The sequence below is a fragment of the Papilio machaon genome, chromosome Z (assembly GCF_912999745.1).
Source record: "Papilio machaon chromosome Z, ilPapMach1.1, whole genome shotgun sequence".
Classification (NCBI taxonomy): Eukaryota; Metazoa; Arthropoda; class Insecta; order Lepidoptera; family Papilionidae; genus Papilio; species Papilio machaon.
The window spans coordinates 3,977,287-4,049,375 of NC_060016.1; the positions used below are offsets into that span (position 1 = coordinate 3,977,287).

Below are 72,089 nucleotides of genomic sequence, written 5' to 3' on the forward strand. Positions count from 1 at the left end.
AATATCAACTTTTGTAGTATGTTTATGCCCTACGCGTCACTAAATCACCGTAATTTTTTTATGAAATTTTAAAGTGTTCTGGCGATGTCAAGGTTTTTAGCCTTTAAAATATTTTTCAGATTATCCGTAAACACAATGCATTCATTAAAATTCTTAGGTTATGTTTGTTATAAGAAACTAAATTTGAATACATACAATCAATAGAAATAGGAGCAATGGTAGAACTAAGCTTATAGAAATATAGCAACGCACATAATGTGCAGACTCTCAGACTTAAAGCCCTGTAATCTCTGAATGCATGCAGAATATTAATCTGGGCTGCAGGACTCCGCTGCCGAACCGGGGTGTTTTAATCAACGATGCCTTTGTCTGCAAGGTTAAAACTGTAACAATAGTAACACACAAATATGACCTTTGTTCCTTCTGCAATAAAGACACTTTTTCTATATAAAAATTATACACATCTTGAGAAAAAATGCAAAAGCTGAGTACAAAGGGTTTCTGGCTCTATGTGCAAATATCAAGACTAACAATTACTACTTCTATGCGATGTATGTTAAGGTAAACAGTGTATTGAACGGCGCAGATTCAAAGTGTAATGATTTGCATTAACTACAAAAGTTATCGTATAAAATAAATAAAATTTACTTTAAAAAATTATAACCCGTGTAAGAATTTGAATTTGAATTTGGTTCTCGTAATTTTTACAAACCATATAAAAATTCAGGTGAAAAAATATATATAAATATTTTGCAATACCAAAATATGTAATAAAATATTCTTCTTCAAATATGTGAGACAATCATTACGAATAACATCACACGTTTTTGCAAGATTTAGAGCTATACAGCTTCTTTGGTCCAGATTCCTTTACAGGAGCAGATGGGTGCAACAGCTGACAGGTGCATCTCAGCGTCAATTAGCCGACAACTACAATTTAAGTGAACTCTTAGTAAATGAAGGGAAAAAAATACTTTTTTATGTAACACCCTTGAAGGTATGTAACGATCCTTCACGTTAATTAGTGCTTGATTTACGTAACCAAACTCATTGTTTTTAATTTTTAATGTTGCTCGCGACTCCGTCCGCACTGAATAAAAAAAAAAACAGATCAATAAATTGGCTATGTATTCTTCCACACTATTCTACATCTGTGCCAAATTAAATCAAGATCTGTTGAACCGTTTCTTAAATACCGAACAAACATCCATCCATCCAAACATTCGCATTTATTATACTACTAAGAAGTAACTAATGATAATTAAGATTCAAAAGACACTACAATTAAAGTATATAAAGATAACAAAGAAACAGTTAAGTTCAATTCACATTTTGATTACTAATAAAACGCATTTTCCACATGATTAATGTAATTCGAATAATTTTCCTTCAATTTATAAAATGCGAGTGTGATTACATACATTATGTTTTAATTAATTGTAAACTAATAAAGTTCTCACCGTTAGTTTATAAACTAACAAAGTTTGCAATCTGACGCCAACGTATGTGTGTGTATAAACACCAACACTTCACTTCAGAAAAGTTTACTATGAGCTAGCTATCTTCAGCATATATCCGCTGTCATAATCAGTACAGCAATCTTAGCTCTTGGAGCTCAGTTATATTCTAAGTAATTAAGTCAATTTCAACCCCTATTTGCTGTTGGTTGTAGACGTAAGTAAGCGTTAGACAAGATTCAATTCTGATACTGGTTGAATTATTAAATATTCGATGAATTTTTAAGTTATATTTTACAATTAATTGAATTTTAGATGCGCACTAGATAGATTTAGAGTTTAGAGCTTAGGTTACTGATCAATTTTAAATATCACCATAATGCAATCATAGCATTTTATAAAACATAAAAACTTTTTTTAGTGCACTAACCTTGTCCTAATAATACTTTAAAATCTTCTCAAGTTGTCTACTTGTTTAGGTATGCTGTCATTGATTTTTAATTTCCAACGACATCATTATCATCTCTATAACATAATCCCATTCATTTGGGGCACCAGATTTTCCCCTAGATCGTCATTTCACTCATATACTTACAATATTCAATATAATAGAGAACTCTAATGCAGTATTGACCGACTAGACCGCACGCGTCATAGATTCTGAAGGACCTAAAACAATTTGTACTTTTAACTCTATTATAGGCAGCGCAGCGCTTAGATGCAATTGTCGGGGTTGTCGTCTCCTCAAATTACATCAATAACGTAGAGAAGGAGTCACAGCAATAACACGACTACATCTACTTTATAAAAGCCCGCTACACACATTCAGTTTTAACCGTACAGTTTTAATCGAACAGTCGGACTGCACAGTTAAAACTGTGGGTTCATTTTCAGAAACTAACACCAAGTTTATAATGACTTAAGTACATTTTTATTCCGTAGAGATGGGTTTATCACATAATACTAACATCAATATATTTATTCCAGTTAATTTTGAATAATAAGTTGAATTTAAAGATGCTTTATAAAACATTGAAAAGTTTTCTCTTACGATAGAATATTCTATAAGATACGTACCTTACCTGAGACTCTGACAGATACTAATACATTTTATATAAACGCTGCAGTCTCCGTGTAGAACTGTATTAATGTAAATTAAACATAAACTGCTGAAGCAAATATGAATACACACCTCAGTGTACCGACACGGTGCACTGCTTCTGTTTGATTTCGTAGAGAGTTCTCGAAACACGTTACTATTTATATTTAGTACGAACCAACCTGAGTGGTCAAGCTTTTGATCTATGAGCGTTAGATTCCTTTTCACTAACTATCGTGTAAAACTAAACACGCTTGGAAAAGTTAGAAAGGTAATAAAAATATGCTTTCAAAATTTCCTAAAGCCAGCAAAATAAACCGGCTGTATTAGAAGCAATATTCCAATATAACTAGAGTAAGAGGCCTTTACTGGTGAATTTCCACCACTAATTGGAGATATCTTTAACGTAATAATGGCGTATTTCAAATACACATTGGTCAGAGGTACATTTCATTATTTTCATTCATCATAAATTATCAAACAAATCATGTTGATGACGATACGATGGCGGTTGTTACAAATATTCGTGCTAAGTCCACTGTTATAACGATAGTTTTTGGTACATTTATGTACTAAGGCATTAAAACTTTTGTATTTATTCTTTTTTATTGCAAATCTCCTTTAACAAAATATGTACTATGGAGTTTACTTAATGCAAAAATATTGCATTCGACTTGATATTTAGTACCATTTTCACAATAAACTCAATCCTACTCTCGTCGAGCTATGTCATAAATGTTGCAGCCAGTTTAAAATCCCAAAGGGGCTTTGCCAGCAATTTTAAATGAAGATCTGTATGTTTCCGTTAAAATGAAAACGTAAAACGTAATTCTGAATTCATAAATAATTATAATTAACTATTTTATGTTTAAAAAAATAATTGATATTGAATGTAATTAACATAATAATTGAATTTCTTGATGTGCATTTTTTTTTTTCAATATGAAATCCTTTTTTGGTAATTAAATGCGTAGGTATGTACGTCTTCATTATATTTCTTTTAATATTCTAACTGGTTTATGAATTGTTTTATGATGTTCATAACAATAGTCGAATTCGGATAGAGGATGTAAGTCTACAATCTTACTACTTACGTTTCATGGGCGTTAGTATTTTTAATAGTAGTGTTTATACTTAAACATTTTTTAGTTTAATTTACTAATTAAATAATAACAATTTTAGTGTACTCAGAGATGAAATCATTTACGAGACACAAGTTTTAATCTCAAATGTTTATTTTCTATTAAACTTTAACTATTTATTTATCTTTATATATAAAAGAAAGTCGTGTTAGTTACACTATTTATAACTCAAGATCGGTCGAACTGATTTGACTGAAAATTGGTGGGCAGGTAGCTTAGAACCAGGAAACGGACATTTTTAACCCCGTTTTCTATTTTTTATTCCGCGCGGAGGGAGTCGCGGGTAAAAGCTATTTATTCATATATTAAATATTTTTTATTAGAATTATAAAAGGAACATGACCAAGCGACTAAAATGGTCTTTAAACACGTGTTTATTGGGTATAAAATATGTCTTGCTCTTACAGTAAACTTATAATTCATTGTTGAGATATATATAACTCGTCTCACTTATTAAGAGCCATTAAAGTGACCGGTTGTCGCGTGCAATGTGCATTTTGTACATCGGTTCCGGGTCCAAGTTAATATTTTGAGCATCGATAAGATGGCAGCTGCATCAAAATTCAAAAAGCAACAAGATTAGTGCCGCGTGCGCCGACCACTTTTAGGGCCAACACATTGTTATTAAGGACAGCTGCTCCGCACCGCATATCAAAAAATAAAAACAACCGAACGCTTCTCTACCTGACTCACAGTTTTTTGGTTTCCACGCGATTCGAAGATCGGGTACATAATAATAAACGAATACACTTTTAGTTCTGGTATTACGCATGTTTCATTATCTATGGAATTTTTGCATCAATATTACGCACTATTCAATAGCCCTTGCGTACTAATTGCGTATCATTAATGGCATAGTCTTGGAATAAGACTTATCTAGGACAAGTAGAACTTGTTCATTGCATTGACTTGTAGTGAACCAAATAAACAAAAGGTGCTCATATTCTGATATAAAGTTTCAATACGCCATTTTATTATTATAGCGAAATAACAGCGTTAGCTTCGACTAGTTAAATTATTTTATAGAACCTTATCTTTCACTAACATAGTGTAATTTTAAATAATATTGTCCAAAAAAGTTATCACTTTTTCATCTCGTCTTCTTGTTAATATAACAATTCTTTTAATTATGTTTTTAAATAAATATCAATAAAATATTATATTTAAAAGTGTCATCTAATTTGATTTCTGAACCTCGAAGAACTCTTAAGTTCTCTGTTGAGTATCATTAAAAGGGCTATAGGGTCGAGTTAAAAGATTAAACACGTAATAATGAGAGAGCCAACAACTTCAACTGTGCAATAAGTCCATAAAAATGTTAGAAAAACTTCTAGAGTTTATAATTCTTCGCTCCTTTGTTAAAAATATATATTATTTATCTAGTAATCCTTTTAATCGCTGCAATACTTTTTGAGTTTGTTTAATTATGACATTTTATTATAGTGTTGAGTGTGCAAATTGGTGATTATCTGATGTGGAGTAAACATCATTAAAGCAATAACCAATAACGTTTCTATAGACCTGCATACATATTCTATACGTTGACAAAGAGAATTTTTCAAAATGATTTTTTACAAACATTTCTAATATCATCAAAGTTTTTAGTCAAATTAAATTGATAACGCAAAAACAATTACAAAATACCGACTATCAACATGGATAGATAGAAATATAGACGTTTCAATTAGTCGTCTAAACAGCAGTGGAAAACTCGTGGCAATAATTTTTCCTAACAATCAAATAAAATATCAAAAGTACATATAACAATGAGTTTCGACTAACCCGTGTTGCTTTGTTTGACAATGTGTATTAATACAAGTATGAATACCTGAGTTCTGAGGTAGTAATAAAAAGTATATTTGATGTTACTGCGACCAGTATCACGCCATATCTCATTGGAAACCCTACAAGCTCGATGAGTTTACTGTCCATCTGTCTACAACAGGTATCTTATACCAGGTGGGCTAAAACGAAGTACTAAGTTGGTAATTGTATTTAAGTTGTACGAGATTATTATGAAATCTATATAACAGAGTGCTGATACTAAAAATTATTGTAATTTTTACAAGTTTATTATTTTATATTCCAATTTTAAATTTTAGTAGTTTTCCTTTTTAACTAATTATTATGTGTTAATTTGGGATACCCGAATATGATTTTTAAAAAGATTAATTTAATTACATTTACATTTGTTACACTTCATATCGTAGTACCAAAGTGTCTCGACAAAGCCACGTTTATTTTATAGACATTTTTATTGTAACTGTGTATTTTGTACACTGTTTAATAAAAAAAAATACAATAATTGTAAACTTATACCTTGATAAGCGATAATAATATCATTAAGTATATAATAATATAACAAAGAGCCTATAGGTTTCCTTTGGCAAACCTACGACCTATATTTATAGAGTAGATGGCCCCAGTGCGTGTGAGTTGACTTCAGTTATATCAGAAGTTGTCCATATTCTGTGATGAAAAGATTGCCGTTGCGGAGAACAGGAGGTGCGACGGCTGATGAATTTACTAGTCTCGGAGTTAGGGGCGCGGTAGAGGGCGGGGGAGTGGGGGTGGGTGCGCACATGCCGCCGCATCTGTCCACGCCCGAGGATCTCTCGCGCAAGCTAACAAAGTAGCGCACGGGCCGTGACTTACACAGGATGCTCTTAAAATACGGATGAGCAAACGCGATCGTTATAAACAACTTAATCTTGCTAGTATTATAAATGCGAATGCGAATATTGTTGAAACTTTGAGAGCCTCTCCTGATTTGTAGGAGCCTTCGATAGGCTACTAATTACGTTTTGTTTAAAAATTGTCGCAGACGTAATCCCGAGCAACAAACACCTAATACATAAATGAAATTAAAAAAGCAATAAATTATAAATTACATCAGGTTACTTCAGTTTATGTATACTTATCTTTAACTAATATATCATTAAAAAAAAAAAAACAAGAATAAACAAAATACTGGCAAGTTTTAAATTTGGGGTGGGGGGCGGAAAGGAATTGAATGAGGTCTCACACTTCAAAATTTGTCAAAAGCTTCGTCCTCCTGCAAAATCCTCTTAAAATAACACTGAAACTTTCATTGTGTGATGGGCATTGTCCTCTAGTTATGCAAGCATTATGTGTCGCTTTAATTCTGTCATATGGAGTTGGAATTACTGCGTTTTCTGTCACATTTTATCTGTAAAAGATTATTTTATTTACGTTTCAAAGCTCAATAAAATATCTAACGATTATTATAAGTGAGCGATGTTATGTCCATCGCACGTAATCAGCAGCCTGTATAAAGATCGACCGAGATCGCAGCGCCACCTGCGGCGCGCACCTGCCCGTCTCTGATTCGCCAAAAACGAACGCTCGGCCGCGACACCTGCCGACAAAACGATACCCCATTACTACTATCACCTTCCTACAACCACTGTATATAATTGACCAATAACATTACGTGATTTCTTTCCTTTCAAACGTTTAGTTTCACCTAAAAGAATGAAAGATAATTACATAACTAGCGATTTCGACAGCGCAGAATAAAAAACAAAAATTTTAAGAAAAAAAAATAGCCGACTTCAAAAAAAACAATCTCAAACAAAATGCACTCAAAAGTAACCTAAAAAAAACCTATTTCAAACAAAATGCACTCAAAAGTAACCTAAAAAAACCAATTTCAAACAAAATGCACTCAAAAGTAACATAAAAAAAACAATTTTAAACAAAATGCATTCAAAAGTACCATAAAAAACAATCTCAAACAAAATGCACTAAAAAGAAACAAAATAATGACATGAAAACTTCTTTCTTTCTTTCTTCTCTCTTTCAAAAACCCTCTAAACTCTAAAGAAAGTTCTCTTCTTTCTTGTAACATGTCTATATTGTATAATTATTGTTATTTCGCAGTCGGTGTCGGCCGAAGTAAATATAATATTATACATTTTATATTTGAGATGTATGAGACATACTTACGTTTATGTCCCTACTTAGGCCGAAACCGACTCCAAAATAACAATAATTATACAATATAGACATGTTACAAGAAAGAAGAGAACTTTCTTTAGAGTTTAGAGGGTTTTTGAAAGAGAGAAGAAAGAAAGAAAGAAGTTTTCATGTCATTATTTTGTTTCTTTTTAGTGCATTTTGTTTGAGATTGTTTTTTATGGTACTTTTGAATGCATTTTGTTTAAAATTGTTTTTTTTATGTTACTTTTGAGTGCATTTTGTTTGAAATTGGTTTTTTTAGGTTACTTTTGAGTGCATTTTGTTTGAAATAGGTTTTTTTTAGGTTACTTTTGAGTGCATTTTGTTTGAGATTGTTTTTTTTTGAAGTCGGCTATTTTTTTTTCTTAAAATTTTTGTTTTATTTCACAATTTTTAGTGAATTTGAAGTTCAATTACAAATTTCCTTAATACATATAAAGACATAAATAAGACAAATAAAGAAAAGGACTTTCCTATTTGATATGTGTGTACTTCAATTCAAAAACTAATTTAGAATGCAGCAGATAACCACTTATCCTTTAAACAATGAAATAATTATCAAAATCGGTATACAAATTGAAAATTAACGAACTAATGCATCGTAGCGTGCCTTTAATTTTGTCCAGCCGCGCGCCGCACTAGCATTTTTCGAATGCGCGTAGTTTTTAATTATTTAATATCTCCCAAACTATTGATCAGAATTACATAGTTTAAAGGCTAATGTAATCTGCATTTAATACTCTAGCCATCAAACATATTTATTTGGATAAGGATTCATATCGAATGTAATATAATAGCGCCGTAAGCTTACGACGCTGTTTTTCGTGTGCATTTTAATCGAAGTTTGTTCACAATAACATGGTTTTTGTGAGACATCCATAGATGATAGATATATGCCACCGAAGACTGTTAGTTAGCAAATTTAAGGATCTATAATTACTCCATACATCATTTTTATGTAAGTCATATAGTTTGACCTACGTAAGCCCAGAAAGCAAAATTGTTTTTCGTGTAGCATTTTTCGTTTCCGCGTAATTTTATTCTTACGATATCTCCTAAACTATTAGACAGAATGATATAGTTTCAATTGCAAATATAATCTACATTAAATTCTCTTGATAATGAACATGTTTATTTACATAAGGGTTAATACTGAACTCGAATAATAGCGTCGGAAATAGGGCCTGAATTTAATTGATGTTTCTGAAGAAAAAAATGGTTATTGTGAGAAAACTATAAAAGATAGATATATGCTATCGCGGACTTTTATTTAGCACATTTAAAGAGCTACAATTCGCCACACATCATTTTTATGTAGGTCCTATAGTTTAGCCTACGTAAGCGCTGAAAGCAAAAATGTCCCTAATTGTCGCAACAAATTTTGAAGCTATATTCAAAATCTACTAGTCTTCTAGTTATTTAAAAAAAAAAAACAAAAAAATGGGACCCACCTGCAAGCACTTCCTTTCGATTAAAATATTTTTCATCAAAATCGGACCACCAGGGGCGGAGTTTCGCGGTAACACACATAAAAAAAAAAAAAAAAAAAAAATACAGTCGAATTGATAACCTCCTTCTTTTTGAAGTCGGCTAAAAAGTAACCTATATTATGCACGCGTGGATCAGCTCAGCTACCTTACCGTCAAGGTCCCGTCAAAAACGTTTTTTTTTTCGATTTTACATACAGACACTCCATTTTATAAGTATAGATAGATGTATGGATAGATTTACTATGACGAAATAACTTTAATTCGATTGAGTAACACACGAGGAGATTTGATATAGTTAAGCAAGTTACTTAATAAAATAGCTTACCAACGTGACTGAAGCCCAATAATTTAAATCAAGTAGTCCAGAGGCTAACTTCATATGTCCAAATTTGAAGGTGACCATCGCAACGATTTGAATATTGCTTATTAAAAGTTCAACATTTCAAAGACAACTGGCAGGTGTAAGCAGAAGGCGTATTTCGTTTATATAATTACCAAAAACCGACAGCTGCTTTACGAATCAGATACATAAAATGGGCATAATTAAAATAAAAACGTTAAAAAACAACTATCAAACCTTTGTCCAAAACCAGAGCCTGTTTCCAAAGATATTTAAAAAGTGTTATCATAAAACCTCTTACTGTCGGATACCAATGATCACACGACGCACTCTTTACTTTTAATCACGGAAAGTTATCTTCAAATTTTACCCAATTACTTAAAATTACCTGTGAGAAACTTTTCTTATTTGCTTTTCGCCCCTATAATATAGTATGAGATTGTATTCATTTAAATCTAAAGGCAATGTGTAAATATTAGCCAAGCAACGACGACTAGTATGCATCCAATAAAGCAGAGCTTCGGGATAGTTAGATTAAATCAATAACCAACGTCCGACGCTAACCAATGTCCTCAGTAAAGCTCACATTCAACCAACCTATACAACTGACACAGGTTTGTTTACAATTTATATATTGCTATTAGTATACGTCGCTTTGATGGCAATCATGCATGAGATGATACGATCGATACCTCGGACCCTATATGAGAAATAGTTTTACCTAGTTTATGTTAACCAATGATAGCGAATTTCTCTAGTTTGTACTATGCGTATTATAAAGTACTAGATTGTAAAGGCATTGATCCATGTTAAAGGGGCCGTGTCTATTTTTATAGACATAATCATAAGCTGTTATTTTTGCATTAAGAATTATCATTACCTTACCGCCTTATTATAACCTTGATGTGAAAATATTTGCACTCAATTTGGTTTATTATTAACGTGGTATTTGTGTCACGTACTTTGAACAAGTTGCCGTCTTAAAATGCTATAAAACTGGTTATCGTCAAAGCTTTTATTGACAATCCGAAATGATATACTTGGGTGAATATTTATATTTCAACAGAGAAAGAGAGAAAATATGAGAAAAGATTTCTTTATATTTTGCATAATCAATTACGCAACTAAGCTAAATAATTCAAAATTGCTTTAGTGGCATATTGAATACATACCAGGCCACCGGCGATGTAAAGATAAAATTACACATTCTTTAGTTACCATTATTGAAATACAAACTTGCAAACGGTACATCTCAGCGGCGCCAATTGTACCAAATACCAGCGTCATATTGCCTTCTAGTTAGTGCATCATTAGCGGAATTTGATGAGTCCCAGCAAACTTTGTTTATAGTCATCCTGTGGGGTCGTAACGCTATACTCAGAATGCTTACTCAAGCTAGTCCTCTAAATATACAGGACGGTTCAATAAGATCTTTTTTGGTATCGAGAGGTGAGCGTCATCATAAGATGCTCTATTCGTGAGAAATACAGGGTTATGTGAGATTTCTACTCAGTAAAATCCCTTCGATGCACATCCTCGCTTGCGACAGCGGAGGTCCCGGGATCTCCGATGAAACGCACCAGGACTGATTAACTAAGGCCTAGTAACTCTTGACTCTATGACTCTAGAAACTAGGTTTAGAGCTCTTCGGTGACGACTTGTCTCCGGTAACGAAACATATTTAAAAATAGCCACTACATAATTCTGATAGAGGAAAATTGAAATGGTCTTCGAAGCCTTTATTGGAAATTGTAACACGCCTTGATTCTTACAACTTTAAATTTTGTGCTCTAAAATACCAATTATTCGGATATATTTTTTATATTAATATAATTTAATTAAATAAACATTATTATATATATATATATATATATATATATATATATATTAACATATTTGTTAACAGTGGTAGATCCCGCAACAACAATATTTGTTGGGTGCACGAATTGGCCGGGTCGACCGGTGAAATACCACGACCACACAGAAGACAGGCGTATTTTTACCGGAGGCCTAATTTAAGTCCTTTTCTTATTAGGAAAGGATGGGAAGGGGAAGTGGATTTTGCGGAGGAGGGGACCCATAGGAAAGAGAAATATCCTCTTTCTGTCCGTCCTCTTCTCCATTGATTAAAGGTAGGCAACGCATCTGCATTTGCGGATGTCTATGGGCAACGTTCGCCTCGCTATTGCGGTGAATCCAGGTGGCCGTTTGCTCTTTTGCCACCTTATGATATAAAAAAAAATTACATTTTTAAACAACAATATTAGGTAATTTTGCAAATTATCTCAGCTCATCGATCGAATGTAAAAATAACGATAGGAAATGAGAGGTAATGACCATCAGTCATAAAAAAACCAGGTGGCAACCAACACGACGACGTTGTCGAGTCATTAATAATAACACATTTTACTTCATTATTTATTTATTTTCATTAAAATGGACGGTGGTTTTATCACAAAATATATACACAGAAGTACTTACACATTAAAATATTCTCATTATATCTAATTCATTTAATTCAAAAGAGATCTTATTCTCGCATATTATAAAATGTTCATATTCTTAAAGTAAGGAACATTAAAATTATTATAACATAAAATGTATTTTTCACTCAGCATACAAGTATAGAAATCACACCGTAAGTTTCCACTGCCGAAGCACTTATATCGACCCTCCGATAAATAAGGTTATTTAACTTATAATTTAAAAAATCATATATGAAGATCATAATATGAAAATATAAGATATAAGGCAGTGGTAACTTACGGTTATAAAGCATTGAATTTAATACTCACCAGATTGGAATATATATTAATATAAATGTAACAAACACATTTTAAAATTTCATTAATTAACTTAACCGTAGAATTCCACTGATGTAACATTTGATGTAACACATCGTAGTCTTAGTTTTATGAAAGAAAATAAAAGAAATTAAAACATGTAATTTACAAGTGTCACGGCAGTGGAGTTCTACGGTATACAATCAACTACTATAAAGTAAGCAAGGTAACCACTAGGTTAAGTTTTTCACAAGCAAGACAACGTTTCCTAATAAAATACAAAAGTAGATAAATGCATCTATCGACTTATCGGGAGTCTATTTATTTTAATAAAAATAAAAATTTAAATCCAGTAAGGTTTTATAAAAAGTTTTCTGAATGTCCATATTCGTGACAGAAATTTAAAGGTGAAGGTGGATTGGTTCTCGGCACCTTACCGCCGATAAGTGTCCTTCAAACAGTTGTCACCTGTCGACCAAACATTACCACGCGGGCGAAAAATCATAAGGCACCTTACACACAACAAATTGATTAAAGACTCATTTTTATATTCAAAAGAGATCTTTACCTGTGAAAATCGCTATCGCGACTAGTTCTGTTCGGAAATATGATAAACCTTTTTATAGAAAATGAAACAAAAGAAAAAATGACAATAGAGCTGACACTTTTTTGACATTGACAGTGTGGCGCTAGTCAGCTGTCATAATTTAGTTTGACTTATGACCACAGCGTCGCACCTTTGTCGGTTTATACATAAGCTGAGCTACTTCGTGTCACAATTTCTTGGTTTGGCTTTAGTAGTTAATAACTAGTGCAAAACATTTAAATTACCTATTACTAAGACCCTGGAATTAGGTAAAGGTGATATTTATCTTTTTTTAATTTAGTAGTGCTAGTTAAAAAAATATGTCGAAAATAATTACGAAATATGACTTTTCAACTAATAAACTATTTAATGATCTATATGGAAATGTGAAATTCATTAATTAGGTATATCATCAATTTTAATTACGAGAAAATGTCATAGACATTCCCATTATGAGTAATTGATTAATAAATCATTCAAACACTCCCGATGTGATAATTACAAATATAGTTAAATTTTGCAATAACACGTTAAAGTTATTATTTAATCAAATTTAACTATTTTGTATTTTTTATTTGTATTTAATTATTTGGTATTACAGTTGTATAAAAATTGAAGTCTGTAGGCGCCCTAAGCTTGTTTTGTATAAAGTCAAAATACATTAACCATCTGTCGACGGCTTTAATGACTTATTGTTCATTTGGGAAACACCACAATTGCGTCACAATTAAGCGTATGTGCTTATGGAATTTTATGTTATATAGTCTAAGTATGCAAATAGAATACTTCAGCCTTTCGGAAAACCTATGTAAACAATTTCTTACAATTTTTTTAAAAACAAAAAATATAATTACACACTTTAGACAACTCGTCAATCGACAAAGTCAATACCACAGTAGCGATTTCTTTGCTCTTGTCACTACAAATAATTGATTCCATACGTTTTCCGCAATACGGCGAGGTTTCCCATTTTCCTGGTTAGGCTATAATTCTATAAAAATGTTTACAATAATTTACATATGGCCTTTGGTTGAATTCTAGAGTAGAATTCTTTAAGATCATTTTAACGGACGGAAAATCTGAATGCTACATAAACAACTTTGTACGTAAACAAATCTCATTACATCATTTACTAAGTTCTATCAAGCACTACAAATTTATTATGAAAAACTAATATTTTACTGTGTATAATTAAGCAAAATATTAAAACAATTGTTTTAAGGACAATACTTTACAAAGACTACATTTTCATAAAGTTTAGAATACGAGAAACAAGATTCAAATACTTTAAAAAAAATTGACTAATAAAAAAAAATGTACGTATTATACAGAATGTTAAAAATCCGGATAAATCGGTGGGAAATAATAACGCATTTCGCTAACTATATTAGCTTACATTTTATAATATAGTAAACACATTAATCATTGGTTTCTGAGACCAAAATCTGTATAAAACATATCGTCATCCTTCTCACTATCATAGACAAAACAAGAGATAAAAATATATTTTAAACTTAGATTTGGGTCTCAGAAACCGACTGTTAATCGTTCACATCAAAGTTCTTTTATTCTATTGTGCTGTCAAGTTAATTTTAAGTGCTACAAATATCCCAAATTTTTGTTGATTATTGTTGATTAACGCCATGTACTATGTCCATTGCTTACACTGTCCGATGTTGAAGCATCGGATCCATTGAGTAAGTCATCTACACTCTCTTCGTTTATCTCATCAGGTGGATGACGACAGAATGGACAGTGACCCTTAGTAACTATATGTATTTCATAGTCTTCCATATAGAAAAGCTGTAACAATTGTAATTATTTCAGCATTTTTTTTTACTATCGTTTCCCGCATTTTTCGTACGTTACGTATCAAATTTGTATAAGATTTTTGCATCGTCTTTTTCGGTCGATAAGGGAAAAAATGTTCGTTCTAAAAGGTTATTAATTCCAAATTAATATGTATACTTACATTCTGGCAATGTGAACAGGTAGCGATGGGCAATTCTGGCAACATATTTCTGTAGAATGTTGTCGGTAGCGGCGGTCGTTGCACAATCACTACGCTAGCTGGATTCATACGTAGCAAAGCATTGCGACTACATACCACTACACCAGATTCATCGTCCTAAACAAGTAATAATTAAACAAGAAAAATATAATTTAAAAAAAGATACTTTTAATACATTCTTGTTAATTGAAAGAACTAAAAATTGCAACAAATACTATTTGTCTAGAACAGGGATCCCCAAACTATATTGTACAAGTGCCCCCCTTTTCCAAAATTAACCGTTACCACAGACCCCATGGCCAAATTACCTACTTTTAAGATCAATTATTATTATTATTAATTCTAACCTAGGTCGATAGAAGAAGACAGAGTGAGAATTAGCAATGCTTAAATTAGATATCGACCCCTTTAGGAATCCCTAATCCAGACGTTTTAAACGAGTCCAAGCTCGATGAGAGGCCACCTTACGGCTCCATCATCAGATCAATACCATGTCATCTAAATATTGCATTGTCACACGATTTATACATGTATTCGAAATTTCAGCTTAATCGATAACCGAGAAGAGGATCAAAGATAATTTGCAATAAGTTGTACAAAGATTTTAGTAAAACTTTTTATGTTTCCAATCAATATTAAAACTAAAAGAATCTGTACCTCTTCAATTTTATCTAAGAAGGGATCTGATGAATCGATGTCATGGTCTATTCGAAGGATGTCAGCTTCATTCGTATCTTTGACTGCAGCTTCAGGAAGCGGCGTACGTTCTAATAGATCAAACGCTTCCTCCATAGATATACCTTCAGCTGGTACAAACTGCACCAAAGGTAGGACTTCTGAAACAAGAAGATAAACATACATTTACTCACTAATCAAGTGACAAAATCTCAATTTTTATTCACCATGTATGAGAGCGAATTCTTATAACCGAGATACAATGTATATGTAGATAGTCAATCTAAATACAAAGATATAGTGAAAATTAACAGAGAAATCAGGCTACAATGAAATTTACAAACATAAAAACAAACTTTCATATAAGCAGGAAAAACATTCCCATTTATGTCAATCCGGTAAAAAAATTAAATAAAGAAATAAATAAAATAAATAAATAAATAAATAAAATAAATAAATAAATAAATAAAATAAATAAATAAAGTAAATAAATAAATAAAATAAATAAATTCAAGTTACTCACCATACGTTGCCATAGAATGTGTGAGATGGTGAGAGCAATTTGGACACCTCGTAGTGCACAAGACAGGCACATGTCTCCGACAACGCCAGCACAGAGGAGCCACCTCCTCATCGTTATCACCACAACTGGTTGCCCGGCTCTTCAGTATTAATAGTTCCACGCTTTCCTTATAAAAAATGTAGAGTTACTTCTAAATCTATATTTTTGGGGAGGGGGACAGAGTTTTAAAGGATTTGACCCATTAAAACCCCCTAGGTGACCGAATGCAATAGAAGAGTGTTCTGGGATCTCCGAGGAACGCAGGGGAACCATTTTTTAGAAGTCTGCATTGCAATATTAATCACAAATTGAAAACATTACAAATATATGTACTATATTTTTCTTTTAATAGTAATTGTAACTACATATTAATTAGTGGTACTAACCTGAAATTTTTGCGGTATTTGTAAATTGAGGATTTTGTCTAACATCTGTTGCGCCAGTGTGTTCGCATTCAAAGTCTTTGCTTGTTTCGCAATACAAAGGTACAAACAACTGCAGTTATTGTCAAGGGATATTTCATAACATAAATAATATTATCACAATAATTTGTCCAACTAGCTGTCGCCCGCGAATCTATTCGCACTTAATTAAAAAAAACTTAATTAGTAGTCTTTGCATTGTTCCAGACTATGTTCTACATCTCTGTCTACCTATCACATTTATATTAGTAAGACTAGCTGTCGCCTGCGAGTCTGTCCGCGCGGAATAAAAAAAGCTTATTTAATTAAGCCTATGTGTTCACCCAAACTATTTTGTACAAGTGACCCTTTGTCCAAAATAAACTGTAACCTCAGACCCCCCCATGGCCAATTAACCTACTTTTAAGATCAGTTATTATTATTCATTCCGACTTAGGTCAATAGAAGAAGACAGAGTGATGATTAGTAATGCATTAGGTTCGATATCGACCCCAAGGGGTCCCACCATTTGGGACCCCTTTGAGAATCCCTGTTCTACATCTATGCCAAATTTCGTCAAGATCCGTTGAGCCGTTCTGGAGATACCTTCAAACAAACATCCATACATCCATACATACATCTAAACATTCGCAGTATAATATTAGTATGTTTACATGTATTTTGTAAAAGGATACAATAATGATAGCCCTGGTGGTGGTACGTTATCATCAACGTACGCGTACACATATCTAGCTGCATTCAGCAGCGTGTCCGGTTGTGTCAGTGAAAACGGTTCGTGTATACAGCGGTGTACTGATTCGTAAGCGTTGTACACCGCAGACAAACCCGCGTTATACTCATAGCTACGAAGCGCTGATTCACGATCTCTAAATTATATGGTTTTAGTGATAAAATTATACACAGTTATTTTTTAATTACCAAAAAATAAACTATACAGAATGAGAACAATAATAAGGTTTTTTAAATTAATTTTCGACATTGATTTAAATTTTTCTTATTTCTTAAATATAATTAGTATCTGCAATAGATAACACTTTAATTTTTTTTTTTTTGTAAATAAAAATAAAAAAAATGCAAAGATCTTATTAATTGTAACTATTACAAGTATATTCATAGTTCAAGATGAACAAAAAAAATATATTTGAAAACCTCCTTGGATATAAATTGAGTTGACATTTTAGTTACAATTTCTATTTTTTTATTACTATTTATTGATGTAAATAGGCTCATATTTTACTTGTTACATCTATTCAATGTAAATAATTAATAAGCTAAATAATAATAAAATCGATGTGATTCAAACTAATATAAAAATTTGACAAACTAACTTGTCATCGGTATTAGCTGTCTCTAGACATTGGAGGGCGAGAAGATGATGTAAATAGCCAGCATCAGAGAATCTCTCTTCAGCCACTGCATTACCCACCAACACGGTAAATACACGCATTGCTGTTAAGGTTTCCCCAGCCATATGATATGCTGGAAACAAATATGTATTTATATCATAAATATCAACTGAAGTGACGTTTATATTACATACTAGCGATCGCCTGCGACTCGTTAGTACAGAATTAAAAAAATGAAACAAAAATATAAAATATATAGACATACAGACAGACAAGCATTTTAAAATTCCATTTTTGTTATCATCAACGTTAATAAATAACGTATATGAAGTATGATTTTTTATTCGATTTTCCATAAAGACAAGACAATTTTATTTTTATTTATAGATTATCATCACTTCAACTGACAAAACTGTTACGAGCTTAGTATAGATTTTACAGAGAAATGAGCACAAAAACAGTAAAGTAAAGAGATTAAAGGTCTGTCTTCAAAGGTAGAAGTAGATGTAGACCAGAGAAAGTATGGATGGATTGTGTGTAAAAAGGCGACGGCTGATAGAGATTTACATATGTAAAAGTACGTATTATGCTAACATTATGCAGGGAAAAATGGTAGGATGACGACAGTTTCATAACTAACCTTTCTGTGCTTCAATGAATTTATTCTCTTGTGCCATGCGATGTGCATACGGAAGATAAACTTCGCTCCTGCATTCCGCGTGTTCACGAGCCAATGTAAAAGCACGCTGCCATTCACCAGCTGATATCGCTAGCTGAGCCACTTTCCTAAATAAAATACAATATCTTCTGATTATGTTACAACTCCCAGTAATTAGACAATAATATAGTCTTTGTATAGTTGATTTCGAATATACTGTTGTCCGAGAGTCTGCAGAAACATTAGCTGTTGTACGAATGTACAGCTCACTAGGTCACGGACACAAATTAGTCTTATTTCTTTCCAACCTTTTCTAATAAGGAAATAGGAAGAATTTGACAAGGGAAGGGATTTCCTCTTTTTACAAAAGCTAGGAAATTCATCTACAACCTTTCAACTTAATGCAGATCTATGTGAGTAGTAGCCACTTTATGTTTACAAAGTATAAACTTTATGTTATTGTTGAGCAATACCTGTAATCACCGAGACGTTGATAGACATCAGCGGCTGCGGCTGGCTCCCCCACTGTCACCAGCGCCTCAGCGACGTACCGGAGTGATTCACTCGACCCTTTATCCAGTTTGCGTGCCAACTCTATCAACCTGAATGTACAAATACATTGTAAAGACATATGGTATATGCTCAGGGATTCCCAAAGGGGTCGATATCGACCCCCTGGGGTCCATATCGAACTTAAAGCATTGCTAATTCTCACTCTGTCTTCTTCTAATGACCTAAGTCAGAATGAAAAATAATAATAATTGATCTTAAAAGTAGGTAATTTGGCCATGGTGTCTGAGGTAACGGTTCATTTTGAAAAAGGGGGTCATTTGTCCAAAATAGTTTGGGGATCCCTAGTCTAGACTAACTAAACTATGATAGCTCACTAACGCCCCCCTGTCAATGTCAAGAAATATTACTTCATCCTCTTTGTACTATAGCTGTCATGTCATATTGTATGTCTAAATAGCCATAGCAGCGCCTGGCTCACAGGTTTAGATATCCTTTTTTGACTATAGATAGTTAAAACTACATCTGTGTAATAGAGTTCTGAGATAATGGCATAATACTGACATATCTCTACGTCCATTGTCCGCCATGAGTTGCGCGGCGCGTTGTACGTCGCCCACAGCGAGATACATCTCGGCGGCGGCGCGGGGCTCGCTCACGTGCCGCGCCCACTCCGCGCGCCTTCTGCCCAGTGCCGCTAGGCCTTCGCCCTCACCGACCAACTCCTAACACCACAAAAATATTATTACCTGCAGCATTCAAAATCTTTACATGGTTAAGGCCGTTATTAAATTAGATTTAAAAGGCTAGGCTAAAATATAGAGTCCAAACTACAAATTATATGTAAACTTTGGATTTCAACTGTTGTTCCAATATAAAATACTGTTTAGAAGAAATTACATTTTTTGTTGTTAGAAGATCGCAGGAGTCGCTGCACTTAACACAATTATAGATATAGCTGAGTGTAAGGTGATGTGGTGCATCAACTGAAAAGATTTAGACACATAATATACCTGTGCTTTATTAAACATCCTGAGATCAAGGTACAAGTTTAGAGCGCGGTCGTCGCGTCCCGATGTTTGGAACGAATTTGCAGCCTCGTTATACTTTCCCCTGTAGGCTAGAACTTCTCCTAGCACTACACCACGCTTTTCTCCGGCTTCTAATCTTTCCTAAAAGAGAACAAATTAATTTATAAACTTATAAAATAAACATATAATTGTCAAATCTATATATATAAAAGAAAGTCGTGTTAGTTACACTATTTATAACTCAAGATCGGTCGAACTGATTTAGCTGAAAATTGATGGGGAGGTAGCTTAGAACTAGGAGACGGACATAGGAACTTTTTTATCTTGTGTTCCTTTTTTTTATTCCGCGCGGACGGAGTCACGGGTAAAAGCTAGTTTATAATAAATTTCAAAAAACATAATTGCAGTAAAAAAGATCACAAATCTTTTCAGACTTTGGCCATAATCTTTGATAAATCTAAGATATTTTTCTAAAAGCTTAGGCTTTACCTTCGGGTTTTTAAATATATAATAATAAAAGTACCTGTAATTGATCAATGAGTGTGAGATAAGTGATATTTTCACTGCGCTGAAATGCTTTCCTCGAGACTTCGAAAGCGAGTTCGTCAAACGCCGCCATACCAAGTCGCTCCCAGTCGAGTGCGGTCACACCTAAACAAGCTACCGCATATGCATCACTGGAAAACATATACGTTATTTAAGTATATTTTTGCTTTGTATAAATTTAAATGTTTTTAATATAATTTGAAAAATTCTGTCACTATAAAAAGTATAAAGAATTTTTTATGACAAAAAAGTATTGTTTTATATAATCAAATAAGGATATCTAGGCCAGTAAGGGGCGCTACTATCGCAGTTACTTCTACCAGTAAAATATTTAATACCTACATAGGCATAGAAAATGGCATAAAAGAAAAAAAACATAGCATGACAGCCAAAGTGTGAACTTATGACACTTTTTTGACATTGAAAGGGGGCGTTAGTGTGCTGTCATATTTAAACTTATGCCCACCAGTCCGATATCCTTGTAGGTCTATATTTGGATGACTTCCTTCAATTTTTTTCTAAAATTTAATACTAACTTGAACATTTTCTTTTGAACATATTGATGTACCGCATGGGAGAGTGGAACACTGATGGTTTGCATAGCGCTCGCTTGCAAGCAGAATACACGACCACCCTAAAAGTTATATAAAATATTATTAATACATAACATACTAGCTTTTGCACGCGATTTCGTCTGCGCAGAATTAAAAAAATGGATGAAAAAAATCTCATATAAATTCCACTCTATTTGTACCAATTGTCAATAAGATGTATTAAGATGATTGTGAACCGTTGCAGAGTTATCTAATAAATATGTAAATTAAACGTATCTCTCGGGAACCGTACTTCTCCGGATCATAGGTAACCTATGTATTCAACATCTATATCAAATTTCATCCACATCCATGCAGCCGCTCCGGATATTAGTAACAAACATCCATCCATCCAAACGTTCGCAATATAATATTAGTAAAAAGTAAGATTCAAGACAATAGATCATATACTAGCCACACATATTGTGCATGTTTTGAAATGTTTGACTTACAGTTTTCACTGTTGAAATACATGTTAATATATTTATTTAAAACTTGGGCCAATTTGAAGTGTTTTACATTATAATTATTTTCTAATATTTACCTGAAATCCGACAACAGATCCTGTAAGAGGTTGCGTGGCTGCTGGGTATTTGCCTGCTTTTATAGATAACAGGCCGCCACCTGACAGGCAAAGTAACTCATCACACAATGAGTTCCAAGATACAGATGATATGTTCTCTTCCTAAAACATATCATATTTTTATCTTAATCACTAATTATACATGGTTTACACTAAGCCAGTACAGTGGAACAGTAGCGATAAACTGGAATGTACTGTACGGACTCGCTGGCGCCAGTTAGCGTTTATATAATGTAAATCAGGCATTAACCTCAAGATTGAATTTAATTTATAAAGCATTTGAAACTTAAAATTATTGAAGTTATATGTATGTAACTTATAAGAGAGTTAAGCGGTGGTTGAAAAAATTAAATATCATTTTTACTGATTGTTCTTTTCCTTAAAAAAATGTTGCCCTCATATTATTTGTAATACACGTTTTAAAAAATGATAATAAAACTTACGGAATATAGCAATTCAGCAGTTGGTAAACAGTAAACTCTACAGACTGAGAGATCATCAACAACAGCCAGGCGACTACGTGAAGCGCTAACGTCTAGACATCTTACACCAGATGACGTTGTCACTATGACTTTAGAACTACCTTCTTTGGGTTCAACTTGCCATATCTGAAATCATAAAATATAAATCAATTATAACAATTAAATCATTCAACTTTTAATGTCACTGCATGATTTTATAATTATTTATTACGTTCTTATTTTTGTAAAAGTTGTTTTTTAATTTTACAAAGTGGCAAACGAGCAAGCGGCCACATTAATTCGCCGAAATGGCGAAGCGACCGCTTCCTCAATAGATGAAGGAACAAAAAGAGAATATTTAATCTTTCTGTGCATCTTCTCCATCAAATCCACCCCCCCTTCCCATCCTTTCCTTATAAAAAAAGAGGTGGGAAGGTAAAGAGGACTAAAATGAGTCCTCCGGCACCACACTCATCAGACTGTACGTGGAATTACTTCCACTTGACGAGTGTCTTCTGTGAGGTCGTGGTATTTCACTGAGCGAGGACAATTCCTGCAACTGATGTTGTTGCTGACGTCTAGCACTGTAAAAAATTTTATTGTAACCCCACATTATAAATATAAATCATAATTAATCAATACATAGTATAAAACAAAGTCGCTTTCGCTGTATGTCCGTATGTATGCTTAGATCTTTAAAACTACGCAACGGATTTTGACGCGGTTTTTTTTAATAGATAGAGTGATTCTTAAGGAAGGTTTGTATGTATAATAAATGCATAATATAGTAGAGAAACACTGATAAATTTAAAGTTTTCTAATGTGATGTCGTAAATAAGCACGTTTTTTTGCGCTTATATTGCAAACGCTGGCTGAACCCTACGAGATAGACCAAAATAATGTACTACAGTATTGTTCACCTTAAAAAGTTCAACAAAAAAGTCCGCGATGGTATATGTCTATCTCTTAGGGATAACCCAGCATAACCATTTTTATTCTTTTACGAAGTGATTTTAAACAATACAGCATTAATCCTTATCCATTTAAGTACCTTAAATAAATTGTGCATTTATTCTGTAGTAGGTATATTTTGCGAGCGAAGTAAGGTAAGTTAAGGTAGTTAAGGTATAGTTTACCCGTGCGAAGCCGGGGCGGGTCGCTAGTTTATAATGATTTTTAATCGAATTATTTAATTTAGAAAAAGATACATCTATTGGTGTGTTGTTGACTCACAAATGAGCTTCGTGTTATGTTATGGATTTTATAGTTTTATTATTAAACAATAGATGGCACTATCATATACTAACAAAATTGTCATTTTTTTAATATTTATATCGCTGTGAAAATAGTATTACGACTTTATTCCTTGTAAAACACATTTACCTGTCCATTAAGAAGGCCTAAGAGAAGAACTTCCATAAAATATATTGTAGTAACTTTGACGTAGCGAATCGGCGCGGGAAAAGACCATGATCTTGGCGTTTTTTTCCCGATCATCGACAACTTATTGTCCTGTAAATTGTATAAAATTAGTTACAGTAATTCAACATAACCTCATTTGGTTTCTAAGTAACTTTATTCATTTGATAAGAATCAACTAGATGTCGCTCATTACATCAGTTAGCGAAAATGTCATCTATTTTCAAAATTGTGGGTACGAAAACATTGCATCGCAACATAAAGCATTATTAATAAATATGTAAAAATTATTACAATTTGACAACAATCAGAAATATAGCTTTCATAAAAAACGAATTATATATTTTACATATTATTATTTTCATTTCATACATTGTCTTAATACATATACCGTCGCTATTTCTGCAATGCCATACAATAATTAAATTCAAGTATTTTTATATTCAAGATAAATATGTTAAATCAAACAAACAACATTTGATACGGAGATCTATGAATATGATGTCCTAAATTACTCTAGATTAGACCATTAAAAAGACTACCAAAGTTAATATAAATAGAGTATTATTAATATTAACTTAGTAAGTAGACTACGCATACACAATGTAATAAGAATAAGTTACGAAGCCAACAGATCTGAAGAAAATAACACGCGCAATAAGACATCAAGAAAAATAGAGCCATTCAGCGGTCGCTTCGCTATTCTGGCGTATTCAGGTAACCGTTTGCTTGTTTGCCACCTTATGATATAAAAAAAGCAAAAAATTAAAACGCTAAATTGTCTAGCATCACATTAACGTTACTGGCTATTCTTTTTTTTCATACAACACTCTTAATTTTTATAACACTAACAATATATCTATTATGCTCCTAATAGGAACATATGTATTATTATCCTCTCAACATTACGATGACCACTTTCTTGTATATCATTATATCTCACAAAATAGAAGTTTGCATTCTAAAAGACGCATCGCATTTAATACTAGAGAAAATAATATTAATTAAGAAATCGCATTAACATAACCTCCTTCTTTTTGAAGTCGGTTAAAAAATAAATTCATCGGACATTGAATTCGCAATCATTTAATAGTACATATGGATATTCGCATCTATCCTTTATAATCTTTACCATGTCTTAACATACAGGACAAACAATATAAACATGCCAAACGGCATAGTCTGGCCGTTAGAACTCTACAAACAATATTCTAGCATTCATTGAGAAAGGAAGAAGGTTCTCATATAATCGGAGATATCGCATAGCACTAATATATAAATATATTTGGCATTTCCTACATATATTTCTCTTTATTTTCACCTAAGTGACTGACAATGCATCAACTCGGAATTTTGTATTTGGTGAGCATTAATAATTGTTTAACATCGGAGTGTTTTTTTTTTCTCTTACTCCATCAGGCAACTCTTAAACAAAACTTATTATAAAAAAACTTGTAACAACATCTTACTAGTATTACAGTTATAAAAATATTGTTAATGCAAACGTTTGGGTGTACGGTTGGATGTATGTTTGTTAGAAGGTATCTCCAGAACGACATAGATGTACAATAGAACATAGTCTGAAAAAACGGATAGGTTACCTATGATCCTGGAAATGTGTACATTTTCTATCAGGTTCGTTTAATTTACATTTTTACTCAATAATTCCGCAACTGTTCAACACATCTTATTGACATTCGCCACAGATATAGAACATAGTCGCAAATAACACATGAGATACTTTACACCCATTACTTTTAATTCTGCGCAGAAAAAGTCGCGTGCAAAAGCTAGCATCTAATAGAAGTGAAATATAAAGGCGATACGCTTGAATTTAAATAACAATTTTTGTTGAAAGCAATGCTGCGCTATGGTTTGAACAATATGTAAATACTGCGCTCAGCTCAGAAACGTACTGTTATAAATAAATTTAATATTAAAATATATACATCAATTTCCTGTTATAAAATTATAAAGAGCGTCGGTGGCTCAAGGGTTAAGCATTTGATTTGCAAACTGTAGTTCCTGGGTTCGAATTCCGCCATGTACCAATGTGTTTTTCGAGTTTAGTTACATATGCAAATTTATGCAATGTTCTTACGGTGAAGGAAAACATCGTGATATAACCTGCACATATCTGAGAAGAAATTCAAAGATATGTGTGAAGTCAACCCGCACTCTGTCAGCGTGGTTGACTATGACCTAGTCACCCCTAACTTGGGGTAGGCTCCGAGCCCCTCGGTGGGGACGTATAGTGAGCTGATAATGATGACATCAATATAATTTACATTTTTTCAACAGCCTGTTGGTCAACTGAAGGATAGTATTTTACCCAATGCCTTCCACATTATTAAAAAATAAACATAAACATAACTTTAAATCATACTGGATATATAGGTACAATGTATTTTTCCCTGAAGCAAAAAGTCACAGACCAAGAATTTGTCACAAACATGTGGAGACATTAACATTCCTATCTCTACTTTTTTGATGACAAAATGTTTTTAATGAAGGTATTTCGGCAGTGGAAACAATAGATTATTTATTTTCTACTACCGTTTGGTTCAATATTTACCTGACAGAGTAGCAAAGCATCGCTTGTAGCAATAAGAAGGGAACATTCCAATTTCTGCGGCAACTTTTCCTTCACCCGATACATCATCCCATCTGGATCTCCTTGTTCATACACAACCACCCTCTCTGGTAGTTGTACCTAAACAATATTTATTTAATTATAATCTTGTATTAAAAAGATTAAGAAAAACATTGAAACTTATTTCTCTATTAGCTGTCGCCCGCGACTCTGTCCGCGCGTAATTAAAAAAGAACTTAATTAGTAGCATATGTGTTCTTCCAAAGTATGTTCTACATATATTTATATTTGTATGTTAATTTCAACGAGATCCATCCAGCCATACATCAAATCTTCAATTCAAAAAATTAAATTTAAACTTACCGCTAATCTATGTTTATATATGGCAATTTTCTGAACTCTGTCATGACATTTGATCCGCACTTTGTTACCAGTGGTTAAATGTTGTATTATAACGTCAGTTATATTCTCCCGATACGCATATCTTTCACGATACAACCCGTGGACTGTACTGAACACTATCTGATAACACCATAGAGTACCATCTTGACATGCCACCGCCTGGAATTATAATTAATTCAGTCATTACTAGTAAGTGAAGAGTATAATCTCTGGATTACATAAATAATATAAATTTAACGTCTTTAAAAATAACATACTAAGAATAGGAAAATAATTAAGAAATTATCTATTATTTATTATTCATGACTGCAATAATACAACGATGGGTCCTTTGTATAAGGACCAAAGTAACCAATTGATGATTTTTACTTTTTTATGTTAAAAGGTACATTTTTGTCTAGTTAACAATATGCACTAAACACAAACACACATTTACAGGTGTAAACATATTTGTTTGCTAAAGTAAAAGGGCCTGTGCGGCATTTTTTTCCTTTATGGTTGAAACTTTGAGAGCCTCTCCTATTAAGTTGACAATTTACACATTGGCCTTTATTTGTAGGAGCTATTGATAACATAAATATTTTTTAATGCTCATATTTGATTATTTAGAAATCGTTTTATGAAACCGAACTGTAAAGATAATGAAAGGAAATATACATAGAGTTTAATAAATTACTAACCATAGTATTCTGTGAGGTTGATGGTGCAACGGCCCACACCCAATCCTGAGGCGTGTTCAACATAACAACACCCTCTGTTGTCAGCACCGCCCATCCACCAATGCCACCAACGAGCACAAGCGCATCAAATATTGTTATTGACAATGCTGCTATACCTAAAATAGAAGATATTTAATGTTTATAATTGACAAATAAGAAATTAAACCAACTGATTTTACATAATCAACTACAGACGTATTGCCTACCTTAAAAATGACTAGACAGAATAGATTATTTTTATTTATATATACACATTTTTTCCAATATGACTTTTTCTTATCTTTCCGGGTTAAAACTTTTTAAATACATTCCTAAATTTGATCAAGAAATCCTATCCTAAGAAACTCTTATAATATAGTGTCTTTTCTCTTCCCAAACATACTAAATGAACAATCCCTTACCTATATACCTATCTTTTAACACTTGTTTTCCCTGTACATTATAAAATGACATTGTGTCATTCCAGTCTGTGACTAGAAGTGTGCTATTTGAAAATGTTACAGCCCATACAGGTGCTTCTCTTTGTATCAACTGTACTTCATCTCCTATCTGAAATAATAAATATTACATTTAAAGCTATTTACTTAATTTTTTTTGTTCTTTAATTTTACCACTTTACTTCAGTTGACGTTTGACTTTAACAAGGAGTGTTTCCAATTTTTCATAAATAATCTTACTTAAAATTATAAACGCGAAAGTTTAGATGGATGGATGAATATTTGTTAAAAGTTATCTCCAAAACGACTTATCGGATCTCGGCGAAATTTGTCTTTGATGATATATAATGTATAATCTGGAATAACACATACTACTAATTAAGTTTTGTTTTAATTCCGCACAGACGTAGTCGCTGACGACACTACGAATATTATTGTAGATGCAAAAGTTTGAATGAATGGATATTTTTTAACTTAAGTACAACACGGCTGAATGGTTCTAGATGTAATTTTTTTTTAATCGCCAACGGATTCTTGGGCGGCAGCTAATAAATAATTATTAATAGTACTTACTTTGTTCCTCAAAGATACTGCACCAATGGCAAGCCCGATAGCCAGAAACTGTCCATTTTGTGACCAAGCGCAACTTGTTATGCGTCCTGAAACCCTGTACTTCTGTACAGCCTTCACATCAGCAGACCAGAATGCAAAGTCTGACAAAGCACAAGATGCCAAGTGTAGAGACACAGGATTATATGCAAGACATTGAATAGATTCACTGTGTCTGGAATCAAATAAGAATAAATATTATATTATATTCATCAAGATATAAAGTAAATAAACATTGAAAGTTATGTAGATTTTTTTTCTTTTCACCTTAATTAAAAAAAAACCTTAATCAAATAAAGTATACTAATATTACAAAGAATCTTTCCTAGATTCATATTTTTGTATGTTTGTAACAAAGTTAGAGAGAAAACCTACATCTATTGCTGAATGGCCCACTCTACTAGTGATCAGTACCTCACAGAAGACAGATGTGAAGTGATAAATAATAAATCATAGTACCTATCTCTAAATCTAAATACAAGTCATTAACTTACGAATATTTAAGAACTCCTTCCATCTTTGATGTCCATATAATAACATTTTTGTCAGCGCTGCCACTTGCAAACTTTTTACCATCTCCACAATAGGCAACAGCATACACGGCTGCTTTATGTGCTTGTAGCAATTGAACCAATGCACCATCCCTTGGATCATACACCATTACTTTCTCTCCAGCACCAACAACTAACTGTGTTCCTTCAGGATTAAAACATATTGCATGTACACTGAAACAAAATGTTATATTTTTTATTAAAAAATGAAAACATGTTCACAAACTGTTTAACTAGCAGCATTTTACTTTTCATGTAGGTCTTTTTCTTTTTAGTCCCATGTTTAAAACATCAAACAAGTGAATCATATTTGCATATAGCATCAATATTTATAGACATATAAGGAGGACAAAAACAACAACTATGACTAGCATTTGCAGGAGGAGGTGAATTTTTGTTTGTTGTTTACCTCCAAACGTGTTTCTAAGGACATATACATTAATCTAATATTGATTTTTAAACTTGTAATTGTAATATTGTAAACATGCTTTGAAAGTGAGACAGGCATGCATTACTATTAGGCCAAAATTATCAAAATTAACTCCATATCTAGGAACAAATTACATATACACTGCGATTCTCTAGTCCACATAGTATAATACGGTGGACTTTTTTTAAAGTTCTTATTATGGAATTAAAGCTATAGACAGAGGATTTTATTCAAGTTTAACATTTGAATTTAATAACATTTCCGAAATGTGAAAAGTGTGTGTGAAGAAAAAGTATGTCTGTGTCATGATACAGTGGTCAACAGCAAAATCTATTGTACAAATTAGAAATACCACAACCACACAAAAGACAGGCATTAGGTATGTGCTAGAGGTCTTATTTTGGTCCTCTTTCCCTTCCCACCATTCTCTAATAAGGAAAGGATGGAAATTGGAAGTAAATTTGTTGGACGAGGGGACGCATAGGAAGGGCAAACATTATCTTTCAGTGCATTTCCTCCTTCGTTGATTAAAGGTAGGCAACACTTCTGCAATTCACATTTATAATAATATTAAGAAGTAAGATAATTGTCGTGTTACCTTTATTGTACATACAATTTTTGCATAAGATAAAGATAATCGCATATTACATTGGACAGAAAATATTACCTTGATGATTCAATTTTATCAGCTTCATGGATCTTATTAACCCATTTTGGTACTGTTCGCATCGTTGTAAAACTTTAGCAAAGGATTTTCTTTCAAAAATATTCATGAATTACTAATAACGGCGTCTGTTTTGGCTAACAACGGGTTTTCCATAAATGTAAACAAACGGTTCACAAGTTGAAGTTAAAGAAACGTCACTGTTTTGGATCACAGATTCATAGTTGACCTAGTTGACTGTATTTGTCAAAGAGCATATTGGTTCAAATTATAATGATTAATTTGATATTGAGTTGACCAGTTGTCAAGTTGTCAAGTTGTCAAGAAGTTGTCAGAAGCGTCTACGCTTACGACGCTTACGAACATTCAGCTTTTTTTATATAAGACTAGCTGTCGCCCGCGACTACGTCCGCGCGCAGTTAAAAAAAAAATGAAAAATAGATATTGGCCGATTCTCAGATCTACTGAATATGCTCACAAAATTTCATGAGAATCGGTCAAGCCGTTTCGGATGAGTACGGCGAAAACTGTGACACGAGAATTTTATATATTAGATAAGGGGGCAAACGAGCAGCGGGAACACCAAGGTGTTTATCAACGCCCATGGACATCTGCAATACCAGAGGAATCGCAAATGCGTTGTCAGCCTTTGAGATGGTGATACGCTCGCTTCTTGAAGGACCCTCAGTCGTAGCGGTTTGGAAATACCGCCGATAAGCTTCCTACAAATTTTATTGTACTCTTTAATTTTGACCAATAAGGGAGCGACGGTTGCATGCTTTTATTTTATTTGCCATTCTCATAATTTAGAAATCTCTCAAATATGTCACACATGATGTTCAGACATGTAGGTTAATTAACTAATGTGTTTGGATGTATCACTTTAAAAATTAAGGCATTTATACACAACAAATGTCATTATTTGCAAATCAATTGCTTGGAGTTGCAACATGGACGGCTTTTGGAAGAAATTACGAAAGTTTTGTTCCTTGATAACTTGATAACTTGTAATAGCCCTGCTAATAAATAGAATAAAATATTGTCACAAGATCCTTGTCGTATACAGTGAGAAGCTTATCTCGGCTAGTAAAAGAGGCGCTGCTATCGCAGTTAGTTTAAATGCTCTTTAGTTAGTTCAGTGAGAAGAAATAAAGATCTATAGGGGAAAAAAATAATGTTTATTTTTATAGGGACGGAAACGGACTAGGTAAAGACCGTCCGTTGCAGTGAATAAAATCTGCCACTTTTGTGACTTGAGGTAAAAATGACAAACCCATATGAACATAAAATTTCATGGTGCTATCTTCGTTTATGATATACATATGCGTAATTGTCTCCTTTTCCTTTATATCCAGCAAAAATCGGCAGATTTTTTTTGTAGAATGTCGGGAGCCTCCTTGACTAGTGTTCCCGTTCTATATTCTATAGTCAATGACACCTTTACCGGTTCCGGTTGCCGTAAATGCTAAATTTGAAACAAAATTTGGTGTATGTCTAAGATCCGTAATAAATTACCTGTAATTATGTCAACATTTAAGAGCTCTTTTAAAATTGTATTTTATTGGAAAAAACTATTCGCTTGAATTTAAACTACAATTATAACATAACGTTGATTTCTGGGCATACTGACTCTGAAAATCAATCAAATACAGTAGGTGTAGGTGGACAGGGGTTGGACACAAGGGGGAAGGGGTAAGAAATCTGCGGGGTCGATCGATACCATTTCAAATACGTAGTTTTCAAGACCTGCCTGTTGCAGTTTGTTGCTCAAAAATATCTCTAAGGTAAGATTTTTTCAATATCGCAACAATTTTATTAAAGGTCATTTGAAGTAAAAATATTAAAAAATGGGAAGCAATCCTGGAATATTAGCAATTAGCCCTCGCAAAAGTGCTGATATCTAAAAACAGATTTTTTACGTTCTAAGATATAAAATGATTCTTGCTAATATCATTTACATTTTGCTGCTAATACCAAGGCTTTTAAATTAATAACAAATTCTATATGATTTATTTCAAAGAAAAACTTATTTTGGAGCACCATATGCTTAGAACCAGATATTTCTTTTGTGTCCCAATATAATAAGATTCATGCTAGTACCATTCACATTTTGCTGCTAGTATCAAGACGTTTAAATTAGTAACAAATTCTATATGATTTATTTTAAAGGAAGACCTATATCGGAGTACCATATGCTTAGAACCAGATATTTCTTTTGTGTCCCAAAATAATAAGATTCATGCTAGTACCATTCACATTTTGCTGCTAGTATCAAGACGTTTAAATTAGTAACAAATTCTATATGATTTATTTTAAAGGAAGACCTATATCGGAGTGCCATATGCTTAGAACCAGATATTTCTTTTGTGTCCCAAAATAATAAGATTCATGCTAGTACCATTCACATTTTGCTGCTAGTATCAAGACGTTTAAATTAGTAACAAATTCTATATGATTTATTTTAAAGGAAGACCTATATCGGAGTGCCATATGCTTAGAACCAGATATTTCTTTTGTGCCCAAAAATAATAAGATTCATGCTAGTACCATTCACATTTTGCTGCTAGTATCAAGACGTTTAAATTAGTAACAAATTCTATATGATTTATTTTAAAGGAAGACCTATATCGGAGTACCATATGCTTAGAACCAGATATTTCTTTTGTGTCCCAAAATAATAAGATTCATGCTTGTACCTTTCACATTTTGCTGCTAGTATCAAGACGTTTAAATTAATAACAAATTCTATATGATTTATTTAAAGGAAGACCTATATCGGAGTACCATATGCTTAGAACCAGATATTTCTTTTGTGTCCCAAAATAATAAGATTCATGCTTGTACCATTCACATCTTGCTGCTAGTATCAAGACGTTTAAATTAGTAACAAATTCTAAATGATTTATTTAAAGAAAGACCTATATCGGAGTACCATATGCTTAGAACCAGATATCTCTTTTGTGCCCCAATATAATAAGATTCATGCTAGTACCATTCACATTTTGCTGCTAGTATCAAGACATTTAAATTAGTAACAAATTCTATATGATTTATTTTAAAGGAAGACCTATATCGGAGTACCATATGCTTAGAACCAGATATTTCTTTTGTGTCCCAATATAATAAGATTCATGCTAGTACCATTCACATTTTGCTGCTAGTATCAAGACGTTTAAATTAGTAACAAATTCTATATGATTTATTCTAAATGAAGACCTATCGGAGTACCATATGCTTAGAACCAGATATTTCTTTTGTGTCCCAATATAATAAGATTCATGCTAGTACCATTCACATTTTGCTGCTAGTATCAAGACGTTTAAATTAGTAACAAATTCTATATGATTTATTCTAAATGAAGACCTATATCGGAGTACCATATGCTTAGAACCAGATATTTCTTTTGTGTCCCAAAATAATAAGATTCATGCTTGTACCATTCACATCTTGCTGCTAGTATCAAGACGTTTAAATTAGTAACAAATTCTATATGATTTATTTAAAGGAAGACCTATATCGGAGTACCATATGCTTAGAACCAGATATTTCTTTTGTGTCCCAAAATAATAAGATTCATGCTAGTACCTTTCACATTTTGCTGCTAGTATCAAGATGTTTAAATTAGTAACAAATTCTAAATGATTTATTTAAAGGAAGACCTATATCGTAGTGCCATATGCTTAGAACCAGATATTTCTTTTGTGTCCCAAAATAATAAGGTTCATGATGATAACTTTTACATTTTGCTGCTAAAGCCAGATGTTTTAATGTAAAAATATTAAATTCGATATTATTAATTTTAAAGCAAGTTTTATTAGTATCTCATGAATGGTTCAACGGATCTTGGCATAGATGTAGAACATAGCATTGCAGAACACAAAGGCTACTAATTTTTTTTAATGCCGCGCGGGCAGTGTCGCGGGCTACAGCTAGTTACAAATAAATTAATGGTTATTTGAAAAAGGAGAATTTGATAAAAAAAAAAATCATGAAATATTGTGTTTTTTGCTTTTTTTTTCATTCTTGTTTTAGTTTTTTAACAAATGATTATCAAATTTTTTAAAGACAGAAAATTTAACAAATAATAGTTAAAAGCTCTGTTCTCCTGGTGAAATACCACAACTACAGGCACACAGCAGATAGACGTAAAGTGGGTGGAAATCCTCATTTTGTCTGATATATATATTATAATATCATATTGAATGATATTTTTCAAAATGACGTTACTATCTCATAATGATCAAATAACTGACAAAATAAAATATTGTTATGGCCGCCGTGTAAGGAATATGAGGTTCCTACGTTTACTTACAGTCCTAACTTAGGTTAGTCTACGAGCCCCACAGTGAGGACGTATAGTGAGCTGATGCTGATGATGGATGTTTCCTTAATTTGTAAATAATAATGTTGGATTGTAAACATTGTATGTATTTATTTTATAACTTAAGTTTAATAAATGTTTTTTTTTCTTTCTTTCTAAATAACTCCCCTTCCAGTTGATATATTTATTTGTAATTTGGAACATACATTTTGTTCCGATGACAACGGAATTTTTTATCGATGTCATTGCAAATCTAAGATGGCCGCTACTACAAAATGACAGTTGACTATTTTTATACAAACATTACAACATGGGTATGGAATCAAAGGGCTTAACTAGTAGAATACTGCGATAAAATCGAAATAAAATTGAAATAAATTCACAAAAAGGAATTTTTTTTTAAATATTTTTCAATAGGAATCGTTTTTATTATTTAGACTTGACATGTTGTCACTTTAGAAGATTTGCGATATCTAAGATTTGCTATACCATTTTCTTCTGCCCAACTTATATTGGTAGTGAAACAATAAAATTCTGATGTTTCAAGGTAATAAAGAAACATTAAGCAAGAATATAGTCGAAAGATGATTCAGTTTCTAGATGCTTCAGGCGATCAGAATGCTTACGGTGTTGCTAAACACTTCACGTCCTACATAAAACGATTTCTTACAGTTGAATAACACTGCGTTAGTGCCAAAGATGAACGTGGAGGAAGAGGAATTTTTAAATCAATTTCAAGGAGAAATACTGGAGGGCATCATCGACCTCCTGATTTTGCAGTCGGATAGTATTAGCGACTTCTCAACTGAGTAAGGGCTTTCACTAATTCCTACATAGAACAGCCATGTGTGGCAGTTAGTAATAACCCCATATTTGAAGGCAAAGAGTATTATTATTGTTAACAATGTGTTATTTTGACTTGCCTCAAGTACTATTAGAAGCAATCTTATTCAAAAACAGAGTTTTGGCAATGGAAGATGTATTATCTATTTTTGTATCAAGTTTTTATTAGTAAACATTCAGTCAATACTATTACAATGTTGGATTTTTGTTTTTCTTGTAATAAAGTAAGTTCATTTATTTTAGGCCAACCGGTCCTCCGCTAGTGGTATCCGTACTCTCGTCAATTTCGCAAACTGAAGAGTACTGGTTGCATGTGATAAAATGCGCTGTACGAAAAGTCCCCCACTACGCTATAAATGTCATCAATGATATAATTACGGACATGCCATGCCCTACTGTAGAAACTGTCAACAGGGTAAGTAAATGTTATATCTATTGAAATGTATTTTTGCACTTTAATATTAAAATTACTTTTAATAATATGATTGTTTAGCTGTTTCGCGAGAAATTCCAGCTATCGTCTGCGCGCGCGGCCAATCCGCGCTACAATCGCCAAGCGGAGAGGAACATTTGTGTGGTGCTTTCTTGCCTAGCCAACAAGTTGGCAGGGGGGCCAAGTACGCGAATATTCACGAGAAATGTTTGCAACTATCTTTTCCAGTTTTTTGTAAGTTTTAAATGTATTTATTACCAAAATAAGAATTTAAAAAGAAAGGATATTGTTGGTGAATGTTTAAAATTTAAACCGTACAAGATCAATAAGGCGTATAACTTCTCGAAAAATCTTCAACATTATATATATCAGAAGGCAAGTATTCAATGTTAGTTATGTAAAATGTGCTAAAGTAAATATGTTTCCTACATGATAGTTTGATCGATATACAATTATCTATTGTATATAGCTTTTAAAAAAAAAAAAAAAAAAAAACAGGCCAACGTGAAAAGCTAAGTAAATATGAAAGGAACAAACGGAATTTCCGTCGATCATATTTTTAGGCGACTTTTCTTTTTTTTATAGGTACTGCGGCACAGATCGCGGCAATTATTGATGGCTTTCCTTACACTGGAAAAGTTCGCTGTTACAAGCGAAAACAAAATTAAAATCGAACAAAAACTTGCACAACTAGGCAGAAACCCTTTACTCGATCTGTTGGAGTACGATAATTCCGATGATTGTGTTTGGCGCCAAATCGGATTTTGTGCCAGATGGGCTTTGGATAATACTTGTAAGTGCTTTTATGTTGTTGTCGGAGTATTGCATATCCCTATACCTAGTACTAGTGGTTTGTATGCTAGTGTAAATTAAGTTGAAGTATATATTGTTAGGGACTTTATTCTAATTCGAGTTATATAAATTCCTTATAATTACTTATGAAATAATAATCTTCTTATTCAATTGGCATAACAAACTCCTCCATCTCCTATTGAGGTATCAAATGAAAGGGGCCTAAAATTACCACTACAAAATGTCCGATAACATACTATTAACAATTTGAGTATGAAATAAAAGGGCTTAATCGGAAAACTACAATACTAATAAATCCAAGATGGCCGCCTCTATAATACAAGCGCTGCCATGTTTTGCTACCTCTTCAATATACTAATAGTGGTAAAATCCAATTCAAAACACTAACTAAATATTGTACTATTGTAATATAATATTACTAGGTATTAAAAGCAAGAATTGACTTCAAGATATTTTAAATAGTTCATCTATTTCTAGTTACAGTACCGGGGCGGCAACCTTCTTACCTATCTGTTGATATGAGTCGCATAAATGTGATTTTCAACCAAAATACCCAAAGGTTTATGAAAATCTCTCCCGACGGACTGGAGGTCCGTTGTGACACCAGTGACTTTGGAACATTGCGCGCGACGTGCGAAGTGACCCGTGGGTCTTTTTATTTCGAAGTTCGCTTGATAACAGGCGGTCCGATGCGCATAGGCCTTGCTACGTCGGAATCTAAAATGGTATTATTTTCCTTCTAATACAAGTAGGGAATAAAAATGCAATCTTATTGAGATCGGCTTAATCAATTTTTACGACGGTTTTTTTTTTATATACAGACGGATACTTATGCCATTGGAAGTGATGAAAATTCTATTGGTTACGACGGCAGCACAAGGTGTCTTTGGAGCGAGGGCGCTTCTCGCTATATGTTCGGAATACAGTTTTGGCGTCCTGGCTATGTATTCGGTTTCCACGTAAATACCATCAGGAGAAAGATTCACTTGGTACAAAACAGGTCAATCGTAACGATAAATATGCCTGAATTTTTTGATAACCCTCGGTGAGTATTTTCTCATATTTTGTTTGATTTGAATTAACAAATTTGTATGATGCTAATCCTTACTAATATTATAAATGCGAAAGTAACTCTGTCTGTCTGTCTCGCTTTCACGCAAAAACTACTGAACCGATTTAAATGAAGTTTTGTACACAGATAGTCTAGAGCCTGAGGATGGACATAGGCTACGTTTTAACGCGAAAAAGGGGTTGTAAGGGGTTGAAAGTGGGGGTGAAAGTTTGTATGGAATTATCGTCATTTTTACAGGTAGAAGATTGAAACTTATTTTCAAGGCTAATTTGATAAAGATAAATATGAAATTAAATTTTTGGAAAATTTTTACCCCCAAGGGTGCTAAATAACAATAGGGGATGAAATTTTGTTTGGCAACATATTCGGTTTTGGTGAATGTTTTGTTTAATATGCTTTGCTGTAACCCTTACCAATATTTAGTCTAGAGCCTGAGGAAAGACGTAGTCTACATTTTAACGCGAAAAGGGGGTTTGAAGGGGTTGAAAGTGGGGGTGAAAGTTTGTATGGAATTATCGTCATTTTTACAGGTAGAAGGTTGAAACTTATTTTCAAGGCTGGTAATTTGATAAAGATAAATATGAAATTAAATTTTTGTAAAATTTTACCCCCAAGGGTGCTAAATAACAATAGGGGATGAAATTTTATTTGGCAATATGTGAGGTTTTGTTGAATGTTTTCTTTAATATGTTTTGCTATTACCCTTACCAATATTTAGTCTAGAGCCTGAGGAAGGACATAGGGCACATTTTAACGCGAAAAAGGGTTTGCAAGGGGTTGAACGTGGGGGTGAAAGTTTGTATGGAATTATCGTCATTTTTACAGTTGGAAGCTTGAAACTTATTTTTGAGGTTGCTAATCCTTACTAATATTATAAATGCGAAAGTAACTCTGTCTGTCTGTCTCGCTTTCACGCAAAAACTACTGAACCGATTTAAATGAAGTTTTGTACACAGATAGTCTAGAGCCTGAGGATGGACATAGGCTACGTTTTAACGCGAAAAAGGGGTTGTAAGGGGTTGAAAGTGGGGGTGAAAGTTTGTATGGAATTATCGTCATTTTTACAGGTAGAAGATTGAAACTTATTTTCAAGGCTAATTTGATAAAGATAAATATGAAATTAAATTTTTGGAAAATTTTTACCCCCAAGGGTGCTAAATAACAATAGGGGATGAAATTTTGTTTGGCAACATATTCGGTTTTGGTGAATGTTTTGTTTAATATGCTTTGCTGTAACCCTTACCAATATTTAGTCTAGAGCCTGAGGAAAGACGTAGTCTACATTTTAACGCGAAAAGGGGGTTTGAAGGGGTTGAAAGTGGGGGTGAAAGTTTGTATGGAATTATCGTCATTTTTACAGGTAGAAGGTTGAAACTTATTTTCAAGGCTGGTAATTTGATAAAGATAAATATGAAATTAAATTTTTGTAAAATTTTACCCCCAAGGGTGCTAAATAACAATAGGGGATGAAATTTTATTTGGCAATATGTGAGGTTTTGTTGAATGTTTTCTTTAATATGTTTTGCTATTACCCTTACCAATATTTAGTCTAGAGCCTGAGGAAGGACATAGGGCACATTTTAACGCGAAAAAGGGTTTGCAAGGGGTTGAACGTGGGGGTGAAAGTTTGTATGGAATTATCGTCATTTTTACAGTTGGAAGCTTGAAACTTATTTTTGAGGTTGCTAATTCTATATAAATAAATATGAAATTAAATTTTTGTAAAAAATTTACCCCCAAGGGTGCTAAATAACAATAGGGGATGAAATTTTGATTGGCAATATGCTCGGTTTTGGTGAATGTTTTGTTCAATATGTTTTGCTGTTATCCTTGCCAAAAAGTCTAGAGCCTGAGGAAAGACGTAGGCTACATTTTAACGCGAAAAGGGGGTTGTAAGGGGTTGAAAGAGGGGGTGGAAAATTGTATGGAAGTATCGTCTTTTTTTACAGTTAGAAGCTTGAAACTTATTTTTGAGGCTGCTAATTTGATATAAAGAAATTAATATTCAATATTTGAAAAAAGTTTACTCTTAAGGGTGCTAAATAACAATTAGGGATGAAATTTTGTTTGGGAATATTTTAGATTTTGTTGAATGTTTTGTTCAATATGTTTTGCTGTTACCGTTACAAATATTTAGTTTAGAGCCCGAGAAAGGATAAAGACTACTTTACAACGCGAAAAAGGGTTTGTAAGAGGTTGAAAGTTAGGGTGGAAATTTGTATGAAAGTATCGTCATTTTTACAGTTAGAAGCTTGAAACTTATTTTTGAGGTTGCTAATCCTTACTAATATTATAAATGCGAAAGTAACTCTGTCTGTCTGTCTGTCTGTCTCGCTTTCACGCAAAAACTACTGAACCGATTTAAATGAAATTTTGTACACAGATAGTCTAGAGCCTGAGGATGGACATAGGCTACGTTTTAACGCGAAAAAGGGGTTGTAAGGGGTTGAAAGTGGGCGTGAAAGTTTGTATGGAATTATCGTCATTTTTACAGGTAGAAGATTGAAACTTATTTTCAAGGCTAATTTGATAAAGATAAATATGAAATTAAATTTTTGGAAAAATTTTACCCCCAAGGGTGCTAAATAACAATAGGGGATGAAATTTTGTTTGGCAACATATTCGGTTTTGGTGAATGTTTTGTTTAATATGCTTTGCTGTAACCCTTACCAATATTTAGTCTAGAGCCTGAGGAAAGATGTAGTCTACATTTTAACGCGAAAAGGGGGTTTGAAGGGGTTGAAAGTGGGGGTGAAAGTTTGTATGGAATTATCGTCATTTTTACAGGTAGAAGGTTGAAACTTATTTTCAAGGCTGGTAATTTGATAAAGATAAATATGAAATTAAATTTTTGTAAAATTTTACCCCCAAGGGTGCTAAATAACAATAGGGGATGAAATTTTATTTGGCAATATGTAAGGTTTTGTTGAATGTTTTCTTTAATATGTTTTGCTATTACCCTTACCAATATTTAGTCTAGAGCCTGAGGAAGGACATAGGGCACATTTTAACGCGAAAAAGGGTTTGCAAGGGGTTGAACGTGGGGGTGAAAGTTTGTATGGAATTATCGTCATTTTTACAGTTGGAAGCTTGAAACTTATTTTCAAGGCTAATTCTATATAAATAAATAGGAAATTAAATTTTTGTAAAAATTTTGCCCCCAAGAGTGCTAAATAACAATAGGGGATGAAATTTTGTTAGGCAATATGTAAGGTTTTGGTGAATGTTTTGCTTAACATGTTTTGATGTTACCCTTACTAATATTTAGTCTAGAGCCTGAGGAAGGACAAATCCTACTTTTTAACGCGAAAAAAGGGTTATAAGAGGCTGAAAGTGTGGGTGGAAATTTGTATGGAAGTATCGTCATTTTTACAGTTAGAAGCTTTAAACTTATTTTTTAGGCTGCTGATTTGATATAAATAAATATGACATTTGAAATTTGTAAAAGTTTTACCCTCAAGGTTGCAATGTAACAAATCGGAATAGGGAATGAAAGTTTGTATGGGAAGATGTTTATGTGAATATTTTGTAAGTTTAATATTTTTTGGCATTTTTTATAAGTTTAAGTAAAAAAAACAACAACAACATAATTCTCGACCCGTAACCCAGAGGGGTAGGCAGAGACTCAGGACCTACATGTGGCGCGGTCCGGGCACACCTCTTTCTATGTTCTTCTACATACATCAAAGCATAGCACGTTGGTTAAATAAAATAATTAGCTCAAAAAAAATGCTACCCAAAATAGTATTTCACGCGGACGAAGTCGCGGGCACAGCTAGTAATTTAATATAACAGTATCATCACATCTCTATCATCTTATTACTGTTACAGGCGCACCAAAAGATTTTACCCTGCCGTAACCATGGCACCGTACGTACAGTGCCGATTCAATTTCGGTTCCGAACCATTTGTCTACCGTGTGCCTGAAGAAGGTCCATACTCGACTTTCAATGAAGTCGGTCAACTCACCCCTGAACAAAAGATGGTAATTATGATTTATCCTCCGACAACATAATCCGCCAATCCTCACACCAGGATCGTATTGTCTTTGAAATTAGGCTCCTAAAAATTCAAAAAACATTATTTTGTGCAAAAGTACATTTTTATGATTTTACACAAAAAGTTGTAGTTTTAACAACCAAAACCTATAATTTCAATACGAGTTAAATCAAGCCTTTTCTTTTGTAAAATAATTGATAAACTTTGAAGGTCTTTAACGCCTAAATTACGCAATTTAGGATTGAGGTAAGTTTAGTCAAATCGCCATATTTGTACACTTTATCCCCATACACCTTATATATTTAGGCACTATCCTTTTCTCGAAACAGTTCAGGCCATTTTAATCCATCTAAAACTTCATTTTGGATAAAACTTAAATAGATGCCTGAATTTTTAACTGTTGACTTTGAGCCATGTATTATGAGTGTTTGATTTCTTGCAGGTGAAACCCAGGAACTTATTCCAAATGGAGAATTCTGTCTTTAACGAGAACAACAACGCCTGCAAAATATGCTACGATAATCCCGTTAACGCAAAACTGCTTCCGTGTGGCCACGAGTAAGTATATCAAAATACTCCAGCAAATTAACTAATACAAAGTATCCAAGTATTGGTCCCTTTTTCAATAATAATGTGAACTTCCCCTTGTCATAATATCACTATAAAAACTGTATTATTCAAATCTATATATATAAAAGAAAGTCGTGTTAGTTACACTATTTATAACTCAAGAACGGCTGAATCTTAGAACCAGGAAACGGACATAGGATAGTTTTTACCCCGTTTTCTATTTTTTATTCTGCGCGGACGGAGTCGCGGGTAAAAGCTTGTTAATTATATATATTTTTTTCATTAATTTCAGCACATTTTGTCGTGCGTGCGCATCCAGATTCCGGGTTTGTCCTATTTGTCGTATCATAATAACTAGTCGCATCTAAGATGTATCTCATTTTTCCGTATATTCTATGTGTTTTTTTTATTGTATCAAATATAATTGATATTAACTTTTCTACGATTTTATGTGAATGGGGAGAAAAACTTAAAAGTCTAAGTAGGTAACGCCAGCGCGAAGTGTTAGTCTGTTGTTTATCGAAGTTTTTATATATATTCGGGCGATTTTTTTTTAGAAAATATTCCTTTTTGACTGTACCGGAATTTAAAAAAGAGCACCGAAGTAGAAATGCATCTAAAGCTCTAAAAAAAGTCATTTTATGCTTTAAATAAAAAAATTGTTATTTTTTTATTTTTTGAGTGTAATTTGTAAGAAATCGTCGCTACAGCTACAGTTTAAAGTTAATTCGTATATAAAGTAAAGAATTTTTTTTTAATATCTGCGGCATATTTAGTGTTACAGTCACTTTTGCTCAACCTAAGTGAACAAAAGGTAGTTTTTCTCCCTGTAGTTAATCTCAGGATTTATATTAATTTAATAAAAATTAATTATTCGTCTATAATATTATATAACATTTATTAGTAGTACATATGTAGAGTAGATGTTGATGTCAAAAATTAGGTACAGTCATCGTTAAAAATATATTAAACAATGCTTTATGTGTTTTTAGCTTTAGTAGTTACATCTAAATGTGCATTTGCCAATTGAAATACATACTTAAGTTTTAGAATTAAGTGTAGTTCCGTGAATAATAGTACATTCCAGTGAATTCCAGTTAACTTTTCCAGTAGCCGATACTTATCTAAATGGCTGTACCTACTTGATTTTTTTTCAATTGTCAGAGGTTCCCTCCCCTTTCACCTTTCTATTACTTGAAACCAATTTGACTCCTGCCAAAACCTATCCAATGCCGAAAAACACATATTGTCTCGCTCAATCTCTTTGAAAAAAAAAAACAAAGACAGCACAAAAACAATATGTATTTTTACATGTTTTTCGGCAGTGGAAATTCTCGTTTAATGTGATCTCTTTACAATCATGTGATATGTTATCCTAGTCATGTACTATAAGTGCATTTAAAAAACTTTATTTATAAATTTTCGCAATTTTTTTTTGCATATTTACAATGTTAAATCGTTTTTTTTTAAATATATTTTTTAATATTTATGATACTTTTTTGTACAATGTAGCTTCGTTATAAGTTCAATTGCGTACAATTTTTTTTAGAAAAACCCTTTAATTTGCAAATTCAAGATTTAAGATTTCCCAGAAATTTTAACTCCTTTGTGTACGATCTCAATTTTATTCTTAAGACTGAATGTTTAGGTTATAAGAATTTTGATGAGGAACGGTGGCAAGGAGCGATTTGGTCGTCTAAGTGGATTGTTGGTGCACTTGGTGACCATTATTTAACATCTGCAACTATAAAATAAGCTGCAAACTCATTTGCCTACCGTTATGAGATAGAGGAGAGAACAGGAAAAAGACATTTCATATTTATCGTCTTTCCTCTCGATTCTAACTTCCCTTTCCATCACATCTTATTATTAAAAAATAATAGAAATGGAAGAAGGACTAGAATTAAGTGTAGAACATTGTAATTCGATGTGTTTAATCTTGTAGTTGTTCTTGAATGTTTTATTGGCTGATATATGCCTCTTAAAAATAACTTAAGATAGTACGATAAGTATGTATTGGTGTTAATATCTTGAATCAAATACCAAATAATAAAACTGCGTTCCATTTCCGTCTGTTATTTATAAGTTATATTTGTTATTTACGTTTGTAATTTATTTATTTATCAAAAGAATCTGTATTGAAACATGTAAAATTATGTTTGTTTTGAATAAATAAATTTAAGAAGATAGCGTTTTATTTCATTACAAAATTTCAAAGTTGTTTTATGGTCAAGTTATAAGTTTGTCGCGCTATAGTTGTTCTTCATGTCTCGTCGTGTAATGTAACTCGATCATAGAAAGTCTTTCCACTCATAGTTGCGTAAAGTACACCAAAAATTTCATACTAGTCTTACGAAAGTTTAGATGGATGGATCTATGGATGTTTACTAAAAGGTATCTCCGTAACGGCTCAACGGATCTTGATGAAATTTGGCACAGATGCACAACATAGTCATGAATAGCGTTGCCAGGCATCCGGATAAAGCTGAACATAGGTAGGCTTTTGATTGCGTGTCCGGAAAAAATAAACGGTTTTTCGGCTTTTGTGAGGCTTTTTCAATTTCCCAAACGAGAGTGTACCTATTAATACTGAGACAAGATCCTAAGTAATATACGAGTGTCCCCTTTCTACCCAAATGTCCGGCCAAACTGGCTGCTCTGTCCGGCTAGTAGGTTTGGCGACCTGGTAACCCTAATCATGAAGAATAGGTTACTTTATAAATTTTTTTATAAATGCGCGCTGTTGCAGTCGCGAGAGATAGATAGTTTTGACATAATTAACGATAATTCAAATGCAATTGTCACAAGCATTTGTGTTAGGCTCACTGGTGAAAGAAAATCGATTCGAAGTCTTTCTCATATTAAGTTGTATATAATACATACGTTTTAAAACAAGAAAATCTTTCTTCTTTCATCTCGAAGCTTGAGTTCAACGCCATCTGTGTCGCACGCATCACAATTTTGTATAATTTGTATTAACAATATGTCGCACATTAGTTCTTTAAAGCTAAGCGCCATCTGTACTTTGCTACCTTAATCTATAAGGTTGGATTTGTGTCCTGCTAAGGTGTCCTGTAATAACATTACTCACGCTCATCACTCACATTAGATGTCGCTTGTGTTGTGTCTGTCTGTCAAACCTTATCAATGCATGTTAATTAATAAAATTCAAGTGTTTGTGTGGAATATTGAAAAAATATATATTTTGTACACATGACTTGTTTGCGTAGCTATTAACGAACAATCATTTTCTAAAATGTTTGTCTGTGCCACGGTTGTTTCGGGTAATCTCCGGAACATTTGACGGAGCTTGGACGGGAACGTAGCTGATGTACGGACATATTTCAGGCTACTTTCTTCTCATTATTCTGCTTCCAAGCAGTCGCTAGCGGCCTCTTTCTTATCTTACTAATGTTATCAATGCGAATGTTTAGATGGATAAATGGATGGATATTTGTTTGTTTGGAGGTATCTCCGGAATTGTACAAAGGGTCTTAATGAAATTTTGCACAGATGTTGAACTTAGTCTGGAAGAAAACATAAGCTACTTATTAAAGTTTATTTTTAATTCCGCGGACGCAGTTCCGGGCGCCTGCTAGTACATCTGTATTTTGTAAATTTTATGATCAGAAACAGTTTGACAACTCACACCTATGAAGTATCGAATTAATTTTGTATGAAGATTATTTACGTATTTATATTACAATAGATTTCAGTGATTACATTGGTACTCTTTAGGATTAAAATTAAGAATAAAATTTTGAATTCGTAGCAGTCAGTAGCAGCGTTCCACACAGATAAACTTCAAAACAATATAAAAACATGACATCGCACAGCGATGATGAAATATTTTGCAATAAAATTACAATAAGGACAAAAGTTGTAAATAAACGGAGACGTTGTAGTAGTATAAAGTAAGTATATTGTTAAATCGACGCTTGTTTTAAGTGTTGATGAAAGAATAATTGAAGGAACAAAGCGAATGCCTAAACGTAAAGCATTATTTCGTAGAATTCTTATTCTTATATGTAAACCTATGTATATTCCATATTCTTCTCTGATACGTTTCTAAACAGTCCAGATTTCCAAGAAATTTTCTTTTTATTTGTAAGGACAATCAGAGACCCCTGAGAAGGTTGTACCCGATATTTTATCTATTTTAATTCATTAACAGTACAACATTTGAAGACATCGATGCTGACAAAAGTTTAAAAATAATTGAAGCTTCTTCTGAGCCCGATCTCGTAACAAGAGCTGCATTAAATAATTCCATATCCTGCTTTGGGAGTCATCTTGGTTTAGATAAAATGGTTGCAGATTTTGAATTACGATACAGTATTAATACAAAAGATATCAACAACAGTCACGGAGAAAAAATTGATGCTCAAATTGAGAATAACAAACCCCGAAAAATCATTTTCGGAGATGAGAAAATTGAAAAGGATACAGATTCTGTGAAACTTACTTCCCCTAATTTATCTAGTCAATGTTCTATTTTGAAAACTTCCAATAAGTCGATTAACAATCACATAAACATACGTAAAAGTCCAGCAAAATATAACTTGTTCGAACATATAAGAAGTCCTGTAGCTATGTATATCAATCAAAGCCCACAAGTTCCATTGCTACAAAACGTTAAACCTGAGAAGTCTTTAGCGGGAACTCATTCAATTACCGATTTCGGAAATTATAGGAATCCGAAATATAACGTAGATTATAAACCTTTGCCATTAGTGGCATATAAGAGCGCTAAGAACACTAGAGTGGTAGGTATTTTTTCATTCTTCTATTTAAAACTTTTGCGATTTTTTACACTTCTTAAAATCACGGCTGAATTCAGGTGTACACTGGTAGTGTACCGACCGACCGTGTATGTACCGGTGGTGTGTAGATCCGTCCAATGTCCTTACAGGGTGAATTTGATAATCGGTCGAGTGATCTGGCAATTATAATCGTTCTCTGATGAAAGACCCTTGAAGGTTCTGAACTGACACTATTTGGTACTTACACCGGAATGCGCGAGAGTTTAGCTGTAATTTTAAGCAGTGGATTACTGATTTATTTGCTAGTGCATTAAACTTTTATGGGAACATGTATTAAACATGAGTGAGACGAAACCCATCAAAATTTTATTGTATTTACATATAAAAGTGGTCGCCAATAGGTCGAAATTTTACCTCAATTTGTATTTATTTTTAATGTGTCAAATTAACGTTGATTCTTTCACGAAATTTTATAATTTTATTTCACTATACGATCTGTTTGCCAACAGCTTGAAATACCTGACGAAAAGAAGTTACCACGATGTCAATGGGCAAATAAGCTAACCTCATCTCTTCCAAGAGCGGTTGTGATAAGGCATGTCCAAAGAAAAAATATTACTTTAACAAAGAAAGAGGAATCGCTTGCTGATAACAGTTTTGCGAATCTCACTTTGCAGCAAGCAAAATTATCTATTTGTACATCGGAGAATGCTTATAACAAAAAAACCAATATGTAAATATATTTTATTATTAAAGTATTCTTAAACAAATCAATTATTTGTAAGAAAGTTCCCATCATGGAATGGTTTTCTTTCAATTTATTACGAAAGTGGCCTTAATAGGATATGTGGCAATACTTAAGATTAATGAACATTTTCCTGCCGCGGTCATACTCTTTCATTGGTCACTAGGAAAGCCCCTTAAGAGCTAAGGGCACTTTAGATTACTCATACTAAATTTATACTAAGGAAGACCACTTAACGAGGAAAAACAGTTCTTTCAACACTAGGCTTAACTTATACAAAGCCTAGGATAAGATAGGAACAACGTCAAACTAATATTTAACTATTTATTCGATCTATCTAAAAACCGGGTACAGTTTGACTTACACTTGATAATTTTTACAAAGACCCTCGCTACGTTGATTTTCACGCCCCAATATAACGCGTCTCTACGATGACGTGGCATCGTTTATCTTCCTAATTACCGAATATCGGAAGTCGTTATTGTGTTGACATAAGTAGACGTGCGATGTGAAAAAGGTTTTTTTTGTTAAACAGCAGAGACATCGAGTGTGAATATGTTAACTTGCAACATGCTAACACAAATAGATGTATGCACGTGACTTTACTCGTGTGGAATAAAAAAAACAGAATTTATTTCTTTATCGAGTTATACTGTGAAAACTAAAATCTATCCCAAGTGGACCGTTCATCTTACCAATGTTTTAGATGCGAAAGTTCGGATGGATGAATGGATGTTTGGTAGACAGTTCCTCCAGAACGGCACAACGAATCTTTATGAAATTTGTCCAGGGTGTAACACATAGCCTGGAAGAACACATAGGCTACTAATTTTTTTTTAATCCCGCGCGGATAGAGTCGCGACCGACAGCTTGAATTTAATCTCTCTGTTTTCTTATATTTTTTATGTATGTATTATAGGTACTTACGAGTACCAAAAAATATAAAACAAGTAAATGTCGCGGCGCTGGCACAATTTATTAAGTATGGGTAAAGGTTAATGCTTTTAAAAGCACAATTTCAATAACTCCGAAAAACACTTTTTACAAATAGGTAGAACAGGATTGTTTTTACTAGCAATACTAGCGGAATATAAATACCTACCTACCTCCAAACTTTCATGATATGCAAACAAACATTGCTTTTATTTTTAAACATAATAAAAAAATACTTGCAATTTATAAGTTCAGCTTAAAATCTAAATAATTTGAATTCTAACTTGAATAAATCTACAGTAAATTTATTATGAACCTACCTCAGTGAAAGATTATTATCGAGGGCTTTTACAATGTTGCCTCGCAAAAGGATTTTTTTTATCAAATGCTTCGCTTTTGTGGAACCATGGTAAATTGACGGTTGGTCGATACAAAGGGTATTGCAAAAGGGATAGGGGAGGGTTTATAGCGGGAAGAGATACGAGAGCCGGTCGGGCACCGCCTCTAAACGCGCTTTGGGCGTACACTGTCGCGGAGCTTTACGTCGAGAGAATTACGAAAGGGACGATACTAGATATAATGTTAATGTTAAAGCGAGATGAAAGTTTCGCCCGTGAAGGCGGGGCGCGCGCGTCATCGTACATCCGGCGCGGTCGACCACGACCCCGCTCATTCGTCTCTCGTTTAGCGTCCGCTATGTAAACGGGCCTTGTTGTGAATCTAAACAAAATCAGTCAGTCGTCGTTTTGTTGCCGCGAGAGGAACGCGTGGAGGGTGAGTCGCGTCGGCCCGCGGTGGATGATGTCGCGACAGTGAACGTGTGCCGGCAATATGCACGCGCTCTTCGGTGAACAGAGCCCGTACGCGTACCGCGGAGCGGCCGCCGGCGGCTACTCGGCCGGAGTGACCCCCTACACCTACGAACAATACCGCTACGGCTACGGAGCCCCCTATCTTCATCCTCACCAGCAACATGTCGGCACCCCCAAAGATATGGTTAAGCCGCCCTACTCCTACATCGCCCTCATAGCCATGGCCATACAGAATGCACCCGATCGCCGCATCACCCTCAACGGCATATATCAATTTATAATGGAGCGATTTCCTTATTATAGAGAGAACAAACAAGGCTGGCAAAATTCTATAAGACACAACCTAAGTCTTAATGAGTGCTTCGTGAAAGTGGCTCGGGACGATAAGAAACCTGGAAAGGGTAGTTACTGGACTTTAGATCCGGATTCATATAACATGTTTGACAACGGGTCTTATTTGCGACGACGCCGCCGTTTTAAAAAGAAGGATGCATTGAAAGAAAAAGAAGAGGCCCTCAAACGGCAGCAGCAGTTGCAACAAGCGCAGGAGGCGTTCGCCGCACAAGAGGCGCTAAGTGCGGCGGACTCGCTCACCCAGCCGCGCGATGTAAAACCGGACGTGAAGCCGCGGATCTTCGAGTGCCGCCCTAAAAGAGAGCCGGGGGCGGAGTGCCTCCGATACGACAAACCCACAGATTCTATGGAGGAGTTCAGCGAACCTCGACTACCACCGTCTGCGGTTTACTGTTCCCCTCAGCCTTATTCGTTGGCGGCGGAAGAATTTCGTGCCGCTACGTCGGGTTGGTACGCGGCCCCTGAGCCTCCAGCCGAACAATTACCGCCGGCTTTTCGAGACCTTTTTGAGCCGCCGAGTTGTCAGCTGGCCGGGTTCCGCGGCAGCTCGCCCACTGCCGACGCCTACCGCGGGTCGCCGCCTCCACATCACCACTACCGCACGCCTGCACCTGCCTATTACCATCACCAAGCGTGTGTGGCTGCAGCACCCGCTCCAGCTCACAAGTCCTACTGAGACTTTGCTTTCAGGTAAGATTACTATTGGTTCTTTAAACGCTAGCGCATTGCGAAGTTTTGAGACATGATGTTTAGGCCGCGTTCGCGAATTTGGCTGTGCGAGCTGCGAGCGTTCAACCCCAAGGGGCAAGGGGTGGGCGCCGGGGCATCTCGTGACGTGGTTGTGGTTGCAGGAGACCGGCATCATACGGCGCCGAACGGATTTAGCCGCGCGCGTCAGTTCCAGATCGGATAAATATAGCGCAGTAGCCGGAGATGCCGTGGAGGCAAGTGCCGGCGCGTCGATAACCACTGTTTACAGATCGGCGGCCATCCCTGCCGCCTCCCGCTCCGTTAACACCTATAGGTATGTCGAAACTCCACATGTGTTCAATGCTTAGTGTAACAATGCGCTGCTACCGGCGGGTGTGCGTGCGCCGCGACCGCCGCGCTGTTCGTGCGTGAGGCGGTGTGCGTTAGCTGTCCGACTCTAGCGCTGTCCGATGTTTTACGGAAGCTGCAGACGGTTGTTTTGATGAGTTCTGGACATACGTTATCCAAAGATCGTCTGTACGTATGTATTTATCGGGATTGCCAACTTGTTGACCGCGAGCTGCTTGATTTATGTTGACTTGTTGTATGTACTGTCTACAAAAGATATAAAAGAAGTAAGGTATTTTTTAATGTTATAATCGAGAAAAATACGTTTTTTTATCAGAGCAATAGGTATGTTGTTTGTAAGTATTGTTTTCTAAGTGATGAGTAATACGATTGCATAAACGGCTCAGTATTCAGTGTAAAACTAAATATCTATATGTTTTATACATTTCAACTCTAGCAAACTATAAAAACTCATGAACTTATCTCTCGTACCTACTCGTATATCTGTCAAATCAGTGATTTGACCATCTGGTGACCAAGTGGTGTTAGTTAACGCTGTAAAAAAATGTTTTCTGAACGCCTTGCACCCTTGCATTGTTTGAGGCACGTTCATAAGTTTAGGGACATTGTATGTATTTATTAGGTAAAGTGTACTGTGTGATGTGTTTTTGACTAAAGCGTAATCAAAAATCGAAAATTGTCACATTTAAAAATTATTTTATAGCCAGTTCATTATTAAAAACCACAATGGCAATACTTTTCAATACTGAATAATTTATATCAATAATGGGTTTCTCAGCCTAAAATCTCCGTTTACAAATAAAATATAGACAGCAAGAAGTCTTTCATGTTTTAAACAAGTACTACATTTGTTACCCAGCTTGTTAATATAATTATAAAGTTCCTACATATTTTCTAGGTTGTTTACATGCTTAGACTAAGTATATAAATAATCAAAGTTTTTACTAGTAATGAAAATAGACAGAAAAGGTCCAAGTTTGAAATTTTCTAGTACATTTATGTACGCAGACTAACCTAGTTACATATATCGTACACTCCGATGTCTATCAAACATCTCGTAAAACTTTACGGCACTACCAAAAACTTGTAAAACACAAACAATATTGTTATGAAAGTAATAAAACTTACCGATACAACTATAACGAGTATATTAGCTTGTTAACGATTATGTTGTGGTGTCGACCACTTAAACAGAAATATAAATATTAGTCGTCAATTGGTCGAATATGATCATATTACAGAATCGATATTATTTTAAATAGCTTCGTAGACTTCTTCAAAATGGTAAAAAGTTTTCGCTTCGACGAATAAATAATGACATGCGAAGAAAGTCTCTCTATTCCCAATTCCGTTTCTTGCGATTTCAAAATTCACAGGAAAAATGACAACTTCTCGCAATCACTTTGCTAATCGTGGTTTCCCACAGTACCTATATAGTGTCTAAATTGTCGTCTTTTATTATCAACTCGGCATTTTTATAATAGAAGTACCTATTTCTCTCTTTATAACAGAAGTTTACTTGCATGTGTTGACGTAAGTACTGCTAAGAAGTAGTAACTAAGTTGAAGAAGGTGCTGCTTGAATATTGGAGCTGTCGTTTAATACAAACCTTTTGTTAATTGTTGTTGCACAGCATATCCTACCAATTATTGACATGTAGCTATAAATGTATTTTTTATTGTTTGAAAAAAAAAAAGACTGAATATCTTTATACTATCACAAATATAAATTCGAAATCCTGAAACGTAACCCAAAAGTTTTGTACAAAATTGTTATGTATGGGATACGCGGATTTCTACACCGCTCCAATTTTTTGGAACGTAACCCCCTCTAATAGTGAGATTAATATGTGAGATAAATGATAATTAAAATAGGTTACCAATGATAAACTTGAAGTATTTATCATTAACGATATTTTAAAAACATGTTCTTTAAAGGATGATAAACCTTAAATGGCAGCTCTTAAATAATCGCGCGGACGGAGTACCGAGCAAAAGCTCTTTTATAATAACACTCTACGATTTTATCTTTTAATATTTCCGCTGATAAGATTTACAAAGAGGACATGATAATAAACTGAAATATTTATGGGATAATTTTTTTTTTTAGTAAGTCTTCCGGCTCCACTGAATTATTATAAGATACTAAAGAAAAATCTGTTTAATACAAAATACGATCAAGCTTTTGTCTAAAGATCGGACGTGTTATCCGTGAATTTTCATTGCATTTATAAAGAATATCGCCTTCCCTCTTGTTCTTTTTGAAAAAAAAAGTGAAGAATAAGCTTTCTGGAGTGGAAACTCGAATGTTGTAAATCCTGATGAAGCCTGTGATTGAATAATTATTATTTTTTTACAGTTTTCTAAAGTGTTTCACAGTAGTCCGATTACAGTTTTAGTTGATTGGAAGAGCTGATTGGGTTTCGATGAAATTAAATATATTAAAAAAAAATTATACAAAACGAAATTAATTTGTATAACGTAATTTTTCTCTAAATTATTTTTTTATATTAATCAACAGTACAGAATATAAAAATTGGACCTGTGAATTTCTTCTACGTTGTTGTGGACACTTTAAAATTAGACAATTTTTATTGATGTAGAAATAATTGAATTCCTAATTGTAATGTTTTTTGTCGCAGGTAAAACGGATAAGGAAACAACGGGAGGCGGATGCAGGGAGATTTGAGATAAAGTCGGAAACTATGTGCATGGTGATTGTGGACTGCAACAAGATGCACTGATTGTGTAAACATGTAACATTTGCGCTATAGTTTATCTCTGGAGAACTGTAGATATTATTTATAGTGCAACATCAGTTATCTAAACGATAACTCCTTAGTTAATAATATCGGTGACGACTCGAGTTCGAATTTATGTTTTATTAGGAAAAATGTTCAATGTGACTCGCGTATTTAATGAAAATGACATAAAAAGTTATGTAAATAAAATATGACATTTCCTACTATAATTTAAGATAGAACAACAAAATTACGAAATAATTTTAATTAACTTATAATCTAGTCTTTTGTTTGATAATATTCAATAGGTACTTGGAAAGATTTCATATCTATACTAGACGATTTTGTGACATTGTTACTGTATCTTTACTAGGAATATATGTTGGAAAACAATATTACTACCCAATATAAGTATTAGTTTTAATATTTAGGTGTAATATTACTACTGTCATGTATATTTAGAAAAAAATATTAATGCAATTACGAACTGAAAAAATAGCTACTAAAACTTACAACTACATGTATATTAAATAAAAATAAATAATTTTCTGCTCAGAAGATAGTTAATAATTATACTATATTATAACTTAATATCTTCAAAACCGCGTAGCTTAAAAAATGCTACTCTAAAATGATAAAAATTGTGTTGCAAGATTGTTTTTAACTAGTATTTTTTTGATTCCTTCTGTTTCAATCTTTTTTTAGATTAGGCAGAAATTGGAATACTGTTTTTTTTTTTATGTATAATATAAAACTAAAAATTATTCGTAAATAAGTTCTATTTGGATCTGATGTGTTGTTTTTTTCAGCAATTCTATTAATATTTGTATATAACAATTTTAGACTAGACAGCACATTGTATAAAATTTTACCCGTATGTCTTACTGGAATAGTTTTATAATTGTTAAATTCTTATATACTGCATAAATATTAGAAAGTTTGAATATAATTTAAGATTGCAATTAGCTGCCATATGGAGCTATGTTTACCGTATCTCACTGCACTTTGTGTAATCTGTCTAAATGATGACAAGTACCTAACCAGTATGTTAATATAGAGTTGTGAATAAATCTTTTTGAACGACAATTTGTATTTGTGATTTAGTGAAAGTAATTTCTTTCCTAATTGATCCCAGTTGTACTGAATAGTACTCATAATTCCACATGTAAAAAAATCTATCATATGAATATCATATCATCTATCATATCAATACGATTAAATTGAATTTTTCATAAAAATAACATATTGGGTGTAAGGGAACATATTTTAAGTAACCCCATCAAGCTAGGAATTGATAAAATACTTTTCTAAAAGAAAACAAAAAACATTAGGATTTTTTTCAAAATCCTCTAATTTGGTTAAATGATACTATCACATACACACACATATTTATATATACATGTTATACATAGTTATATTTGATATTAAAGTTAATTTCATAGAATTTCAACTCGAAAAATTATTAAAAAGAAAAAATAACCCTCAAGTGGGCACTTTGTCACAGAGATTGCAGCGTCTAGTGATTATGACCAATCATCGTTACACTCAGAAAATCTTTTTGAAATAAACACAAATTCTTCAAATTAAATGCTTACAATTAAACATAGCTGGATTTTTTCCATACTGCCAACGAAGAACAAGTTTCTTTGCGTTGTATTTAGTTAGCAATTGTATTTCACTCCGTACAGTCGACTTCATTCGCGGTGTTCCAGTTACAAAATTGCCTTGAACCGCGGAAGTAACTTACTCTTTTCGTACGAACAATAATTATAGATTGATAAGAATAATAATGCTTTAATAATGTTGAACCTTCTATTGTTATAGCATTAATAGTTTTATTTATATTTTTCGACTTGTACAAAACATTTAAGCTGTTATCGCCTACGTAGAATACTTCCAGCTCCGGCCACTGTACTGACATACGTACTTTTATTTGCACCAACCATTTATCACTAAATTAATAAAAAAAAAGAAAATAAAAAAATAAGAAATGGCTATAAAATAGTAATAATAAAGAACTTTAAATCTTACACTTGAAAAGATACATGTCATCGCAATCATTCAGGTTTATCATCGAGCGGAGGCACTCCATGGTTGATTTAGACCTCGCATTCCATTGCTAACTCAAAATTCAAGTGTCGATTCAAGGAGCCCATACTGGTCGTAACAATGTGAATGTGCTGACCAACTAGTTGGGGCTCAGGAAGCACGTTATTGCAACATAACCACCTTTGGTCGCACAGAAATCAGAGTTCTACATTCATTGGTAGATTTATGCTGCGAGCCGCGTCAAGTGGTCTCTGTCATTTTGTGACGGATTCTTTAGTTTGACGGCCACCACCTACCGCGTAGTCGTAGTTGACATTTCGGATTTGTTATAAAGTGGTGGACCTTTTCGATAAACTAAATTAGTTAAGTAACACTTCTAAATCTACCCACCTTATTATCGAAGAGGATAATTTAAGGTAATTTGAGGTAAAAACTAAGGAAAAACAAGTTCATTAGAAGAAGGCATTTTCATGGCAATTTACTCTTATTATCCCTACCAGCGTCTACAGAATATGTAGGTACTTAAATGTATTTATTTTCCCACGAATCCATAAATAAAATTGAAGGCAGTTCACGACCATTGGTTATTTAATTTTAGCAAACCCTATGATTACTAATCGTCTTAACCTTTTGTCTATCTTTACTATTTGAATATACACACTCACATTTCGGTGTTCATTGTGGAAGGTAAGGGGTGCTTGTTTTGGCAGCGCGTCGGCTGTATCGGTCAATAACCCAGAGCTCTGTTTATTGTTTTTAAACTATACATATGTTGATATTGGCACAAAATGTATTTGTTTTAAAATTGGTAGTCTCGTATATTGGTAGCAGGTAAGCTTGCGTCACTATGGACTCATCTACCATCTCACGGGCCACTTCTACAACGTAACACTGTGTTGTACGCCTTTAGATACATTTTACAAAACAATATAAACACTGGTAAGTACGTGTCAACATAAAAAATAATTTACTGCGCTGCTTCTTTTATCTTTTATTCACTTTGTTTTCAGGCAGCTTTTATAGTGGGGATTTATTGAGTCGGATCGAAAACACCGCCTGTATGTAAATGGGTATGCTCTTGTAGCTGGGGATATTGTGAAATATTAGTATTAAAAAGACTTTCATAATTATTTTCCGTGTTTTCTAAAAGGAGCGTTTAAAATTTTTTCTTTCTACTTCGATTATAAGTTAAAAGGAGTAAAAACGCTTATAATCCCATTTAAACTTGTATCAAAACATGCATAAATGTTCTAGTGAGTTTGCACTGCTGGAACATGTTGCGGTATAATTTTAATGAAAGAGAGAGAGTGTTAACAACTTACATGTTTTCTTACGATTCCTTTGTAAATTCCTACAATACAAATGATGTAAGTACGGGAATGAGTCAGAGGTGATCACTTGCGAGGATTGAAGGTCAACAACCACCTCATCTGTACGGATTATCTCTGTCTTAACGCGATAATTTAATCCAATGTTTATCCAATGCCTCTAATAGTCCCGACGCACCGGAATGGTAAGCATCTGAGCGCGGCCATGTATCATACACATAAGAAAATAATCCGCCTGTCTGAATTACGACCGAGGGTGTACAGACGGCTCAATATTTAAGGGAAGTCTCTATTAAGTTATAAATCTTACCGACTAAATATTAACAACACCGCTGATGTGTGATAAAATAACGTTATTTTAGGAAATACCTACTTTATTTTTTAGTCCAAACAAAGGTAACAAATAACGAAAAAAAAAAAACAAGCGAGATCCATCAAGCCATCCGAACATTCGCATTTATACTATTAGTTAGATTTTGGCCTGTTTGCTAAAATTTATGCCGGAACCAAACTATTCTTGTAAATTTGATATCAAACTTCGGTTCTAGTTTCGATTCGCTTTCGTTTTTGTGTGCAACAGACGTCCCTACACACATTAATTAACATGTGGACATGTACTTACCTACATACATAGTACCTACCTACTTACATTTTCACAACAAACATTATCGTCATGTCTGGAAAACTATAGTCATTAATATTATTGCATTGGTTTACAAAAGTGTAAATAAACAAATGCATTTTTCAATTTTTATATCTCAGAATCTATTTTTTTTTCTACAACTCCAAGAAAATATGTGATTTGTTTACCGTTGCTCATAAACTAAATGAAGGCGTAAACAGTATTCGTAAAGTGACGTAAGAAACAGGATCCCGAAAGCTACGATGTCCCAGCCAAAATGGCGTCACGCCCTTTGACTCCTGTTCCCCTCCCAAAAACGCCCCAAGCTGACACAACGTCACTCAAAAGTACTGAGTGATGGATGCTAAGTGGTAGACAAATACGACCATTTGTATATTTTTAAATTTATTAGACTAATTAGGTAAAAATATAACATTAAATGAAAAAAATATCATGTGTAATTACATTTATATTATTTTTAAAATTGTACACTTATATTATTCCACAAATATTACTTTTAAAATCAGAATGTTTATTGAAGTATTTTAATTAAATTACACACATTTGATTTTTTCTATTACTAACTCGAATCAGCAAATAAGTATTCGTCATATATTTTTTAATTTATTCTTACATCATCTGTTAGTAAAAAAGCTGTTGAAATCTGAATGAATGTGGAATGTTTAACAAAAGTAAAAAACGTCGAACTGGAAAGGAAAAGCGTTTCAAGCAGCCACCCGCAGTCTAGTCGAAAGCAATTCGATTTGACGACTATCTCACCTCCTACGTTTATATTGAAACTCACGTAAATATTTACACTATCGAGTTTAATTTGGCATGGAACCGACCACCGTACGCGGCGGCGGTACACCGTCCTTTGAGATCGGTTTCTGTGTTGAAATAACACAGAATATGCACTTAAAATGCACCAATATACCCTTTGATTTATTACTATTTAATTAGTAAATTAAGTATTGTTAAATGTACGCATGATATTAACTATTATTATTAAAAAAATTAAACTGAAACCAACCAAATAAGGATCAAAATATTTTTTCCAACTACACTCAAAAATGTTTATTGAAGAGTTCCTTTAATGTAGATTTAATACTAGCACAGAAGATACAATACCAGTTCAGATACCCCAGCCCCAGACCATACACCGATATGTGACCTCCGTAAGCCCCTTCGCTACTCTACACAAAGCAACGTAAATTTTCAAAACTCAAGTTTCCCACACAACAAAATCCTTACGTCGCGAACATTTGCGCGTGCTCCGTAGCCATAACGTTGAATCGTCGACTAAAATCGCCGGGTTCCGAAGATTTACATAGTCTAGTGTACGATGGATCTTTCTTTTCAACTTCTTTGTTCTTCTTTCCTTGTGAAACGTGATACTTACGTCGTAAGGATACAATGTTAGTTTCGAAGATTTACGTTGCCTTGTTTACGAAGGGTCTTAGTTTTAAAGTTTTTTTAATATAGACTGTAGGTATTGTTCAATGAAATGATTAGTCTAGTGCATTCTCATTTATTTTCTTAGAATTACCAAAGGATATCTGTATTGTCTGGCTACTGTTGCATATTTTGTGACTGGATATTCATTGTTATGTCTATAGTACTATCGGAAGTCTACAACGGATATGTTACTATACCTTTGTAATATAAACAAAATATCATCCGTTATTCAGAGGAGTAACAAAATTAGATAACAAAACATCAACAAATAACGAAATTTAAAAAATGGAAAATAAACTAAAAATTACTGTTATTTCAAAATAAAAAATTAAAGTTCTTTGTCCCAGAAAGCGCCTAACTTAGGGAATATGAAAAGGAAAATGTACTTGTATCAATATAGAAGTATCGCCTGTAGGGATTATATTTAAAAAACAAACACAATAAATTCTAAATAATAGCATTCTTAAATTTGAATAAGAAACTAAAATTGTAAAACATTTAGGTTTGTTTACTGCAATAACTTTGTTTGCTTCTAGACGATCATTTAAATAAAATTTAATTAATTAAAAGTAACCCTTTTGTAAGTTGTAAGTCTCGGCCATGCCTCAGACGTCGAATCGCGGGTCCCTCCGCCGACATGTTTTTAGTTTACATTTAAATTACTAACCACTTGAAATGTAAATAAATAGACGCCTCGTAAGATAAACTTTACAACTAATCTCAACTTAATAACGTTTGTGTTACCGTGAGATCTTTGTGTGTCTGAACATGATTTATGGTCACAAATTAGCAGAAATGTGTACATTGCATTTGTTTCTACAAATTCACAATCATTGTTTGACCACAATATTAATCTCGTAATTGATTCAATAAACAAACTAATAATCAAAACACTGTTACATTGTTGTTACTACTATGTATTTGTTATTAACGTGAACAGAAATTATTGGTACACGACAATTATGACCGAAAACATAAATTAAAAAAAATATTTTTAAGTATAAAATCGCATGTCAAGACATATGTGACTTTAGTAATTGGCGCATCAATTTTGTTCTGGCGTAAGGCAAATAACAAATTCAGCCGCAAACTAGTTTCAGAAATAGAACGTATACGTGTTGCGTAACAAAACAATATTAATAACGGTCCATTCAGCTTTCCGAAGCGCGGCACAATTAGGTGTTTCCATGAATTTGGCCGACGCGCCGGGAACGTAGCATCGCCGCCTGCGAACTGTCATTACTAAAATAGTGGCCCCAGAAAGGGTAGGCCAAGACATGGCCCATATGGACCCGAGTGCCACGCCACGCCGCCGCGTTATTTTAATTTCTTTCTCACTGTCGTTGAATATATCCTGCACCTAAACTTATACCAATGGTTTTTCACTATTTTTTTATTTTATTAATGAATATAAAAGTAATTAAATACATGTATCTTCATTTCTCCGTCACATAATTGCCATTATACTGTTATTGTTTGTCCCATAGAATGTAGTGATCTCTTTTTTTTTGTTTTATACAAGAAGGGGGCAAACGAGCAGCGGGAATACCAAGGTGTTCATCGACGCCCATGGACATCTCACTCACCCATCTCCTTTCATAGAAGAATGTTCACAGAAGTCTCTGATCACTTTTCCATTGATTTATAATTAACCCTTGATTAAAAAATTCTATAATAATCAAACAAGTTGTAAATTGTTTATTATAAAAATACAAACATTTTTTTCTTTAATCTAAATATAATATTTATCCAAGTAGGTATGAAAATATGATAAAAACCTAATTTCAATTTATTTTCGATGAAAAATATCGTACCATATTGAAAAGTAGCAATAAGATAAGTGGCAGATGGATTATATCTGGATACAGATTAAAAAGTGCTGATTAAAGATTAAATCCAACATGACACAGAGCAAGACTATTACAGTATTGTAACAATAAATCTTTACTTCAACATGAACACAAATTAGAGGCGAGTGACAAATAGTTTTGTCAGAAATAGAAATGCTGACAGTGTAACACGCGTCGATCCCTCACCGCCCTAATGCTTTCTCATTCCATTTTTCATGTTAACTTAAAAATAGTTTTTCTTCCTTATTACTGCTAATGCTTCAAATCTAAATCATTGAATAGTCTCTATCTTTTACTTTTTCATAAAAAAAATAGAAATAACTTCTCCTATGTAATGAAAAATTCTAGAACAAGACGACAAAGATTACAATTTTGTTTGCATTACATATAAAATATTGAATATATGTATACATAAAAATGTTTATTCGTTAACAAAGATTCATAGGAGCGTACAACCAAACTTGAAGTGCATCAAGTGACCGTCATCAGTTCGGTGAATAAGATAAAAATAAACTTTAGGTCCAGGATTTTAATAAATTCATTACGTAAATGTTTGCCAAAGGTTTGGCCAAAGGTATTTAAAGAGCAATTAGTCGGTTGCTTTCCAACCCTTAGTGTAAATATTTGCCTATTTCCGCCAACCCTCGTTTGGACCAGCGCCGCAATGGGCGTCCGCTTGAAGTTTATGGTTTAATATTTGCCCACTCTCCCTTATATACTATAGATAGCTTCCCCTTGTCACAGCTCCAACGATAAATTTAATAAATAAGGGTAGGTATTGTCCACGTGAAAATCAATAAAAACCGAAACGAATTATGTTTAGAACTGTAACAGTTTTGTAAGTTGTCTCACTTATGTAAATCATAAACACTTTGGGCAGTATAAAGTAATTATTGAATGAATCATAACTTTGTTTTTTAAATTAACACTAGCTGGTAAGTTTTAATATTACTAGTTATAATAACTTATTATTAAAATTACTTTAATCTCGAATTTTACAATTTAACTCAATTTCTAAAGCTGCATATTAGTTTGATTTATGTTAATACTAGATGTCGCCCGCGAATCCGTCCGCGCGGAATTCTTCTTCTTGAGGTGCCTCTCCGACCAGCGAAAGTTGGCGGTTAGTTCTCCATATTTCTGTTTATCCCTTGCGAGGCGAAACAGTTGGGCGGCACTCGCAATTCCAGTCCACTCACTGTTGTTGCGCAACTACGATTTTTTCCGACGGCCAACACTCCTTTTGCCGGCAACTTTTCCCATCAGGATGAGTTGGTGGAGATCATATCTGTCGTGCCTGAGCATGTGTCCGAGATAGGATACTTTTCTCATGCGCGGGATTAAAAAAACTTAAATAGTAGCCTATGTGTTTTTCCAGACTATGTTCTCCATCAATGCTAAATTTTAACAAGATCCGTTTAGCAGTTCCAGAGACACCTTCTAACAAACAACCATACAATTAAACTTTCGCATTTATTATATTAGTATGATGATAAATCTAAGAAAATATATTATGATTAACTGCTCTTTTAAAAATTGATGGAAAGACAATTAATTCATAGTTTGATCCGAGGATTTTTCACGGTTGTGTATGTATTGGTGTACGCAGGTTTATATGTATGTATTTTTATACTTATACAAGTTAAATGTCATTAGCTATTAACATAGTAAGTCAATCACTTAACTGTGAACCAGCGCTTAGTTATAAATCTCACAAATTTATTTTGGCTGATACTCGTATAAAAGTTAATTAAAATGTCTGAATTAAAGCCGAATATTGAAATTTGTTACAATGCTGTTGAGGGTAATGTTTTTCACTGGTACTTAAGTATGTTTTTATATATACACTAGCTGTCGCCCGCGACTCCGTCCGCAGTTAAAAAAAAATGAAAAATAGATGTTGGCCGATTCTCAGACCTACTGAATATGCTCACAAAATTTCATGAGAATCGGTCAAGCCGTTTCGGAGGAGTATGGCAACGAAAACTGTGACACGAGATTTTTATATATTAGATGTATTTGTATGTATGTTCATACATATGTCTAATCCATTATGTATGCTTTTGACGAATGAAATGTCATTCTATTTATATTGTTCTCCAGGTTATCTTGAGATAAAATCAGGCTCAGTGATTTTTTTTTTCAAATTATTGTCAGTTGTTTTATGTTAAAAAATACAACAAAAATGAATACTTATATCGAAAACCACTACATGGATTGAACTAAAACATCTATGTTTTGGCAAACATAACAAATGACCAAACGGATATGTCAGCAATATATTATTCCTGTTTAAATGGCCGACAGTCTTGTGATTGTTTTGTGATTAACTTCGAACAAAACAGTCCGAGATTCTCTAATACCTACCTATAATCAAAATACCAACGCAAGGTGAGTTAGTTGTAATGTTCAGAAGCATACGAATTTATTCTGCGTTCCGATCCAAACCTAAAGAATTTTCTTCACAGACAAATTGCACATTTTTCACTAATAGGTATATGTAAATTTCAAAATATTTCTGGTAAAAACCTTTTTTTTTTCACAATATAACAGTGGATACTCCTATTATGCAATTTGACAGCATTTTATCTTGAAATATAAAAAAAAAATGAAATATCCTGTTGGCCGTCACTGAAACAATTTACTTGAGGTCCCACTGTTTATAATTTAAGGTCAGAACATTCATTTTAGTAACAATCGCTGACGATAACGTGAGCATAATAATTATTGTTTCAATTTGAATCAGAAAATGATTCCAAAATCAAATTAAGTTGGAGACCGAAGTAGAATTTACTAGATTTTTTTCCCATTGCACACAAACGTAAATTTTTATTATTGTAACAATGATCATACTGAGAATATCTCATTGCAATTTCTTACACCAAAAGGCATCAGGGCCACGGTGCAGTTTCAGAGGCGGACCACCAAACCGTTTACGGTCCTGTAAAAAAAAGAAAACATTTATTTTATTAGAATATCGAAACGCACGTGTAATCCAAACTTTCAAACACATTTCGGGCATTAAAAAAGACGTTTCGTGTTACGTTTTTCGTCGACTTTTCTTTGATTGATGTGTAAAAAAAAAAACAAAAATTAGTAGTGTTAGTCGGCCACCGCGGCGCTCATCGCTGGCGGTCCCGACCATACTTACAAAATTACCGGAATGTAATTAAATGTAGATAACTCGCGCTTTATAGACGGCTGTGCGCGCCTCTGTGTTTGTTTATTTTGTTATAGACGTATTTTTACGCAATCTGGAAGTCGTAAATCGTGTACAACAAATTATGTCGTTTACTCAAATGAAGATACCTACACCTTGCCGACATTTCTCGTTATGTATGACTTGGTCGGATAGATGGAGAGGGGTTTATAAAAGTTATTTTAGATAAATATCTTACTTACAATATTTTTACTAACATAACTAGATATTTCAGTAAAGGATTCAACAAATCAAGGAGAAACGAGAAACAAACTTAAGGAATAAATTTATCTCCCAACGTAGAAGGCACAAAAAAGGTCTTCTTTAATATAAAACTGAATCTGAACAGAACCTTTACTCTCAGAGTAAAAAAAAATCACAAAATACAGACATCACTAAATGAAATATACTTACAGAATATTTTAGTGAACTCAAAATCGAACTTAATACACCAACAGCAGTTTTACTTGCGGATTAATTAAAACGCAACACAGAGAAGCATGAAATGCGCAACAATTGTCAGGTTGCGATGATACCCGCATCTAGAATTGAATCGATACCCGCGGGGTAATGTGGCGAATAATCCACCTCGCGCGCCACTGTGCCCCGCGGCACACAATGCGCAGCTCTCTATAATCTGCAAAAACTAACAATACCACCACGACAAATATTACTTTGCCGACACTGAACCGTAATTAAAACCAACTACAACCGTAAAATGTAAGGCGACGACTGCAAATTAAATTTTGCTGCTACCATTTTTTTATATCACAGCAACAATGAGATATTTTTACAGCAGATTTAATGCAATTTTGCAACAATGACGCGACTATTTTAAACTATTGTTGGTGGTCTTCCTTTCTATCAGGTAAAGCAAATAACCATTATAAAGAGATACTTCGAATCTATGGTCTCAGTTACTCTTCTTGGACATATTAAAATGGTCATTAGGTAAGAAATTGTTAATAAAAAGACATCCCGAAACGAATTATTGCTTTATAATGTTTTTTTAAATGTTTTATTGTACAATTCTGTTGTTAAGTGTATAAAAAGCTAATCAAAATTAGACAGTGCTGACATTTGTGTGAAATTGGCTCGCAAACGCAAAGCAATTTGTAACACGACTGATTTGTTAAAATTCTATTATTTTGTTTTTAAAAACGGTAGATGTTTGAATTAAATAATTTAAAGCCCCACTTACCACGGTTGATGTATCAATCTTCTGATGTTTTCTACAAAAACAACGAACGTATTTTTATTATTAATCATATCTTACTAATATTATAAATGCGAATGTCTGCGAATTTAGATGGACGGATGCTGGAAGAACAAATACTAATTAATTAATTTCTTTATATTCCGCGCAGACGGAGTCGCGGGCGACAGCTAGTTTCAATATAATTTAAATCTAGTTTTTAATCTTTTTGTCACCGTCAGGTTGGTTCTAATATAATAAATAACTTATCAAGATATAAAGTAATAGTAAAAAATTTATAGTAATGATAATAAATATGTTTATTAATAATTATAAGTTGTTCAATTAATAATATATATTTTATTGATAATTTATGTAGACATGTGCCAACAAAATGTAATTTTCTCTTATTGCCTTTCAGAAAACTTTGTTGCAGTTTAATAATAACGGAATGAGAATTTGTGTTAGAAATATCAATACATATAACAAAATACCGGTATCTTTATAATCTTAAGATATATTTTGAATCATTAGAAAAACGGAAGCATAGTATTAGCAGTGATAACATTGTAATAAATTAAAAAGTTAAACTACGGAAATGGCACAGGCCATCGAAGGGCTAATCCACCCGGTCCCTGCCAGAGATGAATTAAAAAAAATTAGCAAAAAATCAAAACTGACATGTAATTTTGACACCATTCATTCCGTCCGTCGTCTGGGTGAAGATTTTTTGTCTCAGATTTTACGCTGTATATTTCATTTATAAAAATAACTTATTCAATTACAATAAAGCTCATTTTACATTGACTCGGAAAAAGCAATGTGCGGGAGGTACACTCGCGACGAAACCTTTTTCTCAGCAACATTTCTTAATGAATCCCGAAGGCCCCCATTCATGTCATTCGTTGAGTAAACAAAACCTTCGTCAAAATATTTCATAATTTACATAAATTCGTGACCAACGCTGCCTTACACTGATATTTTACATCAGCACATACTATGTTTTCCTCCTAAAGTATTAAAAAAATATATTATATTAAACGCTAGCGACCCGCCCCGGGTTCTTCCGGGTGGCAAAGTATGTCATATCAGTGGTACCTACATGTCCTAGTGATGTCCCGTCTATTAACATTGTAAAAACGGCCACGCCCGGCCCTCGTAATGATTTATCGGTTATGCTTAATGTTTGTGATCTGTCTTCTAAAATATTTGTCGGAAAAAGAAAGGAGAAGCCTATTAGAAACGTATTTATTTATATAAGGATTAATATTAAAATCGAACTAATTGCGCAACAAGAAACATGCGTTTTTTAAATGCTTTTTGAGAATATCTTTAAATATAGAGATAGAGCCATCGCTTACTTTTTGTACCCTTTTTGAGATGCACTATTTTTTATACAAGTCTGATTATTCATGTTTATTATAGTGTAATTATAATGAATTAAAAATAAATTAATAACCTACATGATGATGAAAACAGTATTTCAATCTGTTTCGTGCATTAGCAACATAGAAGCCAAATAGCGCTCTTGAAAAGCGACTTTGTTTTACTAGATTTAAATTATACTAGATGTATCGCAACTCCGTCCGCGCATAGTAAAAAAAACTTAATAGGGGTATAATTAATAGATAATAGAGTAAGTTCTTTGATGAGATGGACCGAAGATTTGAGTAAATTTACGATACAGTACTGGATGATTGCGGAGATATGAAAAGTCTATGTCGAGCAATGTATGACCACAGGTTAAATGGCTGCCTCCCTTAGTACCTCAATGGTATTTTTCTGACATAAAAACTACCAAAAAGGTTTGCATCTTTTATTGTTGTCTGTGATCCTGGGTTAGCGCAGAAAGTAAACCGCATACCCTCAATAACAGCAGTAACAATTATATGCTACACATTTATAAATTTTAATTAAAAAAGAGTATTTTGCATGTGTATGAAATAGATAGAACAGACAGCGTGTGTGGTTTATCAGAGGTTCGCGGACGCACAATGCAAGGATTATAGTTTAGGTTCGCTCTACGTTTTTGTTGTTCCCGTCGCGCGACAGTCGAGAATGTTGCAAGGCATTTTACGCCTCGCTTGCATTGCATTATCGGACGACGGCACTCCGACCCCTTTCGCAAATATGTTAGCGTAGCGCATACATTTAAATTGCCGAGGGATCAACACTTTAGCTTACATATCTCAATTCCCTCTTTGTCAATCATATTAAACTGATGGAATTCACTTATTGAGTTTCTTGTTAAGTTTGACTTTTAAATATTTGTGTATTATATGTACACATTTAATTGAAATATCATTTCTGAACAATAATTTTTCTATTTCTATTTATTTAAACAGGAAAATAAGTGAAAAATTGTAAATGAAATTAAAATATAAATTTTAATTCCTTATTCCAGGACATTCAACGAAATAATTGAACCCAATACGTCATGATCAATCAGAAATATCGAAATACATTGAGATATTCTAATGATGCCGGATATCCGTTTTGCATTGACGTTGCCAAACCCGAATGTGGAGAGTGGATGGTGTGCGACGGGGGCTATCAATCTGTCGTCACCCGGCCTGATCAAAAGACTATAGCGACTCCGCAGATCAATCTCGCGCACCTGACTCAATAACACTTCTTTTTGTTCAATCTCAAAGATTTTCCAATGAAATCCGGTACGGTATGAACACATCTTCATTTTCCCGGTTGTGCAATTATCTTTCCGAAAATTTTGTTATATTTAAACGAACTTATAAATTTTCTAATTATTATCAGGATAAATAGATCAGACCATGTTTGTGGATAAAATCTAAATGCTTAAAGACAGTGAGAGAAGATTTTTTTTAATTACATGTACAAAAAAACAATAAGTAAAATCTTTTGTCTATGTAATATTAGTAAAACTGGATTAAATTTCTATGGCTCTCTGTATCATTTTATTAAAGAAAACCAATACTTTGAAAGCATAATCTAATCTACGGTATTCTTACCGCAGTTTATTAGAGGAAGTGCGAGCGGTTGCGAATGACATCTTTGTTGCTGCGCCGTGAATTTGTGATACACTTCAAAGAGACGCGATTAATTGACCAATCCTTGAGTGAAATAAAAAAAACGTTGACACTTAAAGTCCACATCTTCATGGACTGACATCTTTGCGCGCAATTTAACGCGCCGCTTCGCTTTTTTGTTCTTTGTTAGGGGAACATTTTTGTCCAAATTAGTAAATGTAACCCTTGGTTTACATTGAAAAATTAATACTGAAACAAATTGCCTTCCTCATTTCCACTGTGATGAGATACATGTTTTCATATGCATTCATAAAAATTACATATTAATGCTTTTATTTATTATCTTAATAAGTAGTAAAAATAACTTTATACGAGGAAACGACTCCTTTGCATTTTACTGGTTTTAATAAATTCAAATTTTTGCACTTAGCTCAAGTTTTGCACATTTGGTAATTGATGAAGTGGTGTATGCTTAAAAAAGAGTGACATAAACACTACAATTATTGATTAGAGATTTTTACTTAATATCAAATTAAGAGTTCTATTAAATGTTTTTCATTGAAAAAGAAATTAAATATCCGAGACGGAAGGTTGAGTAATGGTTATCGAGGGCGTCCCGGAGTATCGATTTAGTATAAGAAATCTACACTAAGGTTTGTTTAAATAGCCCTGAAAAGACTGAGTATGCCAGTAAGTTTGAATTGATATTAATTCCCCCGCACTTGACGAATCATCTGATAGATTGAATAGATGCCACATTCGGTTCAAAAAGTAAACAGCTGCAATTTGGATTTAGCCTCCACGCCTAATTTCGGTTGGTAGACTTATTTTAACATTAAATATACACACACCAATATCCCCTGGATAAACACATCGCCCCTTATATAGACGTCTATAGTAGAAAAGGCGTATTTCCACAATGTTTTTATGAAAAATGGACCTTACGCAATCGTTGTTAAGGTTCATTCGATTAAACAATAAAACTAAGTAAAGGATTTCCATTATTCTACCGCATCACTGTTTGATATCGAATTCTGTTTTGTAAGTATTTAGACAGAACATTTTAAAAATAACATTTACAAAATTTGAAACAGATTTTGTAGTGTATTTTTGAAAATCATTAAATACGCTGTAAACTGTACTATCTATAAACTATAACTACACAATTTTTCATTGCTAAAGAAAAAATTGTAGTAACAATAAATTCAGTGGAAATAATCTAATATAAAATTTGATTTTCTCAAGTTTATCACGTCACAATGCAATTCATACAATCTAAGTATGTTTATATGAATGCTTGATGGCGTGGTGCATCCATTTGAACTAGGTTTAATAATTATTCAGTTTTCATAGACTTAAATATTGGGGCACTAAAACAAATATTGATTTGAGGTGTAGTAAATTACAAATTACAAGGAAAGCGTCGGTGGCTCAGGGGTTAAGCACTTGACTTGCAATCTGCAGGTCCTGGGTTCGAATCCCCCGATGTAGGTACTAATGTGTTTTTCGAGTTCCGATTTATACGTGTTTACACGTACAAGGAAAACATCGTGATGCAACCTACACATATCTGAGAAGAAATTCAAAGATACGTCTGAAGTCAACCAACGCGCATTTGGCCAGCGTGGTTGACTATGGCCTAGTCACCCCTAACTTAGGGTAGGCTCCGAACCACTCAGTGGGGACGTATGATGATGACAAATTACAGGTTGTCTAATGCTTATTAATTCCCATAAAATTATCTATGATACATCTTGCTGCACAAAGATAACGCAAAATGAAAAGGGAATGTTTTTTTTTAAGTAGTTATGTACCATACAGTCAAATGTTTTTAAAAATCTTTTGTTTTGATAGTGTAAGATGTTTATTGAATCATTAATAAATCATTGTTCGAATGAGGTCTGAATATGGTCATCATAGTTTATAATAAAGTTTAAAAGTAAACTGTGGGTGCTACGATCGCTGCGTCAGCAAAGTTTACTCTTCGGTCCGCAGTAACCACAAAATGTATTGCAATGTGGCGAGCACATGGGCGTAATCCAACGTTAAACAATGTTCATCCTTAAACGAACCCTTACTCGTTACACGTTACTATGTGCACAGATTAGAGATTGCCGATATGTTTGTAGTTATCTTACTAATATTTTAAATGCGAATGTTTGTTTGAAGGTATCTCCAGAACGGCCGCGTGGATCTCTTTTTTTTATTTCACCCGTACGGAGGTGCGGGCGACAGCTAGTAAATGCAAATAAATCTACAACCTAGCTTGTACATCTGTCGACGTTAAGAAATTGTATTAATTTTAGACTGATATCTAAGTATAGAGACAAAATCCAAAAATATCCATAAAAAAAAAGCTTTCATACCATCTCTGCCGTTCGCATTTCAAAGGGCTATAGAAGTAGCGAAACAAAATGTTCTTGGTTCATAAGTTTAAAAGCGCATATTACTAGCCATTGTATTAAATATGAAATTGATAAATGCAATACAAACAGAGTCTGTCTGGTAGTGCAGTCACTCTCAGCAAGCGATTCACGAGAACTTGTTTATTTAGATATTTCGATAAACAAAGTTCTGTTTATTTACTATCTTTTCATAAACACTGTAATAAATTGTTGAAATCCGATTAATCTGTGTGTAATAATGTTATTATACTTTTTTTACAATAAGTTAAACATTAAGTTTGCCTAAGTTATTACAGTGCTTGAATAACATTCAATTACAATTTGTTTTAGAGTTATGACAAAATGCATTTTAAAATATATAATACCTAAGCATAAAATATAAAAATACCATTTTAAAGCACTTACTCTAAAGGAATTTATAGTTTTACTAGCTGTCGCCCGCGACTCCGTCCGCACGATGATTATGAAAAATAGATGTTGGCCGATTCTCAGACCTACTGAATATGCTCACAAAATTTCATGAGAATCGGTCAAGCCGTTTCGGAGGAGTACGGGAACGAACATTGTGACACGAGAATTTTATATATTAGATTTGTATAATCGTGGGTGTCTGAGACCAAAATCCCCGTTAAAAAAGATTTGTTATCTCCGTTTTGGTCTCAGAAACCAAGGGTTTAAATAAATTTTTCGGGTTCTACGGATTTACGATTTTGAACATAAGATTTGTAGTCAACATTCATTTTTATATCGACACGAATACTTATAATATCATAGAGTGCTTACGTTAAACGGATGATTTTTTTTCTTGGTAAAATTATTGAAACGTCACCCTCTCTATACTGTTAAAAAGACGAATTAAATACTACGATATGTCTGTATGGAGTTTTATAAAATGTGTGTAGGTGTAGATGCGGGCGTAAGTCGCGCTCATTGTAGGTTGTTTGGTTAAGGCAGCCGGCGAGACGTGTGCGGCGCCCTTATCTGCCCACAATGCAGGAGTTAAAGCACAAGATGTAGCGTTTACAAATACAATATTGTAAAATACAATATTGTATAATATTGATGATAAATGATCAATAATCTCTTTGTTCTACAATATGGGGACAGTTAAATATTTCCACATATACGCAAACTAAAGAAAATAGTTATTTGGTTTTTTGTAAGACCGAAAGTCTAAACTACGACTCTTAAAAATTCTGTAGAAATATTTATCGAGTTATTTATCTCAAATTATGTAAAAGTAATTAGCCTATCGTTTGGTATAACCGGAAAACAATTATGTACTTTACTAGTAATCTTTCAATAGTTTGGCCACGCTTAGTCATGGCAAGATGCTAAGATAAATTATATAACATAATGAAATGAATACGGTCGCTCCTGTCACTTGGGTCGATACGACGTAGATTTCGACTTGCTTCGTA

At 33.5% G+C, this 72,089-nt stretch overlaps 3 protein-coding genes across 5 annotated transcripts; 2 read left to right on the plus strand and 1 right to left on the minus strand.

Annotated features, from left to right (window-relative positions):
• Positions 1-14,320: 14,320 nt before the first annotated feature.
• Positions 14,321-30,265, minus strand: LOC106719885 (intraflagellar transport protein 122 homolog). Its single transcript, XM_045686069.1, has 23 exons — positions 30,104-30,265; positions 28,950-29,180; positions 28,420-28,630; positions 27,811-27,958; positions 27,371-27,525; positions 26,652-26,849; positions 26,271-26,408; positions 23,660-23,788; positions 22,259-22,423; positions 21,777-21,917; positions 21,176-21,273; positions 20,617-20,770; positions 20,076-20,234; positions 19,627-19,787; positions 19,026-19,154; positions 18,535-18,680; positions 17,877-18,027; positions 17,223-17,414; positions 16,513-16,621; positions 16,088-16,253; positions 15,547-15,725; positions 14,851-15,006; positions 14,321-14,681 (listed from the first exon to the last, which is right to left on the minus strand). Exons 1-23 carry the CDS (start codon positions 30,163-30,165, stop codon positions 14,514-14,516), a joined length of 3,546 nt encoding a protein of 1,181 aa, XP_045542025.1. The 5' UTR covers positions 30,166-30,265; the 3' UTR covers positions 14,321-14,513.
• Positions 30,266-31,769: 1,504 nt separating this feature from the next.
• On the plus strand, positions 31,770-42,692 carry LOC106719934 (RING finger and SPRY domain-containing protein 1-like). 2 transcript variants are annotated; one of them, XM_014514422.2, is made up of 10 exons: positions 31,770-31,884; positions 35,094-35,230; positions 35,508-35,679; positions 35,758-35,931; positions 36,283-36,490; positions 36,988-37,235; positions 37,332-37,555; positions 41,414-41,567; positions 42,024-42,139; positions 42,444-42,692. In XM_014514422.2, exons 2-10 carry the CDS (start codon positions 35,121-35,123, stop codon positions 42,517-42,519), a joined length of 1,482 nt encoding a protein of 493 aa, XP_014369908.2. In that variant the 5' UTR covers positions 31,770-31,884; positions 35,094-35,120; the 3' UTR covers positions 42,520-42,692. The 2 variants fall into 2 exon arrangements, with proteins under 2 accessions (XP_014369908.2, XP_014369907.2); XM_014514421.2 differs by lacking the exon at positions 31,770-31,884 and adding an exon at positions 34,688-34,735.
• A 6,647-nt stretch (positions 42,693-49,339) lies between these two features.
• On the plus strand, positions 49,340-53,723 carry LOC106719928 (forkhead box C1-B). 2 transcript variants are annotated; one of them, XR_001357430.2, is made up of 3 exons: positions 49,340-50,448; positions 50,610-50,782; positions 53,459-53,723. XR_001357430.2 is itself a non-coding variant. In XM_014514416.2 (2 exons), exon 1 carries the CDS (start codon positions 49,424-49,426, stop codon positions 50,432-50,434), a length of 1,011 nt encoding a protein of 336 aa, XP_014369902.1. In that variant the 5' UTR covers positions 49,340-49,423; the 3' UTR covers positions 50,435-50,448; positions 53,459-53,723. The 2 variants fall into 2 exon arrangements, 1 of the variants encoding a protein (XP_014369902.1); XM_014514416.2 differs by lacking the exon at positions 50,610-50,782.
• Positions 53,724-72,089: the final 18,366 nt, after the last annotated feature.

What these genes read in the sequence shown, in the direction of transcription:
- LOC106719934 (XM_014514421.2), top strand. Translation starts at nt 34,697, where the DNA reads ATGACAGTTGACTATTTTTATACAAACATTACAACATGG. An exon ending in ATACAAACATTACAACATGG is followed by an intron (nt 34,736 to 35,093) that starts GTATGGAATCAA and finishes GATTTCTTACAG; the next exon opens with TTGAATAACACTGCGTTAGT. An exon ending in CTACGTCGGAATCTAAAATG is followed by an intron (nt 37,236 to 37,331) that starts GTATTATTTTCC and finishes TTTTATATACAG; the next exon opens with ACGGATACTTATGCCATTGG.
- LOC106719885 (XM_045686069.1), bottom strand. Translation starts at nt 30,165, where the DNA reads ATGCGAACAGTACCAAAATGGGTTAATAAGATCCATGAAGCTGATAAA. An exon ending in GATCTGTTGTCGGATTTCAG is followed by an intron (nt 21,274 to 21,776) that starts GTAAATATTAGA and finishes TATAACTTTTAG; the next exon opens with GGTGGTCGTGTATTCTGCTT. An exon ending in ATTCATTGAAGCACAGAAAG is followed by an intron (nt 18,028 to 18,534) that starts GTTAGTTATGAA and finishes ATTTGTTTCCAG; the next exon opens with CATATCATATGGCTGGGGAA.
- LOC106719928 (XM_014514416.2), top strand. Translation starts at nt 49,424, where the DNA reads ATGCACGCGCTCTTCGGTGAACAGAGCCCGTACGCGTACCGCGGAGCG.